At 43.5% G+C, this 71717-nt stretch overlaps 1 protein-coding gene across 4 annotated transcripts; it reads right to left on the reverse strand.

The window, feature by feature from the left end:
• Window positions 1–5889: 5889 nt before the first annotated feature.
• VLDLR (very low density lipoprotein receptor) lies at window positions 5890–38090 on the reverse strand. Of its 4 annotated transcripts, none has more exons than XM_082618181.1 (19): window positions 37950–38090; window positions 37374–37513; window positions 24503–24622; window positions 20808–20930; window positions 19293–19415; window positions 17256–17627; window positions 17030–17152; window positions 16818–16940; window positions 16247–16366; window positions 16017–16142; window positions 15339–15510; window positions 14517–14735; window positions 12433–12551; window positions 11683–11822; window positions 11219–11360; window positions 10225–10371; window positions 8437–8517; window positions 7424–7593; window positions 5890–6544 (listed from the first exon to the last, which is right to left on the reverse strand). In XM_082618181.1, exons 2-19 carry the CDS (start codon window positions 37453–37455, stop codon window positions 6509–6511), a joined length of 2538 nt encoding a protein of 845 aa, XP_082474307.1. In that variant the 5' UTR covers window positions 37456–37513; window positions 37950–38090; the 3' UTR covers window positions 5890–6508. The 4 variants fall into 4 exon arrangements, with proteins under 4 accessions (XP_082474307.1, XP_082474306.1, XP_082474305.1 ...); XM_082618180.1 differs by having other exon boundaries at window positions 37838–38090; XM_082618179.1 differs by having other exon boundaries at window positions 37678–38090.
• Window positions 38091–71717: the final 33627 nt, after the last annotated feature.

Here is a 71717-nt window from a genome sequence, read left to right on the forward strand (position 1 = left end):
AAAAAATGAATTATGATTTTTTTGGCACTGGAGAAGAAATAGCAGCTGTTACTTGAGTAAAGCACTTTATAAGTGCTGCCTCTCTGTCTTAGGAGGACCCTATGCAAGTAGGAGTTATGATTTTCAGAGGACAGAAGTTTGGATGATAAGCAATCTACCCGTGGCCACAGCTAGTCAGGTGGAGGAGGGAACACCCAAACTTACATTTCTGTCACTGCAGAGCTGGTATTCACTCAACATTTCACTCATTAAGTGAATCTTAAATTCATTAAGGACTCTCTGTTGAGCTTTTATAGATTTTTTTTGACAGTTTATCTCTCCCTCAATTTCCTTATTTTCTTCCCACTACTCCCTGAGCCAATTCCAAGGTTTAGCACCCAATATCACCCAAACATTTGGGAGGCATTGCTTGGAAAAAGTTTCGGATGGAATATCTATGTCTAAAGGCTCACAAAAATTTAGCCTTATCATAAATACAATTTCAACACAGACCACTTAAGAGCTGATGAGGGGAAAGTATCAAAATGATTTTTCTTGCCTGTCAAGGCCTGTCTTGTCCTGTCACCCTGGGGCTTCCTACCTTTAGGGCCTGTTCTCCGTCATCCACAGGGAGGAAGCTCTGGCCTAACATTCTTTGGTAATAGTGGCTTTGATTTTCGTTTCTCTCATGGGAGGGGTGGAAAGGGGGAGTTTGAGAGGTGGCACATTGGCTGTCTATGGTGAGGCACTAACTATACTTCTAAAGATGGCAAGAAAAGGGACATCTCTCATTCTTTCAACTTGATGGGCCCAGATCTGGTGGCCCTGGTTGGTTCCCAGAAAGGGGTGACTGAGCCATATTCAGTTGAGAAAAGGAGAAAGATTGGGGTAAAAACTTTTGGAAAAGTTCTCTAGAAAAAGGAAAGGCTCACAACAGTTCTCTCAAAAATAAACTTTATTTAGGTTAAACGTACAGTTCATTAATAAAACAATGTTTATCTACAGGTCAGCAGGATGGGATGTGTCCCAACATGTGCCTCTAGAATTCTGAAGATTCTGAGCGTGGTAACTGGTTGTACGCTCTGGACTCCTGAGGCCTTACATGCTCTTAAATCACATTTTGGTATCAAGTGACATTTTTAAAAGGGCAAGAGAGTTTTGTCAAAGCCAGTCATTTTGTTCAAAGAATTCTTCCCCGTCCTTGTGTATGTGTGAAATGTGAGCAATGCCCAGGTCTCAGGGGTAGATTCCAGAATACCTAAGATCCAGTCTTAAGAGTTACAGCATCATCACTCCGTGGACTCAAGTTCCAGTTCTTTCTGTCTTCTTCGGCATGTATCTCCTTATAATAACCTTAAAATTTAAGATTTGTTGTGTTACAGCTTGTTTTCCCCAGTGTCTTCATACACAGGAATGATGTTGCATGTCTATAAATTCCTTTAGGGACTCTTTATCTTTCACTTTGCAATCCAATAATCTACTCCTGCTTCTGTGATGGCCAAGGAAAATAATTCTGGAACTTCAGCATCTTGTAGGCATGACACAGAACTAATACACTTATCCTGTGCCAACCTGATGTGGAGGTGCTAGTGTTCCACCCCTGTGTGCCGCCATATTGGAAGTCAGCCATTGTGGGCATCTGAGAAACTGTGGAAGCATCCTAAGGTCATTAGTAAAGGGAACTCAGCAAACATACAACGTGACATTCACCTTAACCTTTACACAGCACTGCCTCCTTTCCTGAGAGGAGATGCCAGTAAGCACGTAGGGTTTGGAATCACTTGTTATTTGTAGCCTCAGTTTTCACATCTATAAAATGGAGGTAATACTTACCTATTCAGTTTGTTGTGAAGATCAAATAAAATACATGAGAGCATTTATTTAGCACATTACTAAACATATGTTGAGAAGTTAAGGGAGATTCAAAGTGCTTTAGCTGCCATCCAAAGCCTGTGCAGGCCCCCAAATATTTATTTCCACGTCTTAGGCAGTGAAGTCAAAAGGTTGAGGCAGAAACACACTCGCTCTGTTTCTAGGGTTCAAAGCATGTAATCCTTTCAGCCTTTTTATCTATATAAAGGTACTATTCCTACCTGAATTTCAGACTGTGATCTCATTAGATAGGTATAGTGGAAAACAGTTGGGACAAGGTCTAATGCGTGTTACACTCAATGAGTTAAGTTACCTGTAATTCTCACTGGGCAAGTCGCTTACCAGTTTCTAGACCGTGCCACCATAAATACAAGTAGAGGCTTGCCTTTGAGAGTGACATAGAGCAGTGACGTGTGCCTTGCACCCTCTAAATGCCAGATGCAGGGATGAGCTTTCGTGTGCTTTCTCACTGAATCCTTACCGTGTCATAGCAAGACAGTCCCCAGCACCTCGGTGTACAGAGTGGCTTAGTGACTTGCCCAAATGTACCACATGCAAGGCTGACGCAGCAGCCAGCACTCTTAACCTCCTTACTGCCAATCTGACTTTGCCCTTGAGCACAGTGAAGAAGAAAACTGTTTCTGATGTGCCATAGGGTCGCCTGCAGAGCCTGTACCTCCACCCTCAGCCTGCCTTCCTCCTGCCTCAGTGACTGGATGGAAGGAGACTGACAGTGGGGCTGTTGGTCGGTGGTCCCGCTTCGTTCCTGTCTCTCAGATGAGCCGGGCTCAGAAACACTGAACGCATTTGGGAGACAGGACAGAGAGATGGGCCACTCCTGTGGGCTGTTTCTTAGTAGCTTATCCCCGGACCCCGACATTTCACATATAGGACCTCACCACTATCTCGCATTCAGCTTTTCATGTAAAAAGAAGGCTGATCACCCTTCCCATGAATTTATTTTGAGCTGGAAAGCTTCTATGCTTGATTTGAGAGAACGAAGTCCAAAAAAATGCCATTGTTTAATCTTCAAATTTGTTCCTGCTGCATTTGGAAGTAAGATACCTTTGAAGCCTTTTTCGACTTTTATGTATTCCTGAACTTCCACAGTTTAGGTCCACGATATGGCTGAAACATGGACATACAATTCTCAGTTTTCCCAAAGAGTCAGGCTGAACACTTGATTATGAAACTGAGAGCCCAAAAATCAGAGATAAAAACTAGCAGGTTGTGTTCTTCATTCTCAGACCCAAGTTGTCGCAGCAAAAGTGTAGATGCTTTTTGAAAGTTTCCCCACCATTAAAGCAAGGAGTCAAGCTTCTACTGGGTTCAAAATAATAAACTGCTTCCCAAGGTAAGAATTCTAGGAAATTACTCATTGGGCTGCATGACACGGGAGTACACCCCATCAGAATCTTCTGGTTGAGTGTGAGGATAGTTAAAAGGCAAACTTCTGTGGGAGGGAGACGCAAGAGGGAGGGGATATGGGGATATATGTATGTGTATAGCTGATTCACTTTGATATACAGCAGAAACTAACACACCATTGTAAAGCAATTATACTCCAATAAAGAGGTTAAAAAAAACCTTCTACTTAGGTCTCCCGTTTCTAAGTGTTAACTGAAGAGTTAGTCCTTTAAATGCCCTATAGTTTTGCTACTGAAAGCCTGTCTTCTCATTTTTTGAGAAGGGCTATCAGACTTCCAAAGATATAAGGAACAGAAGCAAGTGCCATAGTTGAAGTCTCCATTTTTTTGCCTTGTGTTCATCAAGAATTGAATACCACAGGTTCGGAAATGATACCACGGCTTTAAAATAGCTATTAGAATGTTTTAAGAGAGGTGGTTGATCAACTGGGACTATTTCTTGCCAAACAGATAGCTTGCCAAGGCCACTCAAAAATTTGGACTCAAAGACTTGACTGGATTTCTTTACCAGAGGCCACAAACCTGTTTATTCATCTATCAGTATCAGTCTTTCTAGCAGTTGGTAAAGCCTCTGGAGGACTTCCTTTCTGTGACTTGTATGACAGGCTCATTTAACTTCAAACAGCCTCCTTTAGCGTTTGCTAAGCTTCATATTTTATCTCTTAATTCTCATTTCCCACATTAAACTCTAGAGACACAGCAAACTTACAGCAAAAGGTTTCACATAGGATTCTTAAAGTTCTTGTGTGGATACTGATGCAGAGGCTCTAGGCTCCCATGAACTCTTAATTCATGCTGAATTGGCTAGCCATGTAACTATTCTAATTTCCATAGAAATATCTAGTTACTTCATTTCTTCAAGTGAGTGTGTACCTTTTAAGTTAGAGCTTTTGTCCTTGGCTAATTCCTGTGGAGAGCAAGGTAAAAGAATGAGATGCTTTAGACTCTTTGAAGGTTGGAAATTGGGACCTAGAACCTGGAGGAACACAGCAGGGACTGGAATCCAAGAGATGATGGAGAATCTGCTTGATTTTCTTCTTAAAAACGATGACTTTGGGCGTTAGAGTTGATGAATACTGTATAATCCTTGTAATGGGGGAAAAAACACTGGTGTCTTTAAGCTTCCTAGGAGGGAATTCTGTATTGCTCCAAATGAATAAACCAATCAGTGGGTTTTGTACCAGAGCAGGGTCAAAGTCCCAGTCAACCAAATGGCCTTTAGAGTTTACATAAGATGAATGCTCACCTACTTATCAAATAGGCACTGCAGACACCTCACATCAGCAGACCACATCCTGTTTAGTGTTATCACTACCTAAAGATGAAGCAACAGGTGGCCAGAAGAGTCCTACCTTCACAACTACGTCCTTTTGCTCTACATGTTTGACCTCCTCATCTCCCATAAAAAAGGTTCACGCCTATTCTTTCTTTCACTTTCATCCATTTGACCAACATCTCAAGAGGGTATCTATTAAACAAGATGACAGAAGCACCTTCTTCATCCAGGATTATTGATCTCTTTGCCTAAGCCACAAGCTACATGTCCACTGTCTTACTTATATTCCATATGAAGGTGGACTCTGACTCATCCACTGATCCATTTAGCTACTCAAAACATCTTCTCTTCATCCTTTGGCTACTGCACTGATCATTCAATCCATGAAGACTGCTGCACCTTCTGCAGTGGACTGTCACCTAGAGCATCCTCCCAGGGTTAAAGCATTGTATCTTCCCTTGCTTGTTGGCTTCCTGTGGCTTTAGAGAAAGAAATGGCCAATCTGATGAAAAATTTATGCAAGCTCTGTGCTACTTTTTCTTCTACCCAAAGTTCTTATCTACTCTTCATATCACACGTTTCAAAAATTGTCCATAGAAGGAGTCCATCCTATGCCAGCCAGCCTGACAAATTAGATCATCTTACAGATTCTCCATGAAGTCACTTTAGAACAGTGGTTTTCAAATTTTAGTTCACATCAGAATCACCTGAAGGGCTTCTGAAAACACATATCCCTGGACCTTACCCTCAGAGTTTCTGATTCAGCAGGTCTGGGGTGGGGCCTGAGAATATTCATGTTTAACAAGTTCCCAGGTGATGCAGATGCTAACCTTAAGTCCACTGAGAACCACTGCTTTAGACTGTTCAAGAATGGCATTTCTGCTTGTTACCTCCCTAGCTCTCCTCAGGGTTGACTGTCTAGGCATGTAAAAGGAGTAAGTCCTTACTCATGCTTTGCAAGGCACTTGCCCTTGAACAGTATATAATGATAGGACATGTAAAACAGAGACTTAAGTACAGAGAAGCAGAATTGACAGAAATCTTGGCATATGTTTCTGGATCAGGCAACAAATGAATGAGAATAGGAACTTTCCTCAAAGAAGAAGAATTCCAGGTGCAGGTTAAGCTAGCTTCTTTTACAAAATAAACATTTGGGGAGGCAAGTATTAAGTGGCACCTCATCCTTTTAGCACTTGATTGTAAGAGAAACAAGCCAAATTGTAGGCTTCCTTATATAATACAATATCAAGATCTATAGCTCATATATTTAGTTAGAACACCTGATACTAACTCAGCTTGTTTATAGAAGTTCATCCTAGAGGAATAGGCACAAACCATGGTTAAGCTGCTTGGTTTAATTTTTTTAGCACTTGGAAAAAAAATGTACAGTAGTTTGAATACTTAGTCTTTGCAAACCTCCACTGAGGTCAAAGATTTCATTCATACGTACAAAATTAGTTTACAAATTTTTTGGCAAGTTCATCTTAGTAACCCGTTTTATCCTATTGCCATTGTCCCAACCATTGAAAAAGTTTACAATAATTTACATAGAAATATTTTCAAAGTGCTTAAGAATAGTGATTGTTCTCTGGGATATTTACAGATGGCCTATACAATGTATGTACAGGTGGTATACGCTATAGCACAAGTTTCATTGCTGGAATATGGCTTTCTAGGGAAAGTGCATATTTGGCCAGAGGTGGCAATACTGTCTAGAAATTCAAGGGTTACAGATACTTTTGGTAACCACATCCAAAGCTGAAGTAGAATGTGGACAGGACTATTTACAAAAGTAATATAAAAATGGTTAAGTATACAAGCTTGATCCACGCAAAGATATTTCGATGTTCTTCCAAACTGGAGGAAGAAAGAGGCTTCAGCTGCTGGCTCGGTTACCATTCCGAAGTGGGTTATTACTGGTTTAGACCTCAAAGGTCACAACTTGTCTCAGAAGTCAAGCTAGATCATCATCTGTGCTTACAACGGATATCTGTGGAAGAGAAAAAGCATGGAATGTGTCTGGTGATTCCCTCACTGGTAGCAACTTCTGTCTCTAAAATGAACCTTGCTTTTGTGTTGGTCATTCAGAGACCAAAGGTGCATAGAAGGAAGCCAGATCCCAAACAGTATTGAGTTGCATCACTAATGCATTTTAAGTTGAATTCAACTCTATCTACTTGGTAGAGAGAGAAAACAGTGTGACTAATTCTGCCTGTTCTACTTAATGATTTTAGAACCTGGAGAAAAATATGAAAAGACACACGTGTGCCGTGAACTGACTACACTCTTGTTTCACCAGAGCTTGAGGGAGTGCTCAGCACTTGTTCTGTTCAGAGTTCTGTAAGTGAAGGCCAAATACTCCATGTGAGTTTCAACTGAAGAACAAGTGACTCACTCTACTGTTGAAAGGAAAGCTAGCTCTATGAGGTGCAATAGGTCATTTTCAAGTATTTGGTCATTTTGGCTAAATGAGTCTTGCTCAATACACTGACTTTAAGTCAACCCCCCTATATATGATAAGCTAATTTACTTTTAAGTATCCAGCAGGCAACTGATGGAACAGTTCAGAAAGGAGATACTTGGCTCATGCTAATGTTTACATGTAGTTTCTATAACTCAAAATATCTCAAATTGTATAGTGATGTCGTTAATTGACTTGTCATTCTGTTTGGGGCAGATACTTGTCAACTGACTTACTTAAGTTCTAACAGCCTAGACTGTCTAATCTCCAGGTAGTAGATGAAGCATTTGGTGGGTCCATGATTCTAATGGCTCTTTCTAGCCCAGGCAGCCATAGCTTGAGTTGTGGTCTCCTTTCCAAAAAGTCCTACTGCGAGTCATGGTACATAAAGACACAAAGCTAACTTACTGCTGGGTACGTGTGTCCGACAGAAGCACTGTGTCTACCAATGTCTATTGACAGGTCCTCTTCAGTGGTCTTCAAGTACACAGGATTGTCAAAGTTCATGCTTTTCATGTTCTTGTGTTGCCAATTCCGCCACATCAAGTAGCCACCTACTGCTGCCATTGCTAAGAGCACTGAAAAAAAGTTAGAAAGTGACTAAACAAGGTCTAGTTTCAAAACATACAAAAAAGATCATGCTAAAGAATCCATGATAATCCAAGCTTTTAATTAATAAAAGCTTCATGTTTTAGGAATCTGGGATGACTAGAAGTTAGAATATAAATGGGCTGGGAGCTTAAAACAAGTTCAGACCAGAGGTTGTGTTATTCTATAGACTCTGGCGCTCAGCTCAGCACATCCATCTGGGCAAACGTAGAGAGTCCTGGGACCCTCCCCAGGCTGACTGAATTCGAATTGCAGAAGCTTCTGGAGGGCTCTTCAAGGGGTCCTCCTGGTTTGTTAGCCAAGCTTGGAATCCCATAATTTGGGATAAAGAGGCCATTTGGCATAGTGCTTTAGAATTCACATGCCCTAGAATAGCTTTAGAGGGTTTGAAAATTCTTAACTGTTTTTAGTTTACCCTCTACAAGTTCTATAACTCCTCAAGAAATCATTTTAGCATTTGCGTAGCTCCTCTGTATGAAGTGTTATACATATTTCGAAGGGGAACAGAACAGTGCTCTTCACTGGAAAGGACTTATTATGAAAGGGGATAAAGCCAGACGAACAGCTCTGAAGTAGAAAGCAGTAAGCACCCTTCATCACTGCCGGTCGCTGTGCTAAGGATACCACTGTACAGAAGGCTGTGGACTCTGAAATCAGTCTGCCGGGCTGGTGAGGGGAGCAAGGGTAATTCAGTGTCACGAGTGCTATGACAGTACAAGGGGCCATGGGAAGGGCATCTCTAGATGAACTAGAAATACCCATCGGGTATTTAAGAAGTTCCTTGGATCCAGATATGTGGGGAATCTACTTACAGAGGGGAAGGATGGCCCAGGCAGCAGAAGTCCCTTTTGGGGGAACACTGACCTCCGATACTGCTGTGGTCACATTGATCTCTACAGGGGAATAAAAGGAATCAGTTTAGAAGGATCTGAATTCAGACTTAGAAATTCAACCACCTGGTAGAGAGCCTCATGCCCTTTTGCATCCATCACTGATGTTCAATATCTACTACAATCGTGTACCAAGAATAACCGGTCTAGAAGTATTTGTGAGTCTCATGCTATAAGAGCCATTTCACTAACAACTGTCTCAGAGAAATCTTAATGAGTCAGGTCAGGCTAAGGGTTGCAGGTTCTAAGTCTTTGGAGTTTAAATATAGGTTACCAATTAGGGGCAGAATGAGTAGTTAAAGGCTGCTTTAATAATTTAAGGAACAGGTAGGTACAAAGAGTGTGGCTGTTAGCTGAGATGAACAGTTTGCAGAACGGAACCCAATACCTCCAGGAGCTAGTCCACTAGTTGGTGACATTTCTGATGTGTTGGTATCTTTTGTCTCACTGTAAGTCACAGTAGTTGCAGTACCTGAATTATAAAACCAAGAACCAGGTCAATGCCAAGGTTCCAGAGTGGCTAGCCATTTAGCCCAGACAAGCCATGCGATGGGTTATTTGAACGCTGTGGGAAATTGACAAACCACTGCCAAACCAAGTTGCAGGGTGGGTGTGCCATAACCAAGGGAAACAGCAAAACCAGAGAGACACTGGGGTCTTCGGGCAGAATCGCAAGCATCTGTAATTGGACAATTCAAAAGGACCGACGGCCTCACTTAAGGACCCCTCTAAGCAAAGTCCCAGGCTACTGGAAGCTGCAAGAAATGCTCTCAAAACCAGACCACCAGGCATACCAGTCTTCCTGCCTAATTGTCTGATAACTGCTTTCTCAGTAAATGGAGCTAGTCCCCGTAGGGACTCAGTATCGCGCTAATAAAAACCTCACAATATGAGATCCTTGCTCACAACCTGCGGGTTTAATTTGCCAGTTAATCAAAAGCTAAGAACAGGAGACTAAAATGCACGTTTCATTTAAGTAGGAGTTTAAGATAATGTCACCCAAGAAATTTTCCTGTAACCACGGCCAGAAGGTTTCCTGTAACCACGGCCTTTTTTTTTTTTTTTTTTTTTTGGCTGCAATGGGTCTTCCTGCTCTCTAGTTGCGGTGAGCGGGGGCCGCTCTTTGTTGCAGTGCGCGGGCTTCTTACTGCGGTGGCTTCTCTTGTTGTGGAGCACGGGCTCTAGGCACGCAGGCTTCAGTAGTTGCGGCATGCGGGCTCAGTACTTGTGGCTCGTGGGCTCTAGAGCCCAGGCTCAGTAGTTGTGGCACACGGGCTTAGTTGCTCCGTGGCATGTGGGATCTTCCCAGACCAGGGATCGAACCCATGTCCCCCTGCATTGGCAGGCGGATTCTTAACAACTGAGCCACCAGGGAAGTCCCCCAAGGCCTTTTTTAAGCCTAATTTCAGGCCTCTTTCTTTGGAGGAAAATGTTAAGACTTTGTTTAATTATCTGCAAGTTGGCTGGCTCAGTGCTGTAATTGGTATAAATCAGCATAGTCACCTATAGACTCATCTAATGTTGAAATGAGTTAGTCCTGAAGTAGTGATGTGAACTCCTGGCATGCAACAGTAGCAGATATGTTCTCCAATCTATTCCAAGAGTGAGTTAAAACAGAATTCTTAAAATCCAGGCTAGTTTGTGTAGCTAGTGTTTTACTCTAAAGCCTGTTGTATGTCCTGCTTGTGTTTGAAAAGTAAAAAGCCTTACTTTGGCACTCTCGGCCATTGTCCTCTAGATTGTATCCATTGGGACAGGAACAGGTATATTTTGGAGAGTGGTCATTAATCTGTGGGGCTGGCAGGCAGAGGTATTCACATCCTCCATTCTCCATGTCTTCTTCGCACCAATTTTTACCTGTTCAGAAAGAAAAGTCCTTTAAAATGGGTCTTCCAGTGCCTGCTATACATAAAGCTTGGTTCTAGATGCTGAAGACATGACTCCTTGTCTCCAAGGAGTCTAAACTTGTATACTCTGTCAAACCCTAAAGTTAAACCAATACCAGTGAAGGATAAATTTAAGGGTACAGGCAGCATGCTCTAAGGACAGCAAAGAGCCAGAGAAACTTCTTGGAAGTAGGACAAGAGTTATGCCATAAACAGATGGGTGGTGAGGGAAGAGGTGGGGAAAGGAGATGGGTGACCAGACCTGGCCTCATTATTGGTCCAAAGCTTACAAACTGGCTAGTCTGAGGCTCAGAGGAAGAAGAGAAGCATGCTCTGTGGCTTTGCCTCACTCCCACAAATCGGAAGGAACCCAGCTATGGGGAGGTTTAAGGGTTTCATTTGGGTAGAACCAGTCAAGTATTCTGAGCAGGAGACCATAGTGTTTGAGGAAGCACACAGTTCCATATAAGATGTGCCATGGTGGGGAGGGAGGAAAAGGCTGTGGCATAAAAGCTACTTTGGAGGCTAGTGCAACAGTCCTAGCAAGAAGGAATGAATGCCAAGGAGATATGGAAGGGACTGAAATAAAAGACAGAACATGGATGGTTGGGAGGGCGGCTAAGAGATGAAATTCTCAAGCTCTTTGACTTGCAAGTCAGAATAAAATATACTGAGCACCAGGTTTGAGGGAGGGTCCAGGAGGGGAAAGTTCCATTGTAGAGCAAGCTGAGTTGCTAGGGAGCTACAGATACCCAGGGGCACTGTGTCATGCTGCTACCCTGAAAGTAGCCACGAGGGGCTCTGCTTCCCCACAGTACCTGATGGCTGTACAAGTGCATGATAGACGATGATGTCTTGGGCATCGTTAAGGTTGTTAACTAGAGTGGCCAGCTCCGATCCAGTGAATTTATTGGCGCCATAGACGGCTTCATTTTCCCCATCTATCCAGTAGACACGATCCTAAAACAGAACCCCCATATTAGTATGTACGTGTAGGATTAACATGAGTCAGTCTCTAAGGTCATTATTATTTACTGGCAATGTAATGGACCAAGTTTATTTAAAGCTGGTCTGGGATATCAGATGTAAAACTCTAAGAGAAGCATGAGTTCAAGTTTCTTAAAATGCTATGAGGAATCAGTATGTCATTTGTCCCAGGTTTTAGGTGAAAGCAGTTTCTCAAGTCATGCCCCTCTGTCCTTCCCTCCTTCCCCTGTTCTTTCTCCCCAAGGTGCTACAGTAACTCAGAGGTATACACTTAGATGTGAGACACACGTCTTACCTCAAATATTGTGAGTGCGAGGGGATGAGCTAGGAATTCCAGAGACTTTAGGACTATCCTGCGATCTTGGCCATTCAAGTCCACACTGGATAACATGTGCAATTTGGAATCCAGCCAATAGAGGCGGCCCTTTATGAGGTCTGGGTAGGAGAAGAATGGCCACTGTATAAGAAGTCAGTACTGCTCCGCTTCCATTTAAAATAGCTAAGGAATCCAATACTCTACGTTCACGGTTCCTTCTCCAGCAGGGGTTGTTAACAGGGTCCCACCAACCTTGTGAAGCAGCATGCAGAATCTGTACCCCCATTCATTTGGGGGGACTCAAGGGGTACCTGAGATTGTCAAAGTAACTGACTTAAGAAGTGTTAGTGACATTACAGAAGTATTAAAAGAGGTGAGCATTTTGTTGTTCTCCCCTTAGGAGCCAGAAGAAAACCATTATGAGCCTGCAATTCAGGAAATGCTAGGGCACCTAGGCCAGGAGTATGTAGGATGAGAGTTCACAAGGCCCAGGATTCACCTAATTCCTGTCACATGTTAGCTCCAAATGGATAGAAAAGCTAGTCATTATGGAGCGTGTCATCTGTTAAGTCCACCATTCCACTTGTACTGTTCGGTTCCTCTCATCCTAAGTCCCTGCTAAAGAAGGCACCATGGGAGTTGTCTGCTGTAGTCCAGAATTAACTATGGAGATGAGTTAAAACCCTGCAGACAGTCGAATTGTGGTCGAGGAAGGAAGAACATACATACCAAGTGTAATTCCGTTAGGCCACTGAATGTCTGCTGTCACCAGCGCCCGTCTATCAAATCCATTCATGCCTGCTTTTTCGATTTTAGCTGGTTCACCCCAGTCTGACCAGTAAACAAAGCTGGGAAGAATTAAATTAGAAATAAGCCTTGGTGGTTTAGAAGGAATAAAGTTGCAGCTTGAGACAGACATTTTCAAAGAGTGAGCAGAAAACTCTAGGGTACAAATTGTGCCACTTAAGGGTCTCAATTACGTTCTGGGTAAACAGAAGTTAACACTGAATCTACAAGCTCATTACTAACTATATTAAACTATATAAGTCTGATATTTAAATTTCAGCCCAAAGTCGCAGGTTATGTACTTCCTGTATAAAAGGCCAATTCTTTCAGTGGAGTAAAAGATGAGTATCTGTTAAGTTTTACAGTAGGGGTGGGCTGACTGTGTTCTAGTGAGGCTTCATGGGGGCCAATTGTGATTACTACAGCCTTAGTCAAATACCCTTTTTTTTTTTTTTTTTTTTGCGGTACGCGGGCCTCTCACTGTTGTGGCCTCCCCCGTTGCGGAGCACAGGCTCCGGACGCGCAGGCCCAGCGGCCATGGCTCACGGGCCCAGCCGCTCCGCGGCATGTGGGATCTTCCCAGACCGGGGCACGAACCCGTGTCCCCTGCATCGGCAGGCGGACTCTCAACCACTGCGCCACCAGGGAGGCCCCCCTTTTTTTTTAATTATTAATTTTTATTTGAGTATAGTTGCCTTACGATGTTGTGTTAGTTTCTGCTGTACCGCAAAGTGAATCAGCTATGTGTATACATATATCCCCTCTTTTTTGGATTTCCTTCCCATTTAGGTCACCACAGAGCACTGAGTAGAGTTCCCTGTGCTATTCAGTAGGTTCTCCTTAGTTATCTATTTTATACATAGTAGTGTATATATGTCAATCCCAATCTCCCAATTCATCTCACCCCCTTTTCCCCCTTTGGTATCCATATGTTTGTTCTCTACATCTGTGTCTCTATTTCTGCTTTGCAAATAAGTTCATCTGTACCATTTTTCTAGATTCCACATATAAGTGATATTATATGATATTTGTTTTTCTCTTTCTGGCTTACTTCACTCTGTATGACAGTCACTGGGTCCATCCACGTCTCTGCAAATGGCACTATTTCATTCCTTTTTATGGCTGAGTAATATTCCATTGTGTATATGTACCACATCTTCTTTATAGTCAAATTCCTAACAGCTGCTTTTCTATATTATTTAGGGGCAATTTGGGGGAAGTCCTCAGTGAAATGTTTCTAGAGAGGTCTGTTTATTTCCATTGGACTTTCAGACAATTTGCACATTTAGATGAAAGCCTAGAGGTAATGTGGTTACCAAAATCCTTACAACTCATGCTACTACTTAGGTTGGATCATCCAGAGCTGACCTGATAAAGTGTTCAGACAGAAATTACAAATCATTTGCATAGTGACACAAACTTATCTATGAAAGAGAAACAGACTCACAGACGTACAGAACAGACTTGTGGTTGCCAAGGAGAAGCGGGGGTGAGGGAAGGATAGATTGGGAGTTTGGGGTTATCAGATGTAAACTATTGCACATAGAATGGATAAACAACAAGGTCCTACTGTATAGCATAGGGAACTATATTCAATATCCTGTGATAAACCATAATGGAAAAGAATATAAAAAAGAATGTATATATGTATAACTGAATCACTTTGCTGTGCAGCAGAAATTAACACAACATTGTAAATCAACTATACTTCAATTAAAAAAAGTCACTTGCATAGAAGCTGGGTGGGCATAAGGGTTTAGATACAGCTTTTGGTGTACCTCAAATCAGAAATGTTGTTTCACTGATGTGAACCAGCAGTCATCTGCTCAGGGAGGGCCTGTCGTATAGATGAGGCCATTCCCGGGTTGCTCAACCGTGGCACCACTGACATCTTGGACTGGATGATTCTTTGTTTTGGGGAGTTGCTAAGTCTTGGGATTTAAGTACTGCTTTAGGCAGGAGGAAAGCTCCTGACCTATGCAGATAGCATCCGAAAGGTTACATGATGAAAAACACAGAATACAAACCCAGACAACGGGTCCACAGCTATGGAGGCAGGCTCTCGCAAGTCAGACTTAAACAGGAACTTCCTCTTGGTTCCATCTAGGGTAGCTACTGAAATAGTCTTAGAAGCCGCATCAGTCCAGTAGATGGTCTTGTACACCCAATCAACAGCAATGGCTGCAGGATTATAGACATTGTCGATCATTTTAACATGTCTACCAACCTTGTCATCAATTGAGGCACTGAAACAGAATAGGTCACAAGAAATTTAAGAGTTTGACACCATCGGCGCCCGGAGAATGGACTTTCTGCTCACAAAATGGTCAACAACTTTGTTCGGAAAGAACTCTAGTAAACCCCATAGCTCAGCTCGCCACTCTAATTATGTAACCATGCTGCTTACTGATTCTAAACAATACTGTAGGTTGTCTCGTTGTTGGTCTGTACTCTACATGCAAGAACACCACACTTCTAAGTGAAGCTATTTGTTTCAGTAACCATCACCTGAGTTTCTATAGTTGCTGTTAAGAAAAAGCTACCACTACCATTTCTATTTGTAGCAACTATGAATGGTTCTCAACTAACTGGGGAGAAAGGGGGGGAAATTGGAAAAATTAAGATGTTGTCTGTTATAATCTTATAGTTGTAGCCATCTTTTATTTTATAGGCGATTGTTAGTTTCTAATGAGGAACTGACAGTAATTTAATAAAGAATCAGTGTTTAGAATTATTATTCCCAACTAGTTAGATGCTAGATTGGAGCAAGACACAAGAGAAATTCCTCCACACCTTCCCAAAGGCCAGTGACAATGACTTAGGCGAAGATGCCAAGAACTGAAAGTTACCTGAAGATGGCCTTTTGGCTTAGATCAGCCCAGAATAGTTTCTGAGCAGCAATGTCAGCATCGAGAGCCACAGTGTTTCTTAGTTGTTCAACTAGTTGGATGTATTCTTTCCTCTCCAAGCCAATCTTCCTGATGTCTCGTCTATTAGTGAAGATCAGACTTGGCTCTTTGCCTGCAAGACAGGAGTCAGGTTAATTTAGTTTTGCTGTAAGAAGGCAACATCCTTCCAAGTCCCCTCCTCCCAACAGAGGAGCACTTAAAAAGTGAGGGCACTGCTGAATGCCTCAGGAGTACACTTGCTGAAGTCCATGCCCTGGGACCTGCAAGCACTTCAGCACTTCCTACGGTTTAAGAAGACAGCCCCAGAGTCACAGCATTCAATAAGAGGGCGGCTGATGATAAGTTACTTATTTGAATTATGTGAATTGCACTCAAGTTCTGGAAGCAGAGAGTAAGCAGATATTCAAGGTACCATATGCAAAAGGAACTGACCAAGGCGGGAGTCTGGGGCAACAGTTTGCTACTTAACCTATGATATCGCACTGTGAGTTTAGTATCATTGCTCTCAAGTACTTTTTAAATTTTATATTTCGTTTGACTGTTGTAGTCACTGGCTGTACCTTTCATAATCATGTACTCATAAAGGTACCAGAGCAACACCAGTCCAAGTCCATTTACCTACTGCCTTGCACACGCCAGTGGCAAGATCCATTTGATAGCCACGACTACATTCACACTTGTAACCGCCTTTTAAGTTGATACAAATTTGACTGCAGATTCCCGGATTTTGGCATTCGTCAATATCTAGGAGGGAAATTAGAATTAGTCTTGCTGTTCCTAGATAACCTACGGAGATCTACTGACCTTTCCCATCACCCCCGGGGCTTGGGCTCTGTTCTTCGACTCACCTCCACAGGTTTTCCTATCTATCAGTTCAAACCCGGCTGCACAGTCACATTCGTAGCCTATAACTAGGTCTTTGCAGATATGGGAGCATCCGCCATTATTAACCAAGCATTCATTTACATCTGAAATCAAAAGGTAGTAGAGTAACTCAACACTCAAATGGATATTTGTCCTATTAACATTTAAGATCCAGGATCCAGGCTGTTTGAGATAACTTGTCTAGATAGTCTGGTCAAGCCCATGATTTTTCTAAGATCTAATAATCGGTCTTATAGATATGCATCTCAGCGTGTATTGGGGGAAAAGTAAACCCAATCTCCTTGGCATGTTACCAGTTAGTTAAGCAGTATTTAGTCAAGTTTCTCTATTGCTGATTGGTTCTCTTGAAGGGGGTGAAACTAGGAACTACTTTGTCACTACTTCTAAGTCATAAAATTTCACTTTTAAGCCCAACGATTGAACCTAGTTCATTAAAGTAGTTTACCCAGGCATTAGGCAGGCTCCAAACCGCATCAGCTCTGCCGGGTCTAATTCACCTTCCCACATCTGTCCTCAAGCAACCCCTTCACTTACGACATTCTTTCAGGGGCTCATCACTCCAGTCCCTGCAGTCCTGCTCCTGGTTACACACTTTACTGATATCTACGCATTCCCCGCTTCTGCACTTGAATTTCCCAGGGCCCAAGCACTGATTGACTACAAAGAGAAACACAGAAGAGAGATGCCATTCGTGGGTCTGATCAGAGCAGTCCTTTGACTAACAACCCACAGCTAGGGACCCTTACCATTTTTGCAGTTGACTTCATCAGAACCATCGACACAGTCTCGGATGCCGTTACACTGCCTGCTGCCGTGGATGCAGCTACCATCCTCGCACTCAAACTGGTCAGGCTGGCAGGTTCGGGAAGCTACAGCGGGAGGGAACGGCAGGGGGTGAAGCCAGCCAAAGTGTCTCTGGTTGATACATGGGAGAGAACTGAACGTGCCATACTGATAAGGAAAGCTACTTACGGCAGTTGACCTCATCGCTGCCATCCTTGCAATCAGGATCCCCGTCACATCGCCACTTCTTGTGGATGCACTCGCCAGAGCCACACTGGATCTCGCTGGCTGGGCACTTGGTGTGGATCACTGGCTGGCGGCCACACTGCTCGAGGGACTCATCTGACTGGTCCGAGCAGTCTGCGTCGTCATCGCACACCCAGCTGATGGGGATGCAGGAGGAGGTGCTGCACTGGAACTCGTGGGCCCCGCAGGTGGGTGGGGTGCAGTCAAGCTCGTCGCTGCCGTCGCTACAGTCATCCTGGCCGTTGCACACGAAATTCCTGGAGATGCAGCGGCCACTGGAGCAAGTGAACTCATCAGGGCTGCACGTTATGTTGCCTATTGAGAGAGAGGATGCCCCACTGAAAATGCATCCAGACCTGTCCTTTCAAGCATCTTGTCCCAAAGTCTAACATGCCGATCATGGATCATGAATCCCAGCTTTCTTGCCTAACTTAAAAGCTAAAGTCAGATTATATCAATAGGCAGTTCTCAGAATACTAGGAAACAGTCTTACCATGTAAAAGATGCTAGGACATTTGAATAAGAAGAGAAACGTAGGACTGAGAAAAGAGTTGAAGACTAGAAGTTAATTTGAGATGAGATGCATCTTAAAGGGACAGTGATGAATAACTTAAACTGTCACAAGAGACTTCATTGGGGAAGGCAGACATGAGTTATGTTTAAATGGATATACTGCTCATCAGGCCAGGTCACATATCATGAGCTGAGATTATCATGCATCAGGTATATAAGCAAACATTCATTCATAATAAGCATATGACACCATCACCAAAAAGTAGCCCCCATGTATTATAACACCATACACGGTTCCTTCTCTTTTGGTCCTTCCAACCAGGATCAGGAATGACAGGTCTTCAATACTTTCAAGTTTTAGAAAGTCACTTCTGGGGCTAGAACCGCAATCTAGCAGCCAGGTGCAATAATAACGATAAGCTAGTCAGACTAGCCAGTTTGTACTTTGACTCAAATTCCTGCCAGATTAATTAAGGTCAAAAATTGGTGGTGATTGGGGTGGAGACCACGACTCTCTTGGGAAGCAAAGTCTGGATTTAAGAGGGAAACACATGGCAGTGCCACAGCTTGCCAATCCATAAATCTCAGTTCTAGGATTAAATGCCAAAACTCATTGGACTAGGTGCAGTGGTAATGACCTCAGGAGGTGACTTCTACGCGCAAGACTGGTGTTTCAACTACAAGTACCCTCAGCTCGTTGTACACTTACTGCATCAAGAGGCCTGTGCTTGTCAGTCTCAGGAGGCCCTATAAAAAGGGCGGTAGCTTGAAAGAACATTCAATGCAATGTTTGTTTAACCTAGAGATTTTCCCAGGGCCTCACCTTTAACATTGAGCATTTTATTACATATTTTCCAAGAGCAGAAACATGAAAGGCTAGGAAACAGAGTTCGCTTTTACAGGCAGGAACTGTGATAGGAGACAAAGGTACCACCAGTTGGGTAGAGTTATCTTTGGGTATCTGCCAGCAAGATGTTAATTCCTACTTCTGTGCCAGTTTAACTTTTGGAAAGGTTAAGAGAAAAACTAGTTTGGGGGCTGAGAAATGCTTGTGTGAGACTCAAGTAGTTTACTCCACTAAGCAGATCCAATTTTCGACCTAGGGATGTGTTTGCTGGCCTTAGTCCCTTTCTAGCTTGATTGAGCCGAAGTGAGGAAGGCCCACGAGTTACTGTCGTGGCTGAGACAAGAGTCCACACAACTGCGGCTTTACTGAGCTACTTCTACATGGAAGTGCCTTGGATGACTTACCTTCTTATTTCTATTTGCCTAGAAGAAACACCCAAGCAAGCAATGGTCAGTTACCATGCGAACTTCTCTCAGAGTTTGAGGGCACTTAGGAAGGACAAGTAGTAGAGCAGAGAGTGAAGTCATTAAAAGGCAAGTCAAGTCAACTGCACCTTCGTGCCCACCCTTCTTTGAGCAAAAGGGTCTTTGGGATAAGCCACTCAACACTGATCTTCTTACCACAGTTTTCTTCATCTTCTCCACTGTCACAATCATTTTCACCATCACATCTCCAGGACACTGGGATACACTGAGTGGAACGGGCGCCACAGCTGATTTCATTTATGCGGCATGTTCTCATATCTGTTGATGATATACAGTCTCAAAAGAGCCTCCAAACTCATGAGGGCAAAGCTGCTGCTCCTGTGCTGCCTGGAAGTGGTGACATCTGTAACTCAGTGGCCGGGCACACGGGTGAAATTCGACTTACTAGCTGAAGCCTGGGCAGATCCTTCGACAGCTCCACGGCTTGGGAGCCATGCCAACCTAGGCTACCTGGCAGTCCACCAGAGAGCCTTGACCGTGCTACTCCGTCAAGGTTCCGTGGTGTGCGCAGTCCTGGCTTTTGTTTTACTTGGCGTGGTTATGTTCATTGGCTGGCCTGCTCCTTGACCATTATTTATCTGCTGGGTATCAAGTGACAGACCAGATACTGGCAACCTAATCCCAACTTCATTAAAAGCCAGATGGTCTATCACCTATGAAGTCTTCCTTTGCCTGGATTCCTTCACAGGCTTCCTTCACAACCTCCTTTCCACTGACATCTTGCAAAGTAGGGACACCCCCTAATTCTTGACTTTATGGGGTCATCCCCCACTAAAAACTTGGGCTGAATCTTTATGGAACCTGTCCTCACCTATGGTAACTCACTTCCCTTGGCCAATGCTCATATAACTTCCCTTACATCTTGCCTGGAAAACTGAAGTTAACACACATCTCTTCCTTTCTGCTTGATTCCAGACCTAAACTTTGTTCATGTTAGACGTCCACTTTTAGTGCTTTAACAGGCCTCTACTGCCTTAAAAGGAACACTGAGACTTTCTTCACCAGGACATGCAAATGATTCTAATTTAACAGTCCCAAATCATCTTCCTCTATGATCTCATAGACTTCTTCCTGAATATCAGCCTAAGGACACACACGTATTTGCATACCTATGAAGTTTCTCTTATTTAAGAACAAGCTGTAAGCTCCCTACTTTAATAACTTTATGTTACATGTTTCTTAAAAATTGCTCTATCATCCTTTTCTAGTCACCTTACCCCTTCAGTAATGGATTTTTTTTTTCACAACATGAGAAGCTGTGCATCTAAAAGCTTATACTTGGCCCACGGGGGGACCCTCACATCTTGACTTAGCTTCCAGGACCAGAGTACCATCCACTCAGAGTCATTATCATCAAACATTTGAAATCTATGCACCTAGTCAAGGAGTTCTTGAATCTTCTGGCTTCAGTCTTAAATGTTCAATAGTGAAGCTACCCAAGAGAACGTCAGTCTTGTTAGACTAGGAAGAACATTCTTTATGTTTTTAAAGATTGGCTGTTAATGAATGATTTGACTGACCTTGGAGTCAACTGGCCTAACTTTAAGGGAGGCCAAGGAAAACTAACCAAGGTTTAGATTATACAATACTTAGAGCCATGAGACACGGAACAGCTTGGAAAAGTTCAAGTCCAAAGCAAGTCACACTCACGGCACTGCTCTGGGCTTTCATCAGAACCATCTTCACAGTCGGGATCCCCATCACACTGCCATCGGTTGGGAACACACTGGCCATTGTTGCACACAAAGTCAGACTCGGCACATGTCTTCTTCACTACGAAAGGTGATTTGCAGGGTTAAAGTTGAAGTCACTCACCCAGGAGCCCTACATTCCCACTGGGGGTACAACTGCATTTTGATATGTTTTACTCTAAAAAATAAATCTGAGTCAGTTAGCACTCAACTGCCAATATCCAGGAGAATCTTAGAAAAATCTTCGGTTTTTTCCCCCTTTTTCCCCAGAGGAGGAAGGTGATCATTTGAGAGATTTAGAGGACACTGACGTCAAGGGATCCGTTATAATGAACTTCTTGCCTGCTTGCTAACATTGAGATTAAGTAATAATTTTGTTCTTTTCATGCATTTCTTCCAAGTCATTCAAGTTTCACAGTCAAACGACTGGATCATGGTATAACTAACTGTTCTAGCAGCATCTTGTAACAACACATGGGTTTAGTGCAGAGGCAGAAGAACCAGCTCCAGTACTGAATACTGTCACCCCTACAGGTCTACTGGGGCAGAGGAACCCACTGGGTAAGAAATAGAGAAAGCTCAAACCTGAGTATAAGAGAGGTTGTATTTAGCATCCGAAGGGTGGGCTCACATCAACCAGCTAAAAGTCACTGAGCCTGCTATGGAAGCTGCCAGCACCTGTAACTGACTACTAGAGTTAAATAGCCTAAGACAAGGTATCAGTTCTGCTACTAATTCTTACTAGGGCAGCCTTTTCTCCTTAATTAGGGTGATCATGCAATCTGTTGTCCAAACTGACGCAATCTCAGTAGAAGGGGGACAGTGTTAATTTTCCCGGGAAGATAAGCGTTGACCAGGACTGTGCTAAGCGAAGCAGGCAGCTTGGTCATCCTACCTGTGAGGAAGTCGGGGAGTAAGAAGGGGCTTGACAAGGAGCCACGTCGGGTATTCTAGGGTCATCCTTCTCAGATTATATTCTTCTTTGCCCGTGTGCCTATCCTTTCTACTTGAATCTCCAGTTTAAAACATTCTTCTCTAACGAATATTCTGTAATGGGAAATCAGCTAAAAGCCAACAATTTGCTGAAGAGATGAAAGGGACCACCTCAAGTCAGGGGTTTAAGCCAGGTACAGCACTCAGAGTTCAGAGTGTAGTAAACCAGACAGCCGCTCTGGGTTAGCCTCAGATATTGTTAATGGGGAGACACTGATTATAGTCAATTTCTAGAACTCAAGATGGGATGATCAATGATGATGATCTGAAAAGGATTATTTATCTCCTCAAATTGTGTAGCCAAGGGAACATGAAAGGCCATATGACTTTAGATTCATACCTGCTTCTAAAATCACTGAAATACTCAAACACCAGTGTTAGCAGTTTAAGTGATATCCAAGGCCCATCTTCTCCTGAGCATGCAGGAAGGTGCCAGAGGGTCTCAGAGTCAGTTATTGTAATTCACCCTGTGATACTCTTCAGAAGTTGCAAAAGAGAGAGTATGGAATGGTTGTAAAGAGACCTCATGAATTTAAGAAGTATAAGATGTTACAGGGATAGAAAAGACTGGTTATACCACAAAGTGAACAAGATACACAGGGTCAGATAGATTGCTAGGGTTCCTCTCTCTCCATTCTGAGCACAGACTGGGAGGGTAAAGATAGGCTGTTTGAACTGGGCCTTGAGAGATGGATAGAAGTTTAGATGTGCCACAGGGGAAGAGAACTACCAGTTCCATTCTTGGGGTATCCAAGTTACTGATGTATCAGTTCAGCCTAACGCTTGTAGAAGAATGAGTTACTAGGACTGATAGAACATGGCTTGCAGAATCCAAGCTGAAGTTGACTAAATATGCTAGTTGACATGCTTGAAAGAAAAGGCCCTGCTGAAATTGTAACCAAGTTCAACATCAAGAGGTTGGACAGGAAAAATAGGAATTGGCTTTGGAAGTTTTAAGTAATTGTGTAGTTTTTCCCTTCCATGGAGGAACATCTCAAAATAAGCATTCAGAACTTCCCCGACAAAAGCTCCCACTTTCCTTCTCTACCTTCATATCTGAGAGGCAGAGACGAATTCTGGCCAAGAATATATTTACTTTTTCCCACTTTGCATGATCTTGATTGTAGGTACATCTACCTCCTTACCTCTTCCAAACCTTCCTGTTACGTGGCTAGAATTGATTTATGCAGAGACTATTTTAGGAAAAGCCAGTGATGACCCCTACAATGACTCAGGTTAGTTTCTACTGAGGTAGTCAAATGGTAAAGTAAGACTAAGACTTCACACCATGGAGAGAATAATTACTCTCTAAAAAAAAAAAAAAAAAAATGGGTTTTGCCAAATGTAGTTTAGCACAGAAGAATGGCTACTTACACCAAGAGAACAGTGGATAAAAGTGAGGTCCTTTAGTGAGAAAATTAGTGAGAGAATTATATCACACAGGTAACCCAGAAAGAGCATGGAACTCAATATCTTGTAGAATAGATTAAAATCTTAGTGTTAGAATGCAAATGATATAAATGTGTCACACTGGAGAACTATTCTTGGTCCTGAGACTGGAGATAAGCTGCTTTTCTGATATTGCAGCATGGGTTTACTCTGCTTCCAAATGAGCTGCTAATTTACATATTGGCATGCAGACATCCATGATACTGCTCTGAGAGCTCAAGCACAGGACTGTCTGCCAGTATGTTTATACTATAGCATTTTAGTAATGATGCATGAAGAAGTAGGTAAGGGCATAACAAGATGGCAGTTGATGAAATCTACATTTAGCTTCTATTTTTCTTCTGGATTTTTAGTTTGTATAGTGGACATCTTTATGTAACGTCTTTTAAAAGGCAAATGACAATGTTATCACAGACATTCATGAACAACCTTATTTCAAGAGTTTTACAACACAGAACAAAGGGATCATAAAGCAAACTTCAGCGTGTATTCGAGGTACCTAAATGCCATCTTGACATGTAGTTCTCAGCTGTCCTGGCTTAATGAGAGGTTACATAGGTTGCAAAAACAGGCATTTCTCATAATGATCTTTTAATAGATGCTGATCAATGGGTATGATGGCGTATCCCTATTTTCTAGGGGGAGAGAATGTCTTTCATCTTGCCTAGTGCTTTAAAATCAGCATCTCGGTAGACAGGGAATTAAAAAAAGAATCCTTATCTGATCTTTGATCTGGGCTGGCTTATAGTTTGTATACCAGGAGTTAATTAATTCCTGAAATTGCAGGGGATTTCTTACTGTCCACGGCTTGCTTTTTGGGGATTGGAACCATTTGAGATTTAAAAAAAGAAGCAAATCTAAGCAATCTTCTGTCTGTCTCTATTCCTGGTCCTCCCTTCCTTCCTCTAGCCTCCTATACCCAAATTTTGTCTCATCTAAGATCAACCGGGTCTATCATTTGAAAGGAACTCCACTGTATCTTCAAAATTCCATACTCAAGTCGCTAACTTGACATCAAACACTCGATCATATCCCTCCAGACCAGGAAGTATAGAATCTTTGGACTCGAGTTCAAAGCAGTTCTTAGGAGTGGATTCTATTTTTCAGAATCTCAATACATTTGTAGAAACTAAGATATAATATCATCATCTTTCTATACAATGCGTAAGTCCTAGTGAGGTGGCAGGTGAGACTGTCCAGCTCTTTACTCACCACAGTTCTTTTCGTCACTGCCATCAGCACAGTCTTCGTCCCCATCGCATTTCCACAGCAGCGTAATACAGCGGCCATTTGTGCACTGGAATTGGGAGGGTTCACATTTGGCTTTTCTTCCTAAAATCAGGAGGGAACACTTAGCTAAGCTGGGACACAAGGATGGTAAGTTAGAGATGCTGGTTACCTGAAACCCATGGATAGGAGTCCTCTTGGAGGGACAGCTGCAGACTCAGAGGCTATAACACTGTAGGGGCCAGAGCTGGATGGGCCTTGGGGCAGTGACTGACAGTAACTGAGTTCTTAGCTGGGCACACACCATCTGGGTAAGACTAGATTCCCCAGCCTCTCTTGCAGGAGGCATAGCCATGGAACTAAGTTCCGGCTAATGGAATTTAAGCAGAAATGGTGTGTACAGCTTCTGGGAAATACCCTCAAAGGCACAGGGAATCCAGTTTCCTTAATTTTATTCCTTTCTGGTTCCTGAAAACTAGGCGCAGTGGCTGGAATAGTAATCTTGGGTCAATGGAGCCAGACCAAGATAGAAGGAATGTAGATTGCCCAGAGACTGCAGGTGGCAGGGCAGGGGATTCACCCGTGGACTCATTTCTCCCATTCCTTTAACTCGTTTGTGTCATTATAATCATGCAGCCAAATCCTAATCTTTTTTTGTGTGTGTGGTACGCGGGCCTCTCTCACTGTTGTGGCCTCTCCCGTTGCGGAGCACAGGCTCCGGACGCGCAGGCTCAGCGGCCATGGCTCACGGGCCTAGCCGTTCCGCGGCATGTGGGATCTTCCCAGACCGGGGCACGAACCCGTGTCCCCTGCATCGGCAGGTGGACTCTCAACCACTGCGCCACCTGGGAAGCCCCCAAATCCTAATCTTTTAATGGCATTTCTTGTCCGCATTCTATACTGTTACTCATCAGTGATGCTTCTATTACGAGCAAAGTAAAGGATATTTAGAAAAGGCGTGAGGTTTAATACATGGTTCCTCATCTCAGAATTTGAGGTCTAACTGGAAAAAGACATGTTTACAAAATGACTCCAAGATAAGATAAAAAGCACGAAGAAGGTACAGTTAAGAGGTGAAGGGAGATCATTTTTTTAATTTAATTTTTATTTTATATTATAGTTGAGTTACAATGTGTTAGTTTCAGGTGTACAGCAAAGTGATTCAGCTATACATATATATATCTCCATTCTTTTTCAGATTCTTTTCCCGATTCTTTTCCCACATAGGTTATTACAGAATATTGAGTAGAGTTCCCTGTGCTATACAGTGGGTCCTTGTTGATTATCTATTTTATACCTACTAGTGTGTATATGTTAATCCCAAACTCCTAATTTATCCCTCCCCCCACCTGCACCTTTCCCCTTTGGTAACCATGTTTATTTTTGAAGTCTGTGAGTCTGTTTCTGTTTTGTAAATAAGTTCATTTGTATCACTTTTTTAGATTCCACATATAAGTGACATCATATGATATTTGTCTTTCTCTGTCTAGCTTACTTCACTTAGTATGATAATCTCTAGGTCCATCCATGTTGCTGCAAATGGCATTATTACATTCATTTTATGGCTGAATAATATTCCATTGTATATATGTACCACATCTTTATCCATTCCTCTGTCGATGGACATTTAGGTTGCTTCCATGTCCTGGCTATTGTATACAGTGCTGCAATGAACATTGGGGTGCATGTATCTTTCTGAGTTATAGTTTTCTCCGGTATGTGCCCAGGAGTGGGATTGCTGGATCATATGGTAGATCTGTTTTTATTTTTTTTAAGGAATAGCCATACTGTTCTCCATAGTGGCTGTACCAATCTACATTCCCACCAACAGTGTAGGAGGGTTCCCTTTTCTCCACACCCAAAAGGAGGTCATTTTTAACTTAGTGATGTGAGAAAAACAAAGCAAGGTGGGAGCCACAGACCTGGATTCTATTTTTCTGAAACTCAGTTTTCCTATGCTCAGTGTATGAATATAATTCACATAATGGCATGAATGAATACTTGGAAGTAGGGCACTTAGTTTTTTTTGCCTGGAATGGGACAGCTGACATTCAGGTGTTTCCTATCATTAGCAGGTCTATCCTTCTGGAGGATGTAACTTCTTCGAGATAAAAGGCAAAGATCTGGTTGCTTACAGCAAATACACTGCAAATATTCGAGAAAAACAGTGGAGCCATATAGTTCATGCAGATTCCTTAGGGGGGTCTTCCCAGCAGAAAGCCTTGCGACTTCCTGTACCTTTCAGCATCTGCAGCTGTGGCATGTGGGCATAAGAACAGATGCTACAGTGACAAGCACAGACTGGAACTCTTGTGTCATGTACACAATGCTCTAGTTGGCATCCGTACTATCAGCTACTCCCCACTGTCTGGGAACATTCTATACTGTGTGGCTAATTCCCAGGGAGATTAAAATTTGGTCCGTTTACCATATGGGTGTGTGGTTACTTAGGTACTAAATGTACTCATTTAAAAACTATATGTACCACTCTGCCCGCAAGAGTGTAGTTAAGCTAGGACCCAGATACAAAGCAGGATGAATCAATGGCACTTCCTATCTGTGGTTCATTTTTTATTTTATTTTATTTTTTATAATTATTATTAGTTTTTTGGCCACACCACGTGGCTTGCAGGATCTTAGTTCCCCAACCAGGGACTGAACCCAGCCTCCAGCAGTGAAAGTGCTGAGTCCTAACCATTGGACCACCAGGAAATCCACCCACGCGCCCCACCCCCACCCCTGGCATTTTAAAAAATTTACCATGTTAACCATTTTTATTTATTTATTTATTTGGTCGTGCTGCGTGGCTTGAGGGATGTTCCCCAACCAGGGATTGAACCCGGGCCATGGCAGTGAAAGCCTGGAATCCTAACCACTAGGCCACCAGGGAACTCCTCTTCCTACCTGTATTTCATACTATTCATCCAATCCACAAATATTTTATTGGGCACAGAAGGGGGAACAAGGAGAGGGTAGAGGCTGTCAGGAAGCATCGCACGCTAGCTTTTATACCGCGAAACCAAGTATGAAGTGCCTGGCTGCCTCTCACCCTCCCCCTTTTATCACTGGAGTCTCGAGATAGTCTTAATATTCTCAATGCTGGGGCTATCTGTTCCAGGGCCCACTGGCTGTAGTTCTTTATCCCCACGACCTCTGACTGTTGTAGGAGTGGTAAGAATCTACTTAGAGTACTTTACTTGGAAAGTAAAAAAAGAACAATTTATGATAGTCAGAGAACAGAAATATACATATACTTGGAAAGAAAAGTCAGGTTGCAATTAGAATACCTTTTTACAAGGTGTTAGTTACCAAAGGTTTTAGCTCTTTGGTCAAAATGAGACAAAAACATCGATGTTGATATCTATGCTGTCAAAAAGGTAACCATATAATCCGACTTGGACAGGGACTTAAAAGTAGGCGTCAGATGATGGTTTTCCACTTGGGGTTAGGTTACCTGGCAGATCTCTTTAACAATGAGCCTTGATTGTAACTACAGATTTTATAGACACTCAAGCTGGCCTGGGACTAAATATGGGCGAACAATAGCCTAAGGCTGGTGTTTAGTCCACTATCACCTTAAGGAAGCTCTCTGAAAGGAACTGTAACATACAGGCAATCAACAGTAATAAATGCTGGGTTAAAATCCCAGTAATGCTGCTTTAAGAGTCGCTGTTGAGTGGGCTCAGGACAGACACAGGCATTTCCTTAGTGTTTATTCCAATATCTCAAGACAAAAAGGAGTTTAATTTCTACCTCTTATCTCAGACGTTTCCACTTCACCCAAGCTTCTGCCCGAGGGTCATAAAGCTGTGTTTTTACCATGACACACACGACTCTCCATTAAGAAAGGAGAACAATGGCGTTAGGACTGGAGTAGCTGCTAACCAACCATCCCTGCTTCTTTAAAAGAGGAGAGTGGTGGGAGTGGGGGTGGGTAAAGCTAGCTGGCTTTATAAAGGGCTCTTTCTTTAAAGAGAAGAGAAGAAAGATCCTAAGCTCTATGGCCGCGCCTCGGTTTCTTAAGTTTCCTAAGCACCTTGTTTTGAAAGATTGCTCCTGGGTAGAAGGGACTCCCTGGTTCTGTTTAATTCCCTGCATCGTGCAAAGCGGGGAGAGCTCAGCCACCTGATTGCAGCATGGTGAGTTTTGTGCCCAAGTTTCAGGAAGATTCTCCCTTTACACCTGTGGTACCTACCTGGGAATGCTGCCGTACAGAGCTCCAAAAGAATCGAAAACACCCGACGAGTTAAGCTTTAGGTTTGCAAAGCTTTGGGGGATTACAGGATTGTAGGCCTGTAGTCTATTTCCATCCATGACAGTTAAGTCTCAAGTTCAGCATCATACTTTCATAAAGAGAACAGGGTGCGCTTGAAATGATCGACACCCAAGGTCCTTTCAGTGCTTAGGCTAAGCTAAAGCCAATGATGCCTCAAAAAATAAATTACAAGTAGAAGCGCTCGGCATCCTACAACCCAGGGTCTATCTGCTCAGAAAGGTGAAAAGTCGGAGTCAATGTGATTTTTAGTGGGTTCCTCAAAGTCACAGGGTTCACAGGAATGCCTTGGCAGCATCGGGGTGGCTGCACTCAGGGGAAAGGCTATGACAGCAGGGAACCTGGGTATTCCGCCTGTTTCCACCAGCGTTTCTTTTCAACATTGGAGTCCTGTGTAAGAATTTGAAAAGGGTTCCATAACTTTAAGAAATCAAATGGTTGGACTAGATCTGAGTTTCCTTTCAGCTCTAATACTTAGGATGAATACCCCTACCCCTTTGGGCCAGGGGGTTGGAAGTCACTTGTACCTAGTCACCTACACGGCTATTTACACTTGTAACGAAAGACTGAATGCCCAGAAGAGTTGAAGATTTCCTCACTAATTCTGCGCTTACACAGTTGATATCAGACTCTGCAAACTTATTTCAAGGCGCCCATGTCCCAGGAGCCTTGCTTACCTAAATAGTTAACGCTGCTACCCAGACATGTTGGCAGTTCACTGGCTCCAAGCCACTCAGGGGTTTTAATGCATTTAGAAGTCAGCCTGCCGTTGTTGTCTAATTGTCCCTGCAAGGGTTAACATGGAAGAACAGTACGTAAGCTTCGGTTAAAAAAAAACCAAAAACTGCATAGATCTTACAGTAAATACCAAGCCTTCCAAGTGGGCTACGAAGTTCCCCGTAGGGCTCCGAGTGGCACCTTTGCAGGAGTGCTCCAGAAGGGATGCCCACAGTAAGGAGACGTTTCTGCGTGTCAGGCTCAGACATGAACTTCAGCCTGCACAGAGGGGCTGCGGCTGCCATGCTGCTGGGACTAGCAAGGCCAAGTGTTCACATCTTTCGCAGCCTTCCCATTTGCTCGAGTGTACGGGTGTTATCATCTCCTGGAATTTTCTTCAGTCCATTTGTTTTGGCACTTCTGGGTCTGCCAAGGGCATTTATTTTTAGTCCAGCTCGTTCCTGCCGCTTGCCACTTGAACGCCAATCTTTCTATTCATAGGCTAAAACTCCTTTTAGGACAAGCAGCTTTTCAAGTCAGCAAAGAAGTTTTGCTACAAGGGAAGAAGGTTAGTAAGAGGAACCGAGGAAGAGGAACTGAGCTGTATTCGGGCCTTACAGACAGCCTCTGAAGCCTTGTGAGAACCAGGCGGGGGCCAACGAAAAACTGGGAAATACGTGGGTTAATCCTTCTGATTCACTCAATCCTACGGTTCAATTGTCAGTTTTCCCATTTACGTTAGAGTGAGATGATCTTGAGAATCATGGATAAATAACTTAATTTTTATTCTTAGCCAAACACTGTTCTAAGACCTCAGTCTCTTAATTGAGTTAATTCTCAATCCTACACAGTCAGGGCTACTGTTCCCCTTTTACATCCCAGGGAACCTGTTCGGGGAAGGGAGGACAGTATTTGCCCAAGATCACCTGGGGCAGAACTAGGATTTGAACTCAGGCAGTCTGGCTCCAGATACCACGTGATTGAGCACGCATACCAACTAGAGCACTTGACTCAGGACCACTTCCTTCCAGAATATTCTGCCGACTTGTGATGTGGGTAGTAGTGTCAGTTTAAATTAATCCAGAATTAGGTACTATCACTTGTCAGGATGTCACTGTCCTAACAGAGCCTTATTGTTGAGATAGAGCCTACCCTCCCGTCCCCATTTTGATTTTTAAAAAACGCTGCCTCAGTATCCCTAGCAGGTCTTTTCCCAGAAGGACTATAATGCTTGGTTTTCTTGCCTAGAAAGAGCTAAGGCCCTCCTGATATATTTGGGAAGTTATTAGTTTTGTGGGTGGTAAAAGTCAGTGGTTCTCAAGATCAAGTTTGTATCAGAAGCCCCTGAAGGACTTATTAAAACCCAATGCTGCCCCCTCACCAGAGATTCTGACTTTGTAGGTCGGGCATGGGGCCCAAGTTTGCATTTCTATTGAGTTCCCGGAGGCTGTTGACCTTGCTGGTCCCTGACCACACTTTGAAACCACTGCGGGAAGGTTAGGAGGCTAAGATTCTACCCGCAATGCGGGTGACTACTTCATTCTCAGGGTTGGACTCTATAGTACTCACCCCATAAGTCGTGTGCATCACTGGATGGACATAGGTGACAACTGCCAATCTAACAACAGAGATTATGACGACAAACTTTGTGCCATTAGGTAAAATCTACTTGGATATCTTTTTTTTTTTTTTTTTTTTTTTTTTTTTTGCGGTACGCGGGCCTCTCACTGTGGTGGCCTCTCCCGTCGCGGAGCACAGGCTCTGGACGTGCAGGCTCAGCGGCCATGGCTCACGGGCCCAGCCGCTCCGCGGCATGTGGGATCCTCCCGGACCGGGGCACGAACCCGTGTCCGCTGCATCGGCAGGCGGACTCTCAACCACTGCGCCACCAGGGAAGCCCTACTTGGATATCTTAATAGGCATACACGGTAAAGAGGTTCTTCTAAAATCTGTCTTCCCATCGCCATGTACCTGATCTTTGACCCACCACTTACTCTAAATCAGTAGTCCAACAGTGAGCCTAGATTCTTCTCCCCTGACATTTTGCCATCAAGTCCTGGGCATGTCCAAGCACTCATCTCTCACTTGATCTAAATTTCTCTCTTGTTCCTCTGCCTCCAGGCTGCCACGTTCTCTATCCACATCAAGACGGTGAATCAGGCAGCCAAGAATGGCCCAGAGTGCCACGGATGGGATCACTTGCAGGCTTCTCACGGGCTCTAGGATTGAGTCTAGTTTCCTACCCATTTCCCCCGGCTTCTCCCTATCGCTTACCACCCATTCAAATGTCATCCTTGAACGAGGCCCTCAGTTGCTTTCTTGACCAATTAGGTGTGGTCTGGCTGCTTTCTCACTGTCTCCTGTGCCTGTCACAGAGCTGTCACGTACTGAGATGTGCTCACCTACGTGTTTCCATCTCTACAAACGGAGATCCCCTATGGCAGGGCCTGGAATGTGTCTTTGTAAGTTGGGACCAGGTGCCTGACGTCTAAAAATTTTTTAGGCACTAGCGAGTATTCCCCAATGCATCCGTTGATTTGTTAGTTCACTAATAAAGTTGGTCTGAACTACAGATTTTTTTCCTAAAGCATCCTTCCCAGGTTTTCTGAACTTGAAACCAAGTATGAGCAGTTGTTTCACTAGTTAGCATACTTTGAAAGACTCTTAGGTTACAAAGGCCACAGTTCTCAGTGCCTAGGAGGGTACTTTCACCTCATCTTCAGAAACTTTATCATTTAAAAACAGAGCACTTTCCTGCACTTATATATCAGAATGAGTGTGTCAGTGTGGGTACGTCAGCCTCGTTTCCACGTGAGGAGAGAGGTTCCAGCACGCAGGGAAAGTTAGCAGTGGCTCACTGGTGACGTTAGAAATTTCAGGGCTTTTACCTCTGACGGATTTTTGGTAACACTGGCAGCCATCCATGGTTGATTGAGTGCTATCACCTTTGTAGGATCATCTGCAGAGATGGACTAATTCCTGGCTTTGTCACATGACAGTCTTAAGTTCTCGGTGATTTTTGAGAAATCTTCATAAGCTGTAACCCACGTGGCGTGTGGGACCTCCAGCAATCTTCAGCTGCTACCTGCCTCTTGTATGATTAAGTCTTGACCACTGGGTCTGCTCGCTCCCATCTAGAGCTTCTGTTCCAGGCTGTCTTTGGATCACTGATTTCCTGGTTTGACTTCCCCACTATACTAAATGCCATGAAGGAAGAGCCCAACTTCTTGGTCACTGTGTCGCCTATGCCTGGTGCTATATGGCATGTGGTGGGCACTCAGTAAATGGAAGTCAAGTGGTTTTGAGCAGAGGTTCAAAGGATGCTGGCATCAAGCTACCACCTACTTAGGGAACCTACAGATCAGTTAGTAGCTCAGACCTTGGAAAGGTATCTTAAGAAAACTAAAGATTACAGGCAATCTACAAAAGAACTTATTTACTCATAGTATCTGGGGGAAGAATTATAACACACGAAGTAACTTGCAAATGTTGTCTATCACCAAGGGTTTTATTGCCTCCCTTGTTTGCCAAATTACAAGCCCCACCCGATAGCCCACCCCTCCCCCTCCCACAACCATGGTCCTGTTTTACAGTTTCTGCCCCCAAAGTTCTCTCTTAAATACAGGGCCATGAATGCCCTGTCCCTGCTCCGCCTACCCATGCAGCATCTTTAAGATACAAAGTGGGCAAAGGATCTCTAAGCAGGTATTAAGCCACTTCTAGCAGAATCGCTGTATTTATTCTCACAGCACCTGGCAGGCATTCTCTTGTTAATTTAGAGCCCCCATATAGCCATCAGGCCCAAACTTTTCTAGGAAACTTCGCATGAAGGGAAACATGTGCTAAATTTAAGGTATCACCTGCCATCTCATTTAGTCCCTGCAGTGCATCTAGTGTATCTAACTAGGCAGTGTTAACAATGTTTAGAATTTTTATTGAAAGCCAAGAGAAAAGCTTAGCAGAGACTCCAATTTGGACTGAAAAAATGCACAGAGGTAACTGTCATTTACAGAGCCAGATTCTCCTAGAGCTAAGTCATTCCTCTGTCTTTAAGTCCTACGAAAAGCTATCAGTCTTCAGGTTTCCTAGCCAACAACTCTTTAGGTGGGCCAAGAAACTGCCCCTGGACCACTTACTTCTGCTCAACAGGTACATCTCATCCATCTCTGCCCAAGGTATTCTTGGACTCTTTCTCTTGAAAGCAGTCTCCGTGCTGTGGCCTAAGCACAGACGGGAACAAATGAAGCAATTTTGAGTCTATCACCTAACCACCTGGAGAGCAGCCGTATTAGCCCACCCTGAGAAATGCTTCTAAGGCAGGAACTTTTATCATAAGCTGCATTATGGACCTTATCATAGTCCTTTGAGGGATTTAATTTTTTATAGACTAGTAATGTGGAGGTGGCTTTCCAAAGAAAGGTCAGTATCCAAAGTAAATTTAATTATGACTTGAAATTGTATAGATGACTGCCAAAATTTGATCACTATTCCCTCTAGAGAGGGACAACTTTATTCACATTCTGTAAGAACTAGAAAATGGTCTAAATAGCTAATATCTATATTTCTATGCGGTGCGCCACGTCTTCTGGTCTCTGGACCAAAACCCGAAGCCATACGGCTGGGGGCTATCTGTTCCCTTGATCTTATGGTTGTGCTCTCCTCTAGGAGTTCTTGCTAAGTCTGATCAGTTTGATATTCCTCCTGGAACAGAAGGGGCTTGTGACTATTTTTCACCTCTTCTAGAATTGTAGCAAAACTACTCAAGTGAGATTGAGTTTATGGGTATCCAGTTTTATAAAAGGCAGAAGCATTTCTTTTTTTTTTTTTTTGCGGTTCGCGGGCCTCTCACTGCTGTGGCCTCTCCTGTTGCACAGCACAGGCTCCAGACGCGCAGGCTCAGTGGCCATGGCTCACGGGCCCAGCCGCTCCGCGGCATGTGGGATCTTCCCGGACCGGGGCACGAACCCGCGTCCCCTGCATCGGCAGGCGGACTCTCAACCACTGCGCCACCAGGGAAGCCCAGAAGCATTTCTTTTGAGCATGGAGGCTGCTATAATTAAAATATACAGTATGGTTATATTGAAGCCCTAACATTTGGCAGCTCTACTGAACTTGGCCTTTATACATGCTTTAGGTATCTAGGGACTCCAAACAATTCGAGCAAAGAACCAAAATGAGCCAGGGCAGGTACATAGCTAAAGGCAGGTACCCCCCTTTAAAGAGGAGCATGCTCACATGCTCATTCTTTGATCTAGATGAGGATTATGATTATTGCCCTATCTCCTCTTGGTGCTATCTGGATAAGTCAGGTTTATTTTCCCCCTGCCCTCCGGTCTCCTATCCCTCCAGGTACTGCCAATTTCACCAACCCACTCCCCACAAGAGGAGAAGTTCCGTTGACTCTTTCGTTGCTGGTTAGCCATATCTGAATAGCTCTCACAAAACCCTGGTTCTTCTAGGCTCTGGCCTTAATGAATATATGGTACCCCAGATCCTAATCTTGACTACCTAGGCTGGAGGAAAATGTCCTAGAACTCCCAGGGATTTTTTTCCATCAGGTATGCTCCATTACTGAATTTTAATTTCTCTTGTTAGCCTGACTTCAGTTCCTTGGCAGTCTTAAAGCACACATGCCCTGTCCTAGAGTATTTCAGACCAGCATCATGTGTGTGTATGGGCAGAGTGTAGAAGACCAGGGCCAGAGAGTCAGTCCCTATGCCTTGGGGCTTTGAACTTCAGACAGGAGCCAGCCTGGGTTAGCTTAGGGTCAATACCTGCCTCAGCCAACCCCAAATTTCCTCCAGCTCAGAAAGGATGTGTCTCCTTTCCTTCGAAGAATTTAAGTCTTACATGGGCTTCTATTTTCCACTGTTCATGGCATGTCACATATTTCACATGTGACCTAGGGGAGCAAAAGGGAGGCTCATCTACCTGATACAAGGTGAACATATGGCTTCAACTAACTCATTTCGACAATTTAGGTGCATTCATAGCGTTCTATAGGATAAAGTTAACCTCCAATGGAAAGTTATTATACATTAAATTAAAAGAATATGAAAAGAACGCAGCAAAAACGAATCTTCTCTCCCACCTTCCTGGACAGTCATCAGTGGTTTCTGGTATATCTTAGTCTTTTGAAATGATATGAAAGGTGTAATGTAAGTCATGGCACTATTCTGAGAAATCGTTTAATAAGTTAGTATTGCTCAACCATTAATGATTAATGTTAAGAGTCTGAAAACGTTTCAGGGTTTTTCCAATCTCTTAGTTTGGTTACACATCAGGGGCCATCTTCACTAGACACTCGCCTTTTTTTCAAGGAGTCCAGGCAGGGGAAAGCAATTGAGAGAATAGTCCATTGGAGACTGTCCGTTTTTCACGTTCCCTTAAAGATAACATTTCTCAGGCTGCTAAATTACGAGCCCGCGGAGCCACGTGACCAACCTAAACGTGATCGGGCTGCCAGCCAATCGCAGAGCGCAGAAAAGCCCGTCCCAGCTTCTCACGCTCTGGACAGTCAGAACCTAAGGGCAGGGGGCATTCGGAGACTCAAACCCCGCCCCCCCCAAGTATTGCTTGAGGGGCTGCTTGACCACACATTAAAGTTCGCTCTCACTTCAGGAGACACGTGACTGCAGGCAAGCGGGTCTCCCAAGCCACCGGGCGACAGGAGCTAGGGACTCTGGAGTGGGTACTTAGGACGGGGGCAGTTTTCCATCCCATTTCCCCAGAGCTGGCGAGCCAGCCCCTTGGTGTCATGTCGAGATCACTTCAGGGACCTGCCAGGATTCTCACCGAATCCTCTTAGAAGGGCTTCTTGTCGCCTGCCTGAGAAAGTTGTGCGGCCCCAAGTGAGAGAGTGGCTGAGGACAGGGCTCCCAGGCCCAGTGCGGCACACCGTGGGGATCCGACAGTAGTCCCCACCGCCCTCCCCAACAAGCCACAGTCACACACACCAGCTCTCCCAGCTCTCGTGCTACTCCCTTTGATCTACTGGTTAGAATGAAGGCTAATTACAGTCACCAGATTAGGACCCAATTCCTCTCGAGGAAATCTCACCGGGGACGAGGCTCAGCAAACTAACCTGATTAAGTCTTCGTTCCACTCCCCTCCCCCGTTCAGCTATCCTGGAGACCCGAGAGGTTTACAAACACTCCCCGGAGAGCGGAGAAACATCTAGAGGTGAGTCCTACTTCAAACCTCACTCTTCCTCTAACCCGCACTACACAGAGACTGCCTGGCGCCTGGGGAGTCGCAGTCCGGGTGCGCAGGCTGCGCACTTCTAGTCTCTCGGCGGAGACTCCCGGCGGCAGCCCACCGAACGTGCGGGTTCCTCAGCGCCGCGGGGAACCCCAGTCCCGGTCGGCACCCGGCGCCCCGCATCGCCGGAGGCGCCCTTCCTCACCCACCACCCGCTCCCACCCTCCGTGAAGTCCGAGGGGCGCTCCGGGGGCTGCCGCGCACGTCCCGGCCCACCCGGCCCTCTGCCTCCTTCCTAACACTCCGCCCGGCAGAAGAGACACAACCATTGTTCAACGGCTCAGAAGCCCATATTCCCCATCCCCGGCCAAGCGGAGTGAAAAACGAGGCAAAGCACAGGTTTTAGGGGAGGGAGTGTAAGGGAATGAAGACTAGTTCGGGCAAGGCTTTAGGACACCCCAAATCTCACTATCCCCCAAGCCTGGCTCCCGGGAGCCGCGGTGCTGACAGCTCAGAGGCGCCACCAGGGTGGGGAGGGAGAGAAGGCGACGAGAGTGGAGAGGAGCCTCCTAGGAGGGGGGTGGGCAAAAGGAGACCCGCGCCTCGGGGCCCCCTGGCGCCCCGGCTGGGTCCGGGCAGGCCGCGGAGGGGCGCGTCCTCACTCACCCGCTCCGGTGGTACTGCTCTCCCGGGGCGCCCAGCACAGCGCGAGCAGCAGCCAGAGCGCCCAGCGCGCGGACGTGCCCATGGTGCCCGTCTGGATGGTGCCGCCGCCGCCGCTCGCTCCGCACAACAAGTTACCAGCCCTTCGGAAAGGAGGAAGGAGGTGGGGGCGGGGAGGGAGGAGGGGGAAGGGGAGGAGGGGAAGGAGTTCGAAGGGGGGGAAAGGGAGCAGGGAAGAAGAGGCGCGCCCCCTCCCCTACAACTTGCACAATCTACCCCCCACCAGCCAACCCACCCACCCACCTACCTCCCCGGGCTGCAGCGGTAGTGCAAGCCGAGCCCGCGGGCAGAAAATAATGCAGGCGCTGCAGAGGAGGGGAGGGAAGAGGAGGGGAGAAAGGGAGAGGGGGTGGGGAGCCGAGAGCGGAGAAGACAGAAGAGAGAGGAGCCGGCCGCGGAGCACCCACCCTGGCGGCCGCTGGAGCGCGGGGTGAGGAGCGAGGAGGGGGCAGGAGGGGGAGTGGTCAGCGGGGGGGCGGGGGGGCGGGCGCGGCGGCGGCTTCAGCCCTCCTTCCCCACCCTCGACGCGCTCCTCTTATAAGCTCGGGGCAGCCAGGTTCCTGCGCCGGGGGTGTGTGAGTGTGCGTGCGAGTATGAGCGTGAGTGGCCGTGGCCGTGGCCGCCGCTGCCACCCGGAGTGCTCCCGGGGCCCAGCTGCTCCGCGCGTCCGCCCGGGGCTCACGGGGGCCCGGGGCGGCCGCTGGTTGGCTCGCGCGCCGCCCTCGCCTCCAATCCCCGGTGCCTGCCCTAATTTCCTGATCCAGGGAACCTGCCGCCGCAGCAGCTGTGCGCTCCCTACAGTCATTACTGTACCTTCCCAGCAGCAGCAGCAGCAGCAGCAGCAGCAGCAGCAGCAGCAGCAGTTAGCACTGATGCAACTACGGAGGCTATTGCCACCGCCTTCCCACTAACGCGGCTTACAGCCCGGAGGGGGGACTTGCAGTTTCCAGGGGCAACAAGCGTCTCTCTACCACCCTCTCCTGCGCCTCAGAGGAGGCTGGTCCTGTGAGGCTGGTAGGTAGCTTCTTCCTTGGGCTTCCTCTCTCCACTTAAAAGTGGTGAAGACGAGTGGGTCTAAACGTTTGGGCTACTTTGCTGTGGGGTTGGGGATGCCTGTCTCAGTCAAACGCTGAGATGCCATTTTTGCTAAGAATTAAGTGTGTCTTTAAGTGAGAGCGTGTGTGTAAGGAGAGTGCGCGCGGTTGTGGTTGGTCCTCTGTAATAGAATGGGACGAAAGTAACCCAGTCTGGGATGAGGAGGAGGGGGATATCGCTAGCGCAGCTCTGCATTCTCTCATCAACGATTATAGTTAATTGCTAATTGCACAAATGATAGTCGGAGGGCCTGTAATTAAAAGCTTAACCTTTTCTTGCTTGGGGGAGGGGAAACCCGGTTTATTCTTCTTGATATAGTTTGCAACATTCAATTACAAGGCTCAAGGAAAGAGAAAAGGAAGCAAAGGCAAGACTCCCGTAAAGGATTGATTCCTGTTTTGTGTCTGGCAAAATCCGGAGCCTGTAATTTGCTTTTGTGTACTTCAGTTTTCTTGCACAATTTCCCCTGGTTGTCCCCATTTAACCAGACTGGGAGGACACGCCGAGCTATTTCACCTTCTTAAATAAAGGGTTTGTATATTTTTAAAAAGTTGTTTCGATCTTGAATGACTCAAGCTCCACCGATTTCAATAGGACCAGCTCTGACGCTATTCTGTTGATGATGTGAAAAGTAGAGGGCTCCTGCCTAGCTGTATTCCTCTTGTCTTGGTGCTCCAGGGCATTTGTCAAGGCTAACCATCAGATGGGATGTTTATTAGGATCTTACTGGATCCAGGAGATGGAGAGGACAGGAAAATTCTAGGTCAGGATACACTTTGGTGGGGTCAGAGGATACCCGGATTGTGAATGGTCTACACGAAGGGGCTTGACTCTGTCAATATGTATTGGTGGAGGCTTGTACTACAGTTCATTTTGAACTCTGTTTTGCTCGCTCTGTGGTTACACGTTTGATACAAACTGCAGCACATGTGTTGTGTGTGAAACTGAGTTGAACTCTGCTTTATGTCATTAGTAGTGAAGATGCGTGCAGGTGTTGCTCACCTAACAGGCATTAAGGGATGGTGGTAAAACAGGTGTGTGGCATTTTCAATATTCTCGGGGTTCTGAAAGAGCACATTAATATAGTCATGTGGTTTGTTTTTAATATTTTACTCAGATAAATATGTATACTACATATATATGGTATATATGGAACACTGATGGTATAATAAGGTTTGCCTTTGACATACACGTTATGCTTTCTGTGTCTCCAAAGGATATAAGTAAACTGTTGGTGCACTTAGCTGCGGCTCTATGTTCAATCCTGTAGCTCTCTTGTTGGATCGAAAGGAAGCATAACTTTTGGCTCCACCTCTCATTGGCTGTGTAACTTGGGAAAATCTCAGTGCCTCTCTGTGCCTGCCTTCTGACCTACACACTGAATACAAAACCAATTCACATAAAGTGCTCTGTGGCCTCAAGGACCAGCTCTCTGCAAAGTGTTGATTATTAGAAGGAAAGGTTGTAAGGAAGAGTGAATTTGATTAATATAGAAAGTAACCGAATAACCAAAATGATAAATTTATCATGAGTGGAGATGGGTGTGGTTGAACTAGGCTCAGAGAGGCTGACACTGCTGCATACAGAGCCTTCAGGTAAATGCATAGGCAACCCCGCTCCCACAATCTACCACGTTCATTAAGTTGTTGAAGCAACACACAGTGAGCATCCCTGGGTAGCAGGCGCTGTGCTAGGCAGTAGGTATACGGAGATGCTTGTCTAAGGAAGCTCAGGATCTGGTGGGGGAGGCAGAGAAGTTGGCGATTGTGGTACCCTATGCACAGCACACTCTTAGGCTTCAAGGTGCTATAAGGTTACAGGCAAAGAGTAGCTAATCTGACTGGGGGACCAGAGAGTCAGAAAACGCTTTCCAGAGCACTTGTTTCTGAGCTGAAGCCATCACTTTTACCAAGCAATTCCAATTCTCTTTACTGCTGGACACATGGTAGGATTGCACTTCCTGGCTCCGTTATAGTTAGGTGGGGCTGAAAGACCAATTTTGGCCAATTATTTGTGAGCAGAAGCTCTAGGGTGTCACTTCTGGACTGGGGCATTTAGTGGGACTTGCTTGAGACCCTCTCTTTTGGTCTGCATGGTGACTAGAAATGCTCAAGAGATGGCTGCTCCATTAGCCTGGTCTGAATGACTAGATTGAGTAGTTCTCTGCTGTCTGTGTGTCTCTGGCAGTGATCATGTAGGGTAGAGGTCAGCAGATGGCCAGTGACCTGTTTCTGTATGACCTATGAAAAAGAGTGGTTTTTTACCTTTTTTAAAGAGTTATACAAAAAAGTGAAGAAGAAGAAAATGCAACAGAAATTATATGTTGCTCACCAAGTGTGTAATGTTTACCATCTGGGTCTTTAGAGAAAAAACTTACCACCTCCTGACATTGAGTGAGAAATAAACCTTTGCTGTCTTTATCTACTGAGCTTTTGTTACCTCAGCATGACCTCTCGTTAGCTTGACTGATACTCTGGGTGAAGGGGGAAGGAAGACCCTGGTGAACAGAGGGAACAAAGGCAAAGAGAACATCAAGTGTTGAAGGAAATGCAGGGGCTTCAGGATGGTTCCATAATGGGGTTCCAATGGCTGACAGCAGGAGGTAAGGGTAAGGAAGAAAGTCAGGGCCTGGATTATAAGGAAATGAAATGCCAACACTTTTTTTTTTTCCATTAAAAAAATTTGTTTTAAATTAAAGTATAGTTGATTTACAATGTTGTGTTAGTTTCAGCTGTATAGCAAAGTGATTCAGTTATACATATACATATATGTGAGAATATGTATATATTCCTTTTCAGATTCTTTTCCATTATAGGTTATTACAAGATATTGCATATAGTTCCCTGTGCTGTATAGTAGGTCCTTGTTGTTCATTTATTTTATATATAGCATTGCATATCTATTAATCCCAGACTCCTAATTTATCTCCCCCGCCTTTCATGCCAACACTTCGGACTTGATCCTGTTGGCCATGGTGAGGACTTGTGATGGATTTCTACCGTGATAGATTGTGATCAGAGGCCTGACATTCAGTGTGTTTTAGAAAGTTCACTCTGACGTGAAGTGGTCTGTAGGGTGACTTCTTTGGGAAGCAGTGTAGGATGAGACTAGAGGAAGAACAGTTAGAGGCCCTGGTAGTGACGGAAGGCACCAAGAAAGGACAGGAAGAAGCTGTTATTTGCAGTCAGAAATATTCATGTAATTCTTTCATGAGATTTTTCTCCCCAGTCCTCTGCATATAGCTTTTAGAACAGTGTTTTCCAACCGTGGTCAATCTGTAAGAATCCCTGGGGACTTCCCTGGTGGCGCAGTGGTTAAGAATCTGCCTGCCAATGCGGGGGACACGGGTTCGAGCCCTGGTCCAGGAAGATCCCACATGCCACGGAGCAACTAAGCCTGTGAGTCACAACTACTGAAGCCCGTGTGCCTGGAGCCCATGCACCGCAACAAGGGAAACCAATGCAATGAGAGGTCCAAGCACCACAACGAAGAGTAGCCCCTGCTTGCCGCAACTAGAGAAAGCCCGCGCCCAGCAACAAAGACCCAATACAGCCAAAAATAAATAAATTTAAAAAAAGAATCCCTGGAAATGTGTGTTAAAAACACAGATTCCCAGGTCCCTCCCTTGGAGATCCTGACTCTGTAGGTCTAGTCCAGCCCAAGAGGCTGGACTTATAACCTTACTCCAGGCGACTTTTAGGATTAGCCATGATTAAGAAACCTTCCTAGAGAATGTCTTCTTCAATGCAGTCTTAACTGCCAAGTAGCTTTACTTCTCTCAAACCTGTATGTATATATTTGTCCAATTTCCCCAGAGAGAGTGGGTTAGGGCCCACAGAGAACGGGAAGGTTAATGTTGGGCATTTGTTTTTCTTCAAGCCCTGGAAACTAATAAATATGGGCAGCAGAAGTCATTTTCAAACCACGTTGCTAGGCTGAAGCACTCATTACTGTGTTTTCTGCTTCATAGCCTTACCATAGGAAGTAAGAAGTGAAATGAACTGTCCCCTTCTGGAGCCTTCTCCTTCTAAAGTATTTTGATGGTACTTTCTCAGGCCTCCACTCCACCATTTTCTAATTGTGTGGCAGCCAGTGAAATAAACGGGATTCACCCCACTCTAGGCTCTACAGGTAGGATCTGATGGTTTAAACCAGTGGCTCACAAACTTTAGCTTCCATGAGAATCACCTGGAGGACTGGTTAAACACGGATTGCTAGGCACCATCCCAGAGTTTCTGGTTCAGCTGGTCTGGGGTGGAGCCAGAGTATTTGCATTTCTAACAAGTTCCCAGGTGATGCTGATGTAACTAGTCAGGGAATGCATTTTGAGAACCATGGCTCTAAATCCATCAGCATAACTTCCCCCCTCAGCCACTGTGATCAATTCAAGGGTCTCAACCAGTCAGCCTGTGGTCTTCTGGCCACACTGATTGGATACTTCAGCCCTAAGCACATTATTCAAGTTGATTCAGTTATAATGAAGTTCAGGATTTTTGCTTGGTTAGAAAGGCGCCCTTTTTTTCTTTCTTTCTTTTTCTTTTATTTCCTTTTCACTGACTTATTTTCTTATTTTAAAATTTTTTCCCAGTGTTGTTATTTTTAATTATTTAATTTAAAATTTTATTTTATATTGGATCATAGTTGATTAGCAATGTTATGTTAGTTTCAGGTGTACAGCAAAGTGATTCAATTACTCATATCTATGTATCTATTCTTTTTCAAATTTGTTTCCCATTTAGGTTATTACAGAATATTGAGCAGAATTCCTCTGCTATACAGTAGGTCCTTGTTGGTTAACTATTTTAAATATAGTAGTGTGTATATGTCAGTCCCAAACTCCTAATCTATTCCTCCCCCTACCCTTCCTCCTGGTAACCATAAGTTCAATCTCTAAATCTGTGAGTCTGTTTCTGTTTTGTAAATAAGTTCATTTGTATCATTTTTTTTAGATTCCTCATATAAGCAATATCATATGATATTTGTCTTTCTATGTCTGACTTACTTCACTTAGTATGGTAATCTCCAAGTCCATCCATGTTGCTGCAAATGGCCTTATTTCATTCTTTTTAATGGCTGAGTAATATTTCATTGTGTGTGTGTGTGTGTGTGTGTGTGTGTATGTATATATGTGTGTGTATGTGTATATATATATATACACATACACACACATATATACATACACACACACACACACACACACATATATATACATGGAATATATATACCACATCTTTATCCATTCCTCTGTCGATGGACATTTAGGTTGCTTCCATGTCTTGGCTATTGTAAACAGCGCTGCAGTGAACATTGGAGTGCATGTATCCTTTTGAACTATGTTTTGCTCTGGATACATGCCCAGGAGTGGGATTGCTGGGTCATATGGTAGTTCTATTTTTAGTTTTTTAAGGAACCTCCATACCATTCTCCATAGTGACTGTACGAATTTACATTCCCATCTACAGTGTAGGAGGGTTCCCTTTTCTCCACACCCTCTCCAGCATTTACTGTTTGTAGATTTTTTGATGACGGCCATTCTGACTTGTGTGAGGTGATACCTCATTGTAGTTTTGATTTGCATTTCTCTGATAATTAGCGATATTGAGCATGTTTTCAGGTGCCTCTTGGCCTTCCGTATGTCTTCTTTGAAGAAATGTCTGTTTAGGTTTTCTGCCTATTTTTTGACTGGGTTGTTTGGTTTTTTTTGATATTGAGTCACATGAGCTGTTTGTAAATTTTGGAGACTAATCCCTTGTCAGTTGTATTGTTTGCAAATATTTTCTTCCATTCTGTGGGTTGTCTTCTCGTTTTGTTTGTGGTTTCCTTTGCTGTGCAAAAGTTTTTGAGCTTAATTAGGTCCCATTTGTTTATTTTTGTTTTTATTTCCATTTCTCTAGGGGACAGATCCAAAAAGATATTGCTGTGATTTAAGTCAACAAAGAGTGTTCTGCCTTTGTTTTTTTCTAAGAGCTTTTATAGTATCTCATCTTACATTTAGCTCCTTAATCTGTTTTGAGTTTATTTTTGTGTATGGTGTTAAAGAATGTTCTAATTTCATTTTTTTACATGTAGCTGTCCAGTTTTCCCAGCACCATTCATTGAAGAGACTGTCTTTCATCCATTATATCGTCTTGCCTCCTTTGTCATAGATTAATTGACCATAGGCACATGAGTTTATTTCTGGGCTTTCTATCCTGTTCCATTTATCTATATTTCTGTTTTTGTGCCAGTACCATACTGTTTTGATGACTGTAGCTTTATAGTATAGTCTGAAGTTGAGTGGGGTGGTTCTGATTCCTCCAGCTCTGTTTTTCTTTCTGAAGATTGCTTTGGCTATTTGGGGTCTTTTGTATCTCCATACAAATTTTAAGATTTTTTGTTCTAGTTTTGTGAAAAATGCCCTTGGTAATTTGATAGGGATTGCGTTGAATCTGTAGATTGCCTTGGGTAGTATAGTCATTTTGACAGTATTGATTCTTCCAGTCCAAGAACATTGTATATCTTTCCATTTGTTTGTGTCAGCTTTGATGTTTTTCATCAGTGTCTTATAGTTTTCAGAGTACAGGTTTTTTTTGTCTCCTTAGGTAGGTTTATTCCTAGGTATTTTATTCTTTTTGATGCGATGGAAAATGGGACTGTTTCTTTAATTTCTCCTTCTGATCTTTCATTGTTAGTGTATAGAAGTGCAACAGATTTCTGAGTATTAATTTGTATCCTGAAACTTTACTGAATTCATTGATGAGCTCTAGTAGTTTTCTGATAGCATCTTCAGGATTTTCTATGTATAGTATCATGTCATCTGCAAACAGTGACAGTTTTACTTCTTTTCCAGTTCGGATTCCTTTATTTCTTTTTCTTCTTTGATTGCCATGGCTAGGACTTCCAAAACGTGTTGAGTAGAAGTGGCAAGAGTGGACATCCTTCTCTTGTTCCTGATCTTAGAGGAAGTGCTTTCAGCCTTTCACCATTGAGAACGATGTTGGCTGTGGGTTTGTCATATATGGCCTTTATTATGTTGAGGTAGGTTCCCTCTATGGCAAGGCACTCTTTTATAAGCAATGTAGTGTATGGACTTAGGCCAGGACTTCTGTAGCCATTGTGTCACTGTGAAGGAAGCCAATCTGAAGACCAGCTGACTCATGGAGAAGAGGAAGCTGAGAGAATCAGGGAAACAGCACCCAAACTGGAGCTGGAGCCTAGGCCTGATTCTCCTGAAAGCTGCCATTTGTAGGACTCTCACTTTTCTTAGCAAATAAATTCCCTTTGTTGCTTAAGCCCAGTTTGGATTGAGTTTTCCATTGTTAACAAGTAATTAGCTGATAGAGGCTAATTGCTTATATGAGGAATCTAAAAAAAATGATACAAATGAACTTCCCTCTTGAGGGAAGTAGCATGTATATGGTAAAGCACTGGGCAAAACTCCACCTGTGGACGTATTTACAGTGGAAGTAACACGCCCACCCCTTCTGGCACGGTTTTGGAACAGGAATGCAGGTATCAGTAAGGACCATCTTAAACAGTTGCTCTCTAGGGCGTCCTGACCAAGTCAACTCCCACCATACCTCAGCCCCGAATCAAACACTCCATGTGGGCTTATTACAAATGAACCTTTACTGAGGGTTACAATCTAATAAGAACACCTTTTTTTGAAATCCCAAGGCCAAAGACTATTTTGCAGATGGCTTTTGAAGAATTTCAGAGAGTAAAAGTGTGGCCAAATGTGGTAAAAATAGAGTTATGGTTAGAGAGAAACTCCATAATGAGTTGAGTATGAGGGGAGACCAGTGATTCTCAGCTGGGAACAGTTTTGCCCCCAGTGAACATTTTAAAGTTGTCATGCCTCAGGGAGAGGTACTACTGTAGTTGTTTAGGGGGTTGAGCCCAGGGCTGCTGTTGCTTATCCTACAGTGCACAGAACAGCCCCCTCAACAAAGAATTATCTGTATCAATGGTGCCACAGTTGAGATATCCTGTGCTAGACTAGGTAAAGTCAGATGATTCTGAAATGTATGAGCTTTTTACCTGGAACAGGGTAGGGGAACATTATTTGGAACTTGGATGGCCCATTAGAAAGATGTTCTCCCTTTGAACAATGAAAGCACAAACTGGGTTTTGTCCAGTCGATGACAGCTGTGAATGCAGTATCAAAGGGCAATGTGTAGATTTACGGACCTGGGAGATGTGAAGCAAACAACAAATAGATTAGATTCAAATTGAGGTACACCAATGTAGGCTATCTACATTCTGGCTGCATTGTGAATTCATAGTGCCCTTTAGTTTGCAAGGGTTTTGTTTTGTTTTTCAAGGCAGGGGTGAAGTGCTTGACCACTTCTACTTTAATTCTGATAGTTAATTCCTCTGATCCTAGTCCCAAATTGGATTGCTTTCATTTGTCATAAGTACAATTTACAAGAGGTTTTAGAATGTAGTGCTTATAGCATTTAAAACACTCTTAAAACTGGAGTGTTTTTGGAAGTAGGGGCTTTGTGGTCCCTACTGTGCTAGCTAAGTATAGATGCTTATTAGAACATAAGAATTTTAATCTGAAAGTTATGAGTAATGCAGTGAGCTATGAAGCATGTACCATTTCACCAGGATAATTCCATTTTCAAACTTTTAGGAGTTTGGTGGAAATGGATAGTTGATGTATCTAATGTTGTTTTACTTGGCTATGTATGTAGTTTAAATTCATATGATATTGCTGCTTGCATTCCTTGAAGGGCTGAGTTTCTAAATGGATATGCTTCTGTCCAACCTGGCTCTTTGAGAAGGCTTTGTCCTAGCATCTCTAAATCGTTTAGAAACACATTTAAGAGGAGCTCAAATGCTAATGACTGCGTCTGGAGTATGGAGGGAAGCCTGCGGTTTCCAGCCTGCTTTTTATGGTTGTTTGAAGGAGGTGCAAGTAATTCTGAACTGTTGAAGGGTAGAGTGGCTTAAGGTGGGAGTAGATACCAGAGGGGTAGCCAAGTACAGTTGGGGAAGTTATTTGTGTATCGTTTTGATCTGTATCCCATAAGCAGTTAGTAAACCATGAAGGTTTTGGATCAAGAAGTGATGAGATCAAATATATGTCTTTTTTTTTTTTACATCTTTATTGGAGTATAATTGCTTTACAATGGTGTGTTAGTTTCTGCTTTATAACAAAGTGAATCAGTTATACATATACATATGTTCCCATATCTCTTCCCTCTTGCATCTCCCTCCCTCCCACCCTCCCTATCCCACCCCTCTAGGTGATCACAAAGCACCGAGCTGATCTCCGAGTGCTATGTGGCTGCTTCCCACTAGCTATCTATTTTACATTTGGTAGTGTATATATGTCCCTGCCACTCTCTCACTTTGTCACAGCTTACCCTTCCCCCTCCCCATATCCTCAAGTCCATTCTCTAGTAGGTCTGTGTCTTTATTCCTGTCTTAACCCTAGGTTCTTCATGACTTTTTTTTTTCTTAAATTCCATATATATGTGTTAGCATACGGTATATGTCTTTCTCTTTCTGACTTACTTCACTCTGTATGACAGACTCTAGGTCCATCCACCTCATTACAAATAACTCAATTTCATTTCTTTTTATGGCTGAGTAATATTCCATTGTATATATGTGCCACATCTTCTTTATCCATTCATCCAATGATGGACACTTAGGTTGTTTCCATCTCCTGACTATTGTAAACAGAGTTGCAATGAACATTTTGGTACATGACTCTTTCTGAATTATGGTTTTCTCAGGGTATATGCCCAGTAGTGGGATTGCTGGGTCATATGGTAGTTCTATTTGTAGTTTTTTAAGGAACCTCCATACTGTTCTCCATAGTGGCTGTACCAATTCACATTCCTACCAGCAGTGCAAGAGGGTTCCCTTTTCTCCACACCCTCTCCAGCATTTATTATTTCTAGATTTTTTGGTGATGGCCATTCTGACCGGTGTGAGATGATATCTCATTGTAGTTTTGATTTGCATTTCTCTAATGATTAATGATGTTGAGCATTCTTTCATGTGTTTGTTGACACTCTGTATATCTTCTTTGGAGAAATGTCTATTTAGGTCTTCTGCCCATTTTTGGATTGGGTTGTTTGTTTTTTTGATATTGAGCTGCATGAACTGCTTGTAAATTTTGGAGATTAATCCTTTGTCAGTTGCTTCATTTGCAAATATTTTCTCCCATTCTGAGGGTTGTCTTTTGGTCTTGTTTATGGTTTCCTTTGCTGTGCAAAAGCTTTTAAGTTTCATTAGGTCCCATTTGTTTATTTTTGTTTTTATTTCCATTTCTCTAGGAGGTGGGTCAAAACGGATCTTGCTGTGATTTATGTCATAGAGTGTTCTACCTATGTTTTTCTCAAAGAGTTTGATAGTTTCTGGCCTTACAATTAGGTCTTTAATCCATTTTGAGCTTATTTTTATGTATGGTGTTAGGGAGTGTTCTAATCTCATACTTTTACATGTCCCTGTCCAGTTTTCCCAGCACCACTTATTGAAGAGGCTGTCCTTTCTCCACTGTACATTCCTGCCTCCTTTATCAAAGATAATGTGACCATATGTGCGTGGGTTTATCTCTGGGCTTTCTATCCTGTTCCATTGATCTATCTTTCTGTTTTTGTGCCAGTGCCGTACTGTCTTGATTATTGTAGCTTTGTAGTAGAGTCTGAAGTCAGGGAGCCTGATTCCTCCAGCTCCGTTTTTCGTTATCAAGATTGCTTTGGCTATTTGGGGTCTTTTGAGTTTCCATACAAATTGTGAAATTTTTTGTTCTAGTTCTGTGAAAAATGCCTTTGGTAGTTTGATAGGGATTGCATTGAATCTGTAGATTGCTTTGGGTAGTAGAGTCATTTTCACAATGTTGATTCTTCCAATCCAAGAACATGGTATATCTCTCCATCTATTTGTATCATCTTTAATTTCTTTCATCAGTGTCTTATAATTTTCTGCATACAGGTCTTTTGTCTCCTTAGGTAGGTGTATTCCTAGATATTTTATTCATTTTGTTGCAGTGGTAAGTGGGAGTGTTTTCTTGATTTCACTTTCAGATTTTTCATCATTAGTGTATAGGAATGCCAGAGATTTCTATGCATTAATTTTGTATCCTGCTACTTTACCAAATTCATTGATTAGCTTAGTAGTTTTCTGGTAGCATCTTTAGGATTCTCTATGTATAGTATCATGTCATCTGCAAACAGTGTCAGCTTTACTTCTTCTTTTCTGATTTGGATTCCTTTTATTTCCTTTTCTTCTCTGATTGCTGTGGCTAAAACTTCCAAAACTATGTTGAATAATAGTGGGTGACAGTGGACAACCTTGTCTTGTTCCTGATCTTAGTGGAAATGTTTTCAGTTTTTCACCATTGAGGACAATATTGGCTGTGGGTTTGTCATATATGGCCTTTATTATGTTGAGGAAAGTTCCCTCTATGCCTACTTTCTGCAGGGTTTTTATCATAAATGGGTGTTGAATTTTGTCGAAAGCTTTCTCTGCATCTATTGAGATGACCATGTGGTTTTTCTCCTTCAATTTGTTAATATGGTGTATCACATTGATTGATTTGCATATATTGAAGAATTCTTGCATTCCTGGAATAAACCCCACTTGATCATGGTGTATGATCCTTTTAATGTGCTCTTGGATTCTGTTTGCTAGTATTTTGTTGAGGATTTTTGCATCTATGTTCATCAGTGATATTGGACTGTAGTTTTCTTTCTTTGTGACATCCTTGTCTGGTTTTGGTATTAGGGTGATGGTGGCCTCATAGAATGAGTTTGGGAGTGTTCCTCCCTCTGCTATATTTTGGAAGAGTTTGAGAAGGATAGGTGTTAGCTCTTCTCTAAATGTTTGATAGAATTCGCCTGTGAAGCCATCTGTCCTGGGCTTTTGTTTGTTGGAAGATTTTTTTTTTTTTTTTTTTTTCCGAACACGGGCCTCTCACTGTTGTGGCCTCTCCCGTTGCGGAGCACAGGCTCCGGATGCGCAGGCTCAGCGGCCATGGCTCACGGGCCCAGCCGCTCCGCGGCATATGGGATCCTCCCAGACCGGGGCACGAACCCGTATCCCCTGCATTGGCAGGCGGACTCTCAACCACTGCGCCACCAGGGAGGCCCTGTTGGAAGATTTTTTAATCACACTTTCAATTTCAGTGCTTGTGATTGGTCTGTTCATATTTTCTATTTCTTCCTGATTCAGTCTTGGCAGGTTGTGCATTTCTAAGAATTCGTCCGTTTCTTCCAGGTTGTCCATTTTATTGGCATAGAGTTGCTTGTAGTAATCTCTCATGATCTTTTGTATTTCTGCAGTGTCAGTTGTTACTTCTCCTTTTTCGTTTCTAATTCTATTGATTTGAGTCTTCTCCCTTTTTTCTTAATGAGTCTGGATAATGGTTTATCAATTTTGTTTAACTTCTCAAAGAACCAGCTTTTAGTTTTATTGATCTTTGCTATCATTTCCTTCATTTCTTTTTCATTTATTTCTGATCTGATCTTTATGATTTCTTTCCTTCTGCTAACTTTGGGGTTTTTTTGTTCTTCTTTCTCTAATTGCTTTAGGTGCAAGGTTAGGTTGTTTATTCGAGATGTTTCCTGTTTCTTAAGGTAGGATTGTATTGCTATAAACTTCCCTCTTAGAACTGCTTTCACTGCATCCCATAGGTTTTGGGTCATCGTGTCTCCATTGTCATTTGTTTCTAGGTATTTTTTGATTTCCTCAGTGATCTCTTGGTTATTAAGTAGTGTGTTGTTTAGCCTCCATGTGTTTGTATTTTTTGCAGATCTTTTCCTGTAATTGATATCTAGTCTCATAGCGTTGTAGTTGGAAAAGATACTTGATGCAATTTTAATTTTCTTAAATTTACCAAGGCTTGATTTGTGACCCAAGATATGATCTATCCTGGAGAATGTTCCATGAGCACTTGAGAAAAATGTGTATTCTGTTGTTTTTGGCTGGAATGTCCTATAAATATCAATTAAGTCCATCTTGTTTAATGTATCATTTAAAGCTTGTGTTTCCTTATTTATTTTCATTTTGGATGATCTGTCCATTGGTGAAAGTGGGGTGTTAAAGTCCCCTACTATGAATGTGTTACTGTTGATTTCCTCTTTTATGGCTGTTAGTATTTGCCTTATATATTGAGGTGCTCCTATGTTGCATGCATAAATATTTACAATTGTTATATCTTCTTCTTGGATTGATCCCTTGATCATTATGTAGTGTCCTTCTTTGTCTCTTCTAACAGTCTTTATTTTAAAGTCTATTTTGTCTGATATGAGAATTGCTACTCCAGCTTTCTTTTGGTTTCCATTTGCATGGAATATCTTTTTCCATCCCCTCACTTTCAGTCTGTATGTGTCTCTAGTTCTGAAGTGGGTCTCTTGTAGACAGCATATATATGGGTCTTGTTTTTATATCCATTCAGCCAGTCTGTGTCTTTTGGCGGGAGCATTTAGTCCATTTACATTTAAAGTAATTATCGATATGTATGTTCCTATTCCCATTTTCTTAATTATTTTGGGTTTGTTATTATAGGTCTTTTTCTTCTTTTGTGTTTCTTGCCTAGAAAAGATCCTTTAGCATTTGTTGTAAAGCTGGTTTGGTGGTGCTGAACTCTCTCAGCTTTTGCTTATCTGTAAAGGTTTTAATTTCTCCATCAAGTCTGAATGAGATCCTTGCTGGGTAGAGTAATGTTGGTTGTAGGTTTTTGTAGGTTTTTGTCCTTCATCACTTTAAATATGTCCTGCCAGTCCCTTCTGGCGTGCAGATTTTCTGCTGAAAGATCAGCTGTTAACCTTATGGGGATTCCCTTGTGTGTTATTTGTTGTTTTTCCCTTGCTGCTTTTAATATGTTTTCTTTGTATTTAATTTTTGACAGTTTGATTAATATGTGTCTTGGTGTATTTCTCCTTGGATTTATCCTGTATGGGACTCTCTGTGCCTCCTGGACTTGACTATTTCCTTTCCCATATTAGGGAAGTTTTCAACTATAATCTCTTCAAGTATTTTCTCAGTCCCTTTCTTTTTCTCTTCTTCTTCTGGAACCCCTATAATTCAAATGTTGGTGTGTTTAATATTGTCCCAGAGGTCTCTGAGACTGTTCTCAGTTCTTTTCATTCTTTTTTCTTTATTCTGCTCTGCAGTAGTTATTTCCACAATTTTATCTTCCAGGTCACTTTTCCGTTCTTTTGCCTCAGTTATTCTGCTATTGATCCCTTCTACAGTATTTTTAATTTCATTTATTGTGTTGTTCATTGTTGTTTGTTTCATCTTTAGTTCTTCTAGGTCCTTGTTAAATGTTTCTTGCATTTATTCTATTTCCAAGATTTTGGATCATCTTTACTGTCATTATTCTGAATTCTTTTTCAGGTAGAGTGCCTGTTTCCTCTTCATTTGTTCGGTCTGGTAGGTTTTTATCTTGCTCCGTCATCTGCTGTATGTTTTTCTGTCTTCTCATTTTGCTTATCTTACTGTGTTTGGGGTCTCCTTTTTGCAGGCTGCAGGTTCGTAGATCCCATTGTTTTTGGTGTCTGTCCCCAGTGGCTAATGTTGGTTCAGTGGGTTGTGTAGGCTTCCTGTGGAGGGGACTAGTGCCTGTGTTCTGGTGGATGAGGCTGGATCTTGTCTTTCTGGTGGGCAGGTCCACGTCTGGTGGTGTGTTTTGGGGTGTCTGTGGACTTATTATGATTTTAGGCAGCCTCTCTGCTAATGGGAGGGGTTGTGTTCTTGTGTTGCTAGTTGTTTGGCATAGGGTGTCCAGCACTGTAGCTTGCTGGTCGTTGAGTGAAGCTGGGTGTTGGTGCTGAGATGGAGATCTCTGGGAGATTTTCACCGTTTGATATTATGTGGAGCTGGGAGGTCTTCTGTGGACCAGTGTCCTGAAGTTGGCTCTCCCACCTCAGAGGCACAGCACTGATTCCTGGCTGCAGCACCAAGAGCCTTTCATCCACACGGCTCAGAATAAAAGGGAGAAAAATTAGAAAGAAAGAATGAGGGTAAAAGAAAATAAAATAAAGTAAGGTAAAATAAAATAAAGTTATTAAAATAAAAAATAATTATTAAAAAAATTTTTTTAAGAAAAAGAAAAAAAAAAAAACCCAAAACGGACGGATAGAACCCTAGGACAAATGGTGAAAGCAAAGCTATACAGACAAAATCTCACACAGAAGCATACACATACACACTCACAAAAAAGAGGAAAAGGGGGGAAAAATAAATCTTGCTCTCAAAGTCCACCTCCTCAATTTGGGATGATTTGTTGTCTATTCAGGTATTCCACACATGCAGGGTACATCAAGTTGATTGTGGAGATTTAATCCACTGCTCCTGAGGCTGCTGGGAGAGATTTCCCTTTCTCTTCTTTGCTCGCGCAGCTCCAGGGGCTCAGCTTTGGATTTGGCCCTGCCTCTGCGTGTAGGTCGCCGGAGGGCGTCTGTTCTTAGCTCAGAGAGGACGGGGTTAAAGGAGCCGCTGATTCAGGGGCTCTGGCTCACTCAGGCCGGGGGGAGGGAGGGGTACAGATGCGGGGCGAGCCTGCAGCAGCAGAGGCCAGTGTGATGTTGCACCACCCTGAGGCGCGTCGTGCATTCTCCCGGGGAAGTTGTCCCTGGATCACGGGACCCTGGCTGTGGCGGGCTGCACAGGCTCCCGGGAGGGGAGGTGTGGATAGTGACCTGTGCTCGCACACAGGCTTCTTGGTGGCGGCAGCAGCAGCCTTAGCGTCTCATGCCCGTCTCTGGGGTCCACGCTGATAGCCGCGGCTCGCGCCCGTCTCTAGAGCTCCTTTACGCAGCGCTCTTAATCCTCTCTCCTCGCACACCAGGAAACAAAGAGGGAAGAAAAAGTCTCTTGCCTCTTCGGCAGGTCCAGACTTTTTCCCGGACTCCCTCCCGGCTAGCTGTGGTGCACTAACCCCCTGCAGGCTGTGTTCATGCCGCCAGTCCTCTCCCTGCGCTCCGACCGAAGCCCCGATATATGTCTTCAGAAATATGATTATTTGAGAAGGTGATTATGGCTGAATAGGATCCAGAGGTCACCCTATGTGGTCCCTGAAAGCCTTTGTGCCTTGAATGCATGCAGGGAGGCAATGTAGGTTAACAATTATGAGAGAAGGTGCTGGAGCCAGTCTTCCTGGGTTCAAAGCTTGGCTCAATCACTTACTGGCTGTGAAATTTTGGGCAAGTTATTTAACCTCTCGGTATGCCTCAGTTTTTTCACCTGAAAAATGGAGATAACAAGTATGCCCACTTCTTATAAGAATTCAGGGCTTCCCTGGTGGCGCAGTGGTTGAGAGTCCGCCTGCCAATGCGGGAGACGCGGGTTCGTGCGCTGGTCCGGGAAGATCCCACATGCCGCGCGGAGCGGCTAGACCCGTGAGCCATGGCCACTGGGCCTGCGCGTCTGGAGCCTGTGCTCCGCAACGGGAGAGGCCGCGACAGTGAGAGGCCCGCGTACCGCAAAAAAAAAAAAAAAAAAAAAAAAATTCAGTGCACTCAAGTTGATACAAGTAAAGCAGTTAGAAATATGCCTGGCATATAATAAATGCTCAGGAATTGTTAGCAACTCTTGTTCATAGTAATGACGTTTATTGTTTTGTTGTTGTTTTTATTATTATCAGCAGCTACCGTGTAAAAGAGAGGCAGAGGGATTACAGGTGTGGGCCCAGGATTGGAACGTTGGAAGGCAGTGGTACTGGACCCCGTCTGCACATTAAAATCCCCCGGAGAGCTTTTTAAGACTATCAACCCTGGAGTCCTACTCAAGATCAATTCAATAACAGTGTCTGGAAACAGGGCCTGGATGTGAGCATTTTTAAGCTTCCCAAGTGATTTGCATTCTAATTATGACTCACTTGGTGTCAGGCCTGATGCCCTGCCTGGCCCAGAGGAGACAGGAAAAGCTGGGTGGTAACACTTGAATGAACTTCACCCTAAGGGCGACAGGGATGCCATGGTGGCTGCTGCAGAGGAAACACAGCAAATCCCCTGTCTGTGTTCCAGAACAGCCTCCCTGTCCTCGCTCTGTGTGTCCTGCTCCTGGCCTGGCATCCCACATTCAGCTAGATTTGTCAGCTGTAAGAAAGCCAAGGACCATGGGAAGTCAGAAGCTCTGCCCAACCAGACTGCTAGGAACCCAGCTGGTGTCTACCCATCAGTGATAGATTATGTATCACCAGTCTCATGCCTTTGCACATCAATTCCCCAGCAAGGAGTTGCTGAGCACTTTCTGGGGCCCAGCCGCCTGCCAGGTGACTGGAGGGCAGCAACCAGATAGCGATGTGGCTGCTACTGAGGAGTGAGTTGTTATTTGTTTTGTTTGCCTTTTCTACAGGAGCCAAAATTCAGGCTTGTTAAGTGGTAATTGACAGTCCTTTCTTCTAAGGAAGTTTCTCTTGGATTTGCTGCCAATAGGAAGTGTATTATTCCTCCTAGCACTATAGCATTCATTTATCGAGTGCCCACTCAATTATGAAGCATGACAGAGTTTGCCATCTAAGAGAAGAAAGACCACTTAATGATTCCTAGAGTCAGAAGTCTGGAATAAATGGATAGACAGATCAAAGAGTTAAGGAGATTCCGTTGTACTCGGAGAGGCACTTTGAGCAAGAGCTGGATCTTCCACTGAAGTCTTAAAGGAGCCTTTGAATAAATTGTGTGGGAGATAGAGTATGTTTTTGAACATTAAGGAATAGTGATTTCAGCTGATCGTCTCATAGGCTCACAACGTGCAAGTTATGGTTGTTTTCTAAACCGTGGTGGGAACACATGTAAGACCTGGTAGAAACTGAAATTCTATCTTGAGATCTTAACAATTATTTCCCCTACCCCAGGGGAAATTGAACTCTCTCAGAGAGTATGTTTACCACAATAATTTTCTGGGTCTGATTGTTTTTCTGGATGGACAATTCTTACATGTGAGGGAAATAAAAAAGCTTCACCCTTTGGGAGGGGTTTCCTTCTAGAGTTGAAGAAAGGTTCATGGTTACTGATCCAAACTGAAGGACGATTGATGGTTAATGACCCAAATCAGACCTTGTTCCTTGGATTTGACTTGGGAAGAAGATAACACAGACTTCCCTGGTGGCGCAGTGGTTAAGAATCCACCTGCCAATGCAGGGGACACATGTTCAATCCCTGGTCCGGGAAGATCCCACGTGCCACGGAGCAGCTAAGCCTGCGTGCCACAACTGCTGAAGCCCATGTGCTCTAGAACCCGCGTGCCACAGCTACTGAGCCCACTGCTGCAACCACTGAAGGCCGTGTGCCTAGAGCCCGTGCTCCGCAACAAAGAGTAGCCCCTGCTCGCTGCAACTAGAGATAGCCCATGTGCAGCAACGAAGACCCAACACAGCCAAAAATAAATAAAATTAAAATAAGTAAATTAAATAAATAAACACACGTGGACCTTTAAAAAAAAGAAGATAACAGAAGGCCATTTGGAAGCACAGATCAGAGGTCTTACGTAGATAGAGATGGAGTTGGGAGGGTACTGGGATTGGGATGAGGAAGCTTGGGAAATGAGACATAGCTGAGACTTCTACTGAATCTAGTACTTGCCTTTCACCTTCTGAACCGTAACACCCCAATATCACCAGTATTCTTCTTTGCAATCAAAACTTACTCCTTTCCTGATGTAAATAGTAAGCAAAGGGCTTCCCTGTGGCGCAGTGGTTGAGAGTCTGCCTGCCGATGCAGGGGATACGGGTTCATGCCCCGGTCTGGGAAGATCCCACATGCCACGGAGCGGCTAGGCCCGTGAGCCATGGACACTGAGCCTGCGCATCTGGAGCCTGTTGCTCCACAACAGGAGAGGCCACAACAGTGAGAGGCCAGCGTACCGCAAAAAAAAAAAAAAAAAAAAAAAGAAATAGTAAGCAAAAATTATGGTTTAAATATTTGCCATGTTTGTGAAATTGAATTGGAATATATGAACAGGTCTTTTAATCAGGTTCTCTTGGTGAACTCCAGAAAGGCATCTTTCTGTGAATAAGTGACTGAAAGGAAGATGGGTGATTGCTGAGGTTTCTCTCTTGACATTCCTTTACTCCTCTCTTCCGTTTGCCAGAGACTCCAACAACGAACAAAGAGAGGAGGGAGAAAGGGCAAGCTGGCTGGCCCAAACACTATGCAGAACACTCAACAGAAAATCTCTGAAGGTCATGGAAGATCTTCTCTTCCTTTTATAGTGATTCCATAGCGCTTGCCTGCCTAGTGGGGCTGTTTTCTAAATGTGAAACAACAACAAAAAATGATGGTTATGTCTTACATAGTGTGAGAAGAATGTCTTGAATTTGTGCACTGCCTTTCTTCTAAGAATGTTCAAAGTACTCTACAAACATGACATCGTTACTCCCTGGGAGGAGACTGTGGACAGACTTTCAGGGGAATAATCCCTCTTCAGCAGTTTGGAAGGAGCTCAAGCAGAGATCAGTGTCCAGACTCAGCTTAAGCAAGTGTCCCAGATTGGTTGAGTTCTAAATCTCACATAGAGAAAGATGGGTGTTAATACTAAACATGGCCAGATAAAGTTTACGTTGCAGTCTCTTGGTGAACTCTATGTCTCATGCTTTAAGAAGGCACACTGTATGTTTTTCTTGTTTCTTACTCTTTTTTCCCAAATGGCCATGCTTAAATCTAGCCTCCATCCATTTTGTTTGTTTGTTTGTTTGTTTTTTGGAGCAAGGCAAAAATAAAATGACAGAACAAAACAAGAGACGCCAAGAAGTATTTGTGTTATCATGACAACACCAAATTGACTCACCTCAGCAAAACCTGGAGTCTTAGTGAAGGTTCCTTGAAGAGAGAAATGGAAACGTCATACCTCCCTCTGTTGATCTGATTAGGATCTTGTGGCAAAGTAGGGTAATTAGAAATTCTGTTAACTTGAAGGAAAGTACAGATGCGGTAGTTATTTCTTTTTCCCCCTTTGCAAGGGAAATTTAATCACATCCAATAAATTTGCTTATTTTTCTTTTCTTCATTCCACTTCCCAGTCCCTGCCCTGCCTTCTGCCTGGCTCTCTTAAGAAATCTCGGGAGGTCCTGCCCATGGCAGAAAAGTCACAGGATATGAAGAGGAATGGAAGGGTGCCTCGTAGATCTTATATCATTTCCTCAAATCACGGTCCACTTCAGGGGAAGATTCACTGGAGGAATTACTGGAAGTATTGCAACAAGGGTTATTTAGAAATTGAAGGTGAAGACAGGGACTGTTTAGCAGTATAGGTCAAATTCTCTTCCCATTTCCTTTGACGCTGATATGAACTGGCTTCAGTTTTTTTTCCACTGACAGGTGTGATACTCTGTCAGATGAAGTAGCTGTTCCATTAGAATCTTTATTTTCTTAATCACCAAAGTATCTCTGGAAGGAAATGGTGCTGGCCATTTAAATCATGCTATAAATACTTGTCCTGTATCTAGACATGCCACTGTACTTCTTAGGTTTACAATCACAGCAGCAAGCTCTGTGCCTTATTGTGTGCTTACCAGGATTTTTGGTGGGCTCTTCGTGTTTCTCTCCCCAAATACTCCCTTGTTAATTAAAAAAAACAAAACAAAAAAAACTTCTTGTGGGTATAGAGGGAGTCTTTGATTGATTGAATTGGATTGAAAAAGAGACTGTGATGGTTTGTGGCATTTATTTATACAGTTGACCCTTGAACAATTCAGGGGTTAGGGGTGCCAACCCCCCAACCCCATGCAGTCAAAAATCTGCATATAACTTTTTTTTTTTTTTTTTTTGCGGTACACGGGCCTCTCACTGTTGTGGCCTCTCCCATTGAGGAGCACAGGCTCCGGACGCGCAGGCTCAGTGGCCATGGCTCACGGGCCCAGCCGCTCCGCGGCATGTGGGATCTTCCTGGACCGGAGCACGAACCCGTGTCCCCAGCATCGGCAGGCGGACTCTCAACCACTGCACCACCAGGGAAGCCCTGCATATAACTTTTGATTCCCTCAAAACTTAGCTACAAATAGTCTACTGTTGACCAGAAGCCTTACTGATAACATAAATAGTCGATTAACACATATTTTGTATGTGTATTATATACTGCATTCTCACAATAAAGAAAACTAGGAAAAAGAAAACATTAAGAAAATCATAAGAGAAAGTACATTTACAACACTGTACTGTTTTTATCCATACTGTAAGTTTACTTTGTTTACAGGATGCCTTGTCTGTTAATACCAGCATCAGTACCGTCTTATATGATGTCAAACACTGTAGATGTTATACTGACACTAGCATCAAAAGTAAAAAGATAATGTACAAAGAAATTCGTATTTATTTACAGGTATAGTGATTCATGAGTTGATAACAAAGAAGCCGCAATATGATTGCCCTGTGGTAGCCTAGTGTCATCAATACGATTGCTTCACAGTAGCCTAACCTGTACACTAATGAATGAATCGTTCTAAAATTTTTATGGCATACAGTATTACAGTGATACTCATATTGGATATTGTACTGGAAACATTGTTACACTTAAAAACCCACCTAACTGTGATGATAGGCTCGTATGCAGTTCCTCCAATTACCAGATAGAGGCATATTGTATGGTAATGTAATTCTTTGAAAGCAAAGTTATAAAACAGTAAGGAAACTAATATGTGATTAATTTTGTATGCAATATCACTTACCTTTGTGCCTGTGTAAGGATAGACTAGTATCTACATATATTTTATGCATTCATGACATAGCTAACTTTTTCTTAATTTTTTTGGTATATCTAGGCTATGTAGTTCACTTGCATGTTTTTTAAATTGTCACAGATCTCCAAAAAATTTTCCAATATATTTATTGAAAAAACTCCATATATAAGTGGAATCGTGCAGTTCATACACGTGTTCAAGGGTCATGTGTAGATAGACTGTCAAATTCATCTTCTCAGCTTTTCCTAGTGTACACATTACTCTTGCTGAGAAATTTCCAGTGTCTTTTCTTCCAAAGGCTAACCCCCTTATTATGGACACTTGGAGCCTCCTGCCCCGACCTGTCTCTGTGAGTGCATCACCCTCTCTTCCCGCCCAGAACCCCCTGCTATGGTCATGTGTTTTCTCGTGGCTTATTTTGGTCTTTGGTTGCTAGTGTCGTGTGAGATGGCGTCTATGAAATTTTGGCCATTATATACATGTTGTCATATTCAATAAGATAGGGGATCACAAAGCATTTCTCTTTGTTTGCTGTGTAACTTTGCCCTCCTTTTGTTATTTTTAACCTTTTAAGGCTGTCCAGTCTCTTCAACTGTGTTGACATCCCTGTAATGTTTGGGACCACAACCATGGTGCCCACACTGGGAGGCTTCAGCACATACACACATGGGGAATGTCTGTCTGCAGCCTGTATTGACTGTACCTTCTGTAACCTACTGAAATTCCTACTGGAATCAGAACTGAGACCCCAAATGCTTGAAGCCTTCATAAAGTTCTGTCCTTTGGAGCATGTAATGTGGCCCTCTCATAGATGTGACACTCTGTACCGGAATCCTTGTGTGACTTGGCAGCTTAAGTTGGGGACTGGACACAAGAAACATTTACCTTATGCTAAAGTTGCTTTGTGGAGAGAAGTTAACAGTGGGGTTCCACTGTGTGTAATCTGAACCACTGAATGTGATCTGTGATTATTGTTCATTGATAGAGATTATGCAGAACAAGTGCCATCCTTAAGGGATGAACGCTGATGGGTGGGTACTAGGGGTGCACATCTGTCCCATTCGTACAGCCTGGAGGTGCTCCCGTTGCTTGTAGCAAGCACTGGTTTCCAGATCCCAGAAGCCCACAGCCCTTCTCACTCACAGAGCTGCATGCTGCTCACAGATCTAGGTTAGTTCTGAGAGGCAAGTGAGAGGGCTGTTCCATCAGCTCCTGGCGTGCTCTCCCGGAGTTCAGGGGCACCCACTGAGGAGAAATGGTGAGGTGCCCATGTTCGGTAAGGGAAAGGAAGAATAGCTTCTGTCAAAGCGATATGGAATTTCAGAGCAGAAAGTGGCCTTAGCTCTCCTGCTGTGATGAGGAACACACACGAAAAAGAGGCATTCTCGAAACTTCTTGCTCTTTCCCAGGCTCTGCAGGACCTTTGAGTTCAGGAGCACAGGGGATAATAAGCAGTGGTGTTTGATAATTCCAATATGAAGTTTGTAGCCCCTAGATAAAATTCTAAATTGCTTGGGCATTTTCCATTAATAAGCAGCTGAGTAAGTAACAGGTGGGAGTTTGTGTGTGTGTGTGTGTGTTAAAAGAATTTCTGGCTCCTGTTGGTGACCAAATACTGTCCAAATTGTAAGTCCTATCCTCTCTACTTGTCTAGGGGGGTGACTCTGTTTACCTTGTTTAAGAAAGAATGAATACATTTTACAGCATGTTGCAGAAGGGGCTTGTTTGACTCTGGGATGGCTTTGCAACATTTTCCATTTTCATCACTTTGATGTGATATGACCTGTGCTGGCATTTGGATTCAAAAACTGGGGTTGGAGTCTAGACTCTGCTGCTCATGAGCTCTGTGTCTTTGAGTAAGCTCCTGAACTCCTCCTGGGCCTCACTTTCTGCAACTGGGGAAAGGAGATAGTTCCTGCCCTACTTATCTCTCACAGCATTTCATCTGGCTCCAAAGAGAGAAAGTGCATATGAAGGGGTAGGTAGGGGTAAGTAAATTTGCATAAGGACTTTGATAACCTTCCCGGGAAGGAAGGGACCAAAATCTCAACCCTCTTTCCTAGTAATTTCAGGCTATAGAAACCTTCAGGGTGGGCTGAGTGATCTAGTACCATAGGAGTATAAAAAAGGCCTCTGTAAAAGCACTCAGGGTGGAAAGATATGTTGGATGTGAGCAGAGATGCTGGATGTTGCCTTGTTCCCAAAAGCAAAGGGTTTGGCCTTGAGCAAATGTCTTGGGTGGGTGAATCTAAAGAGATGGCAGTTGGGAGCCCAAGTCACGTTTGGCATGTGGCACCCACAGCTGAGATAACTCTGAGTAGGGAACCCTCCTTCTTTCTAATTGAAGATCCATGTTGCCCAGACAGGATTTGGCACTCTGTTTGGTGGGAGAGTAGAGTGGTTCTCAGTGCTATCAGTTTACCCCTTTAGTAAGAAATATCTTAAAATGCTCCTTTTCTATCTTGAAGTGAGAGTTATAGATAATAGCACATATACACATATATGATCTACAAAAAATAATCAACCTAATGTCCTAAGTATAATATAAAGAAAAAATGAATGGAAACCAATTTGTAATAAAGCAATATGGCCCAACTATACCAGAAGACACAATACAAAGTCAGATATTACACGTGCAGAATCTCTGTGAGCACAATGGCCACATATGCCAACTGATACAGGTATAGTGGGTTGAAGACTGTTGTATTACAAGCAGCTTAGCTGTTAGTGATACAGTTTTTTGAAATGGTGAGCCACAACTGGTGATGTTCCAAACAAAAAAACCCAATAATTTTCCCTTTACTGAACGTGGTAGCTGCATTCCTGGAAATTTCAGCGTATGTTAAAACCTTGCCAAGATCTTTTGTGCTTTTATGTAAAACAGAATCAGGATCTAGGCTCAGATAATTATAAACAGGGGATAAAACTTTAATGCTTGGTGGAGTATTTTTGGATGGTTGAATCATGTAGGTCATTGTTCTTGATGAATAAGATGTATCACCTGCTTTGCAGGATGTCTAGAATCCCTGGCTCTGCCCACTAAAAGCCAATAACACACCTTCAGTCATTGTGACAACCAAAATGTGCCCTTCTAATTTTAAAACACCCTCTGGAGGTCATGCCATTCTCAAGGGTAGAGGTCCAGCTCACCTCCATTGCTCTGGAGACACTTGGAAGTGACCAGGCCTTCTAGTGAAGGCATTGATAGCCAGTGGAAGACCTTATTGAACTTCATTGGACCCCAGGTGTATTAGCTTGAACTGCCATAACAAAATACCCCGAACTGGGTGACCTCAACACCAGGTATTTATTTCTCAAAGTTCTGGAAGCTGGGAAGGCTAAGATCAAGGTGTCAGCTGATTTGATTCCTCTTTTCCTGGCTTATAGGTGGTTGCCTTCTCTCTGTGTCCTCACATAGCAGAGAGAGAGCTCTGGTCTGTCTTCCTCTTCTTATAAGGACACAAATGCCATAATGGAGGCCCCACCCTCATGACCTCATCTAAACCTGATTATCTCCCAAAGACCTTACCTCCAGGGCTTCAGTGTATGAAGTTTGGGGTGATAAAAACAATAAGTCCATAACACCAGGTTTCTGGTCTTTGTTTTCTAAAGCAACCATCTTCTGTCAGAGCTGGTCTTCTGGGATCGAAGGAGACATCTGAGTTCTGGTTCTAGGGGCTACCTAGAAACAAGAAGGATGAAGAAGCCCCTTGTTTATGAGGAAGTGCCTGGGAGTTCTTAGATCTTTTGGGGTGGGCAGGTGCTGGAAAGGGAAAGTAGACTTTCTGCTCTTCTGGACAAGTAGAGTCCCAATCAAGTCATGTTTAAGAGTGTGTACTTGGGAGTTAGACAGATCTGGGTTTGGATCCTGTGTCAGTCATCTGGTAATGGTGTGACCCTGGAAAAGGTACTCAGCAGCCCGAGCCTCAGTGTGAAAATGGGCATAGGCCTACCTGGAAGGTTGGTGGTGAGGAGTAATGAGATCTTTAGTAAAAAGCTTTGCAGGGTTTCAGGCACTTGGTTAGAACTCACTCCATTAATTTGTGTTGTTGCTTATGGTAAAACAGTCATCCTTTGAGGACTCATTTTTGTGGGGAAGAGCATTCGTCACAACTGAGGCTGCATAGAACAACCCTGTGACAAGGTGCAGCCCCATTTCTGCAAAAAGTGATGGGAGTTTTTCTAGAAAGTCATTTAGGGGGAAAACAAGCCAACTCTGGATCATATTGCATGGAATGTTTTTTTTTTTTGCCATACGCGGGCCTCTCACTGTTGTGGCCTCTCCCGTTGCGGAGCACAGGCTCTGGACGCGCAGGCTCAGCGGCCATGGCTCATGGGCCCAGCTGCTCCGCGTCATGCGGGATCCTCCCGGACCGGGGGGCATAAACCCGTGTCCCCTGCATCGGCAGGCGGACTCTCAACCACTGCGCCACCAGGGAAGCCCACATGGAATGTTTCAAATATGAAAGCAGACATCTTCCCTCTGACCCTTAATACTTAAGGGAATTTCTTCTTAATACTTCATACTCAGTCCCAAGGGACCTCTGAGTAGCCACGGCGTAATGACCATCATACAGTAACCTTTATACAGTTGGAGGTATATGCAGTGGCTGCTTTGGAATTACAGGTTTGCCTTGTCATGCTGACTTATCTCTAGCTAAGCAGAGTTAGAACCTATTACTATTCTGTTTGGAAAGCACCTGGAACAGAAGCTCATGGGAGTCTTCCTTATCTATACTATTTCCCCCAAAAGCAAATATAATGTGTGCTTCTGTTGATGCAAAATAAGCAACCAGGTCCTCTCATGCACACACATTTCCCTGGGACAAACCACAGAGAAAAACTGTTTGGATGTCTTTAATGAAAACATTTTGCTAGCTCAGAACTTCTTAAAGAGATCCAGCTTTCTTATGGAAAACAGCCCAGGATTCTTAGAGAAAATATTGAAGGTTGGAGAAGTATTCTTTTCCTTTATCAGTGTTGTTTTGCCAAAGAAGATACTGGCTGTCTTTTTCACTGAAGAGTGAAAGGAAGTTCTGATCATATGCTTCCACCAGTCCATGGACACTTTTTCAAACTTGATTTTCTTTATAACATTAAGGCAGGTGCTTTTCTTGTAACTATCTTGTTTCATAAAGACTAAGACAATTAAAAAATAAGAATATAGGGTTTCCCTGGTGGCGCAGTAGTTGAGGGTCCGCCTGCCAGTGCAGGGGACACGGGTTCGTGCCCCCGTCCGGGAAGATCCTGCGTGCCGCGGAGTGGCTGGGCCCATGAGCCACGGCCGCTGAGCCTGCGCGTCCGGAGCCTGTGCTCTGCAACAGGAGAGGCCACAACAGTGAGAGGCCTGCGTACCCCCCCAAAAAAAAGAATATAAAATATAACGAGGACTAAGGACAATGAGAAATAAGGCAAAGTTGGGGGTAGAAAATGTGTGCTTGTGGGATGAAAATTTGGCAACCAGGGCAAAGAGGAAAATCTCATTTGGTTACATGATTTTTAAAAATAAAGATCCTTAGAAGGAGCTCAATTGTCCCTGGCACTGAGAACACAATTACGTTTTCTCACAGGTACAAATAAAGAGGATATTTTGAGCTCTGAGGATCAATTTTCTCAAATGCCCCACAGTGACTGCCACTGAATTACATAGGACTGCTTTATAGAATAGCCCTCATTGCTGGCATTTTGCCAAAGTGTGACTATAAAGGAAAAGAAAGAGCCTTCAGGCAATTCTCCATTTATACTATGTATTTTCAAATGAACTTGTGCAAAATATTGAGCAGCAAAGAGCTGGCGGTCATCTCAGATAAGTAACTGGAAGGCAGTTCTTTGTAGATGGGAAAGTGCAGAGACACAGACTTGAAACAGTTTGATAAACTGGGGCAGAGATGACATTCCTTTATAAATGTAAAAAGGAAACGCAAAGGTGTGGGAGGCGAAGAGAGGGCCGTCTACTTCTGCGTGTTGAAGGGCAAGTGCATCAGAGAAGATGTAGATAATTTGGGGGAAGGGGAAGAAAAAAGTTAAATGATAATTTTATTACCTTAAGATAACTGCTGTTAGCACTTCTGTATGCTTCCCCCCCCCATGCCCGCCATCCACCATGGGTAATGTTAACCAAATTCGAATTTGCATATAATTTTATATCATTTTTCATTTAACTAAGCTGCATAAAATCAGTGATTGTATTTTCTATTATTGGGGCATGTAGGGTGCTGTGATATAATTCCTACCATGGTTTTAGGCCTTCCATGAAGTGTTATATACCCACATGCTGTGAGAAAACAACGCTTTGGGAAAATTAGGAAAAGAGGCTGTTTAAATGGATCGGTGATCGGTAAAGAGACCAGAGTGGTACTATTTGGCATGTCTTTTCCTCTTTTAAAGTAGCTTTCCCAGGAGTCCCTTTTTTCATGGTCAAGAATTTTTCTTTTTTGGGGGCGGGGTGGGCAAAAATTTGTTACCGATTATAGAGTTAGACACTGGTGTTTACATTTAAACTAGTCCCCATATACAAAACTTTCCAATAATCTATTGCTCATTTCCTTCAATTTTGTGTTTCTCCCTCCCAGAAATAAAATATTTCTGATGCTTAACTACAACTGCAAATGCACTGGACTCATGTCTTGAATGACCTCTAGGTTCAGATATTTCTTTGCTGACCTTGTATAGATTTCCTTATCTCCTTACTGTATGGCTTTGCAATGTGTCACTTTTTTCTCTGCGACTTTGAATTACCTTCTGTTCCAGGAAGGGATATATAAATGCATTTTCTTAAATTGAGGTAGTTTTCTGCTAGCCAGATGCCGTGGTCAGATTTTACCTTCTCCCGGGACTGAAGTGTGACTGTCCAGTGAAGAAGCTAAGCTTTTTTCTTCCTGTCATATGTGGCTTGTAGAAATCAGACCCAGTGTTATGGTTGCTTTGTTCTCTGACAGCCTTAAAAAGTGGGGGACAGGAAATCCGTCAGTAGATTGTCTCAGACCATCCCTTTTGCACTAAAAGATGATTTCTTCTGAGGAAATTTAACCAAATGTGACTTGAACCTTCTAAATTCTTCCTTTCCCAATAAATGAATTTAAGTATCTGAAAAGACATTATAAAATTAGAACCTTTCATTTGGTTTAATTAAGCGGCTGGGATTAATGAGAGGATGTATTTTGCCTGCAGTTATGAATCCTCCTCTGTTACCAGTATTCAGTTAATGAAAGGAAACAATCTGTACATGTTTGGGATTTTGTCTTCTCTCCAACATTGAAAATTTTATAAGCTGCTAGTTTTGGATATTTAAAGTCTTATAAGAGAAAAAACTCCAGTTTTCTTTCTTATCGCAAGAGGGAATGGATTTTTGTGCTTCTAGCATAAGAGGTAGGCTGTCCCTAGGTGGTATGTTTACTGCTCATACTTCTGTTTCAGAAATGTAAATGTAGTATAAGTACTCCATCATAGAAAAGGTTAATTTCCTGACAAATTGGTTCAGAATTTAACTGCAAAGTGAATCCTCTTTTCTCATGAGCTTCTATTCTAAAGCAGAGAAACTGCCTTGCTAGACTAGACAAATGACTTCAAAAACGTGTGATGATTGGTTCAGAGGGTTACCAGGTCCCTGAAATTCTGGGAACATCAATGGATTTCACCTGTAATTCTCTTCTCTCCTTTGGAGGTTCGGTTCACACCATTCCTGGGAGGAGGACTCTGGGTCTATCTGTGGATTCTAAGAATGTTTGTCTCGATGTTCATGGCTTCTAAAACTTCTTCATTCTCCCTTTAGTTTAGATACTTGTAAGGACCTCTGTGGAGCTGGGTTTCAGTGTCAGTTGACCCCTAGGTTCTCTAATAGCCTCACAGAGCCCTTCCACATGAATGTTTCCTCTTTTCCTCTCACTCCCATCCAGCTCCCCCGTTTCCTGTTATTTCCCCCTCTAGTCCTCCCCCTCCCCCTCCTATCCCCCAATCCTCCCTTCCTTGCTCTCATAATTTTTTTTGGTTTCTTTCTTTTTATTTCGACTCATTAGAAAAAATATTGGAAAGTGCTGAGCATAATATAGCAATTTACTTCCACCATGTAAAATTTATAATTAACATTTCAAACTCCAAATTTTTTTAATAAGATAAAACATTATAGGTAAAATTAAAGCCCTTTTTGATGCCTTGGTCCCATATTCTTCCTTGCCCTTCCTAGAGATAACCCTTATGAAGTATGTATCCCATTAGGCCAAAGATTCATCTGATGGCCCTTCTTTGTCTGGATGGTCATGTCAACTGGAGCTTCACAGAAGGCTGTCCTCTTGCTTTGTGGGCCATTAGTTTATTACATGTAGTGAGGGCTGTGGGTATCCCAGAAGCAAATTTAATAAACATCCACTTTTAAACAAGCAGATTGAGTGGCCCCTGGGGTAAATTCATGGAAGAGTCAAGTCTAGGAGACTTGAGCAGATGCAGCAGGTCCTTTGAAGCCACAGGAGATGTTCTTGTTGGAGTTCCATCTCCCTAGTCTCCCATCTGTTTGAGCAGCCAGATCCTTAGTGACTGTCCCTGATTTTCCTTTTCTTCCCAGGAAACCTGACTTGGGTCTTCATCACTCCTGACCTCATTCTTCATTGTTCTCTTGGCTTCTTATGGGTTCTAATGTCCACATTTCTAACCCTGGCCTCATGGCCGTTTCCTGATTCCCTGGTCAAGTGATGGCTTGGCTTTGATATTCTTAACTATATCCCCAAGCTCTGCTTAATTTAGTTGAAGGAACTCAGCAATGGGCTCCAGTATAGTCTCCTCATGCTAACCCACCAGAGCATGCTAGGAGATAGGTAGTTGCTGGTAATCCACCTGGCTAAGACTGGACTTTATCCCTAGATCTGCTTCTTCCATTACTGCCAACTCTCAAGTCCTTGGGGAAAGTGGGGACCCAGGAAGCAAGGCACCCAAACCTAGCAGTGTCAGGGGAGCTTGAAGTCTAAGCTGTTAACACTGACTCTCACGGGCAGCCTTCAGCCTACCGAGACAGATCTTAGAGAGAGTGAGCTGATGCTGCAACTGGCCATAGTTTCAAAATTCTCTTCCGGGTCTCCTCCTGGTGATAAGTCTAGGATCTGAAGCTTCTGCTTTCTGGGGCTCCAGGAATTGCTGACAGTCATGTGGAGACAGACTGACAACACTGGGCTGGTGCTGCGTGGATGGCGGGTGCTTTCTCGCTCACTCCGCCACCTTCATTATATGTGTACTGGTCACTTCACAGGCTTTGTTATGAGCTTGTTGTTGTGCTTCTCTAATCCTTCCTCTTCCTCCAGCTTCTTTCCGTTAATTTTTCCCTTCTCTTTTTGCCTTGACGTATGGGTCTGCTTGGCCTGCTCTCTCCTGCTGTATCCGGTTAACTTGTCCTCTCGGCTGGTGAATTGTAGTAGCACATAACTGGAGAAATGGAAAATATTGATCAGCCTTGTATAGAGCATGCCAAAATGTTCATCATCCTTTCTCACTTTCATCAGATACCAGGGAAATAATATGGTGTGTAATGGACTGCAATGGGCATCTGCGATTCAGGTCTCATGCTGTAGATTGTATTTATTGTGGGGAAATTAGTTTTATTTGGAGTCTATAAAAAGATAATAGTACTAAGGAACAACCCTCTTTTACACATACTATTTTTAGTGTTCTTTGGTCTTACAACCCCCTAGTGATTAAACTTGCGGTTCATGAGGAAGAGTAATCGATCAACGTTTTCTCTGTGCTTTTGCACCATCTCTGTTTAAGGTGGAGTTACAGTGTTGGAGGACCTTCTTAACTGCCCCTTTTCACGTTTTTTAAGAAAAACCAAATAAAACATGAAACAACACAAAACAAAACTTTCCTTATCCTCCTAGAGATTAGAATATGCTCAAGATTCAAATTACCAGCCAGACGTCTCAGTGAGTTCCTCTTCCTGGTAGCAGCAAGAATATTGGGTCCAAAAACACTTGCACATCTGGCTGTCTGGATTCTAATGCTAGTTCCAGAATTTACCAGTTGGGAGGACCAGAGAAAAATCATCTAACCCCTTTGAACCTCAGTTTTCTTATGTGTAAAATAGGAGTTGATGAAACAAGCCTCTCTTAGGATGTTGTAATTAGCAGAAGTGGGTGAAAGGTGCTTAGCAAAGAGGTTGGCATACAGTCAGCGCTCAGGTATGGCTGACTCACCTCTGCTTCCTCTCCTCTCCCCTCGTCCCCCTCCTATAGTGAGTGCTTCAAATCAAGGCTCTGTCATGGGGTTCCTGGGGTTGATCTTGGATCCACCCATTCTTGCTATGTCACCTGGGATAAAACCTTCCACTTTTCTGAGGTTGTTTCTGTATCTGGGAATCGATAATGGTGGAGATGATGAGGGTGACATACTCAAGTTCACGTTTTAATACAGTGCCTGAAGCTTAGTAAATGTTCACTAGTTGTTATTATAACATGATTTTTAATATTCTTTCAAGGATGGCAGTCTTAGATCCCTACTGAAGTTCTGGGGTGCTGGTGAAGTTGAGATGGGGATGGGGTAAAATATATATGAAGTTTAGAAGAATAATCAGTGACTTTTCAGAGAAGACATGCTGTCTTGATTTGTTCATTTAAATTTAAGTGCGTCTCAAGGGATCCCTAAGGTCCTTTTAGTTCTATTACAGTCTCCATCCTCATTAACCTCAATCCCTAGAAGATGACAGAGAAATGGAGCTGCCTTAGATCCCTTCACCGAAGCTGCTGTTGAGGGCTTGGGAGGAGGGGAGCTGCCAGTCCTGCCGGGCAGCAACTGGCGTTTTTCCTGGATTTCTGTACGTCCCTTCTCCTCTCTGTCTAAAATGTAAATAGATGCAATGAATGTCACCACTTGGGATGTTGTCAGCCAGCCCTGCCTTTGCCGTTTTCGAGTTAGTGGGAATTAACTGACAATTGTGTGAAAACAAAGACAGGACCTGGGTGGGCCCTGAGGAGCCACTCAGCATCTAGTGTGGAGCGGGTGGAAAGTACCCACATCAAACTGCCTGTTTTATAGGTTTTCCTGAGCTCATTTACACTCATCTCCTTTGCCGGGCCTCCTAGATTGCAGTCTACAGCCCACTGTCTTTGCCTTTAGCAAATGGAGACTCTCTAACCACACCTGCTCTTAGTTCGGCTTCTTTCATGCAGTATTGGCTGAGCCTAGTCCAAATAAACTATAATATTCCTCTGGGTGTCCAGAGGTAACTACGGGTTCTTTCCCTCTAGCGGATTCGAGGCTTGTGAGTAGCTCACGTCTGACTCGCCCAAACCATTGAGAAAGAACCCTTTTCCTTACCCAGGACGGCTAAGCCAATAGCCCGTGGTCCTCACCCCATAGTGCTAACAGCATGGCCGGGTTCTCTTTCTCCCTTCTCAGCCAGTGTGGCAACAGTCATCCTTCTCTGTAACATAGTGACTCAGACTGGACTCTTGTCCATACCCAACAGAGCTTGTGCACATTTTCTGAAGTGGTTTAAATTAGGGGCTTATGCAAGTCATTACCCCAAGTCATCAAAACAGCAATTAACTCAATAACCATGACATGAAGCTAGCTGTTTTTTTCTGGGGAATGTG

Source organism: Mesoplodon mirus (genome assembly GCF_964341445.2).
Source record: "Mesoplodon mirus genome assembly, chromosome: 1".
Lineage (NCBI taxonomy): Eukaryota > Metazoa > Chordata > Mammalia > Artiodactyla > Ziphiidae > Mesoplodon > Mesoplodon mirus.

Excerpts from the sequence above, each read along its gene's own strand:
- VLDLR (XM_082618181.1), bottom strand. The coding sequence starts at position 37,455 with ATGGGCACGTCCGCGCGCTGGGCGCTCTGGCTGCTGCTCGCGCTGTGC. Across the intron at positions 19,416-20,807 it reads TGAAAGCCCAGAGCAGTGCC|ATATGAGAACATGCCGCATA; the intron begins GTGAGTGTGACT and ends TATCATCAACAG. Across the intron at positions 10,372-11,218 it reads TGCACTTGTACAGCCATCAG|GTAAAAATTGGTGCGAAGAA; the intron begins GTACTGTGGGGA and ends CTTTCTGAACAG.